General features: G+C 40.1%; 2 protein-coding genes across 6 annotated transcripts; one reads left to right on the forward strand and one right to left on the reverse strand.

The window, feature by feature from the left end:
• Positions 1–9395: 9395 nt before the first annotated feature.
• On the reverse strand, positions 9396–25943 carry wdr3 (WD repeat domain 3). Of its 4 annotated transcripts, none has more exons than XM_025903778.1 (27): positions 25824–25943; positions 21377–21578; positions 21060–21269; positions 20709–20827; positions 20532–20610; positions 19324–19419; positions 18952–19053; positions 18579–18680; positions 17914–18014; positions 17435–17539; positions 16229–16459; positions 16010–16103; positions 15674–15775; positions 15466–15548; positions 14495–14633; positions 14334–14390; positions 14125–14225; positions 13597–13708; positions 12302–12436; positions 12166–12216; positions 12020–12085; positions 11567–11659; positions 10964–11014; positions 10812–10855; positions 10565–10693; positions 9849–9942; positions 9396–9744 (listed from the first exon to the last, which is right to left on the reverse strand). In XM_025903778.1, the coding sequence occupies exons 2-27, from the start codon at positions 21548–21550 to the stop codon at positions 9589–9591; spliced, it is 2826 nt and encodes a 941-aa protein (XP_025759563.1). In that variant the 5' UTR covers positions 21551–21578; positions 25824–25943; the 3' UTR covers positions 9396–9588. The 4 variants fall into 4 exon arrangements, with proteins under 4 accessions (XP_025759563.1, XP_025759564.1, XP_003456624.1 ...); XM_025903779.1 differs by lacking the exon at positions 25824–25943 and adding an exon at positions 25679–25787; XM_003456576.5 differs by lacking the exon at positions 25824–25943 and adding an exon at positions 22934–23381.
• gdap2 (ganglioside induced differentiation associated protein 2) lies at positions 25837–50742 on the forward strand. Of its 2 annotated transcripts, none has more exons than XM_025903780.1 (13): positions 25837–26054; positions 29867–30006; positions 30916–31069; positions 32435–32523; positions 33271–33347; positions 33489–33648; positions 35209–35359; positions 35801–35877; positions 36770–36846; positions 37197–37336; positions 41463–41517; positions 42464–42607; positions 48556–50742. In XM_025903780.1, exons 1-13 carry the CDS (start codon positions 25876–25878, stop codon positions 48595–48597), a joined length of 1485 nt encoding a protein of 494 aa, XP_025759565.1. In that variant the 5' UTR covers positions 25837–25875; the 3' UTR covers positions 48598–50742. The 2 variants fall into 2 exon arrangements, with proteins under 2 accessions (XP_025759565.1, XP_025759566.1); XM_025903781.1 differs by lacking the exon at positions 48556–50742 and adding an exon at positions 43519–44620.
• The last annotated feature ends 21347 nt before the right edge of the window (positions 50743–72089 follow it).

The raw sequence follows: 72089 nt of genomic DNA on the forward strand, positions 1-72089 counted from the left end.
GTAATCCCATATCATTCTGTCAGTCACTACATGAAAGGAGCCGTGTTTCCATCGACTTCTCTTAAATCTCCCTAGATTAGCCAGATGCCAGGAGGCTGTATGGTGGTCTGGACTGAGGCTGCAGGTTATGTTTGGACTGATGTTAAAAGACTCGGTTGGTTTATTGGTTGGTCAGTGGTTGGTGTGTATGTTGCTGGCAGGAGGTCCATTCACTGACAGAGGGATTACGGCAAGCTCGGAGTTCAAGCCTCTGCGCTGACAGACATCTTGCCCCCGAGAGTCAACACACACTCTGGAGACACACTCCACCTGCACCCGCGCCTGACCCCGATGTGTGTGTGCATGTGTGCGGGTTCATCGGGGATTAGTGAGTGTTTCACCACGGTCTCTATCGAGTTGATAAGTTTTCCTTTATTTTAAGGAAACCCGTCTGCTTTGATGAAACAACATTTATGAATTATTCGCATGTCTTTGAGTTTAATATTGACATTTGCCTGCAGCACAGTCCAAAGGCCGCAGTGTGGGCAAGGAAATGGAATCAGATGAAACAGATTCTGACAAAATCAGCAACAACCAGAAGTGTGCAGTCACAGACATGTCAGCAGAATACATCAGCAACCATTAAATCAATTAAAGAGAAATATGGAGCGATATCTCGCCAAGAAACTTTATACTGCAGTGTTTACCCCCCTAAATGAAATGACTGACAGCTCACTATTCTTTCTGGGTGGTCTTTGGAGGTCGCTCGCAGTGATGGTAGCGGAGGGGTTTTTGACCCTCTCAGCTATTTTTCATTCCTACTTTTTCCCCACATAAATCTTTAATGGAAGTAACCACATAACCCTCGTCACGTGTCTGTTTCGTAGTCCCAAAGGCAATTCTGACATCTTAGTCACAGATCCGTAGCACCTCCCTTTAAGAGACACTCTGTCCTCTTTAAGGATTTCAAGACTCTTTCCCCCGCTTGGGATATTAAGACAGCTTTTAAAACAGTTCGCTCTCGAGTCACAGAAAACCTTATGTCACTTCTCAGATGAGATGAGAGGCCAGAATCATTTCAAACAAACAAAGACTGCTTGGGTCGCTAAAATCACTCAGGGCTCTAATGTAGTTTAATATTATTTTCATCTGGCTTGGAAGCCGGTTTTGCAGGTTATGTGGGATAGTATAAGAACGTGGCTTTAAAAACGTTTGATTCTGTCATCCAACAGAAAAAAAAACAGTCCTCCAACAATCAATTACATTTTAAATATGTGTTTGTGACTCCAAAACTGAGACAAGCACGCAGAATAGAATAAAACACACAAAACATAAACCCACAAAATCCAAGTGCCAGTGGACTCAGCTGCAGATATCTGATACAGTCCTCCTGCTGCCAAACCCATGTTCCTAATGAATGATTAGCTCAAATTAGCTATAGATTCATTTAATAGCACACACATTGTTGCCACATAATTTTCAAATAACTTCATTTTGTTCTTTGTCCATCCCATTACCCTCAATTCTTTAATTGTTTACAGAGCCTCCTATTTAGACCCTTTCACCTCTTCCAACCTTTTTCTCTGGTTTTTCTAATTCCTCAGCTTTTCCACCTCCCAGCCAGCCCCCATCCACAACTTCCACATATTTGATCTGCCACATCCTCCAGAGCTGTTTCTGCCTCATGTTTATAGGCATTTGTCTTCATTTGTCTTTTGCTCTCTTTACTGAGCTACAACACCCATTTGAACCGATCAACTACTGGACTTTTTTTGCGTACGTGCAGTGCTGTGAAAAAGTATTTGAACCCTTTCTGACTTCTTAGTTTTCTGCATATTTGTCATACTTGCTGTTTCAGATCATCAAACTAATTTTAATATTAGACAAAGATAACGTTACTAAGGGGTAAAAGTTATCCAAACCTCCTTGACTCTGTGTAAAGAAGGTAAATGCCCCTAAACCTAATAAGTGGTTGTGCAGTCAAGTGTCTGCAATAACTGGAAATGTTTCTTTCACATCACTGTGGAGGAGATTTGCTCCACTTTCTTTGCAGAATGTATTAAATTCAGACACTTTGGATGATTTTTAAAGCATGAACGTCCTCTTCAAGATCATGCTAAAGCATCTCAATCAGATTTAAGTCTAGATTTTGAGGAGCCACTCCAAAACCTTAATTTACTTATTTATTTATTTAGAGGTGGACTTGCTGGTGTGTTTTGAATGATTTGTTTTTACCCTGGTTCCCTGACTACCTCCTCCCAAAGTCTTAGAAAATTAATTCACACAAAAACAGGAAGAACTTTTTTCCCCTTGATTTCAGTGTTTTCAATTCAGTTTTTTGTTTATATTGCGCCAAATCACAACAGATGCCTCAAGGTGCTTGACATTGTCATATTGAATTGAAATCCTCATTAAAATAACCTTTTTTTTTTAACTTTTCTCATTTACACTAAAGTGTTTATATTCACAGGAAGTTCCTGCAGACCATCAGCCATGTAAAAAGCATCTTCACTTTTTTGCATTGTCACTGAAACTTTACACTTGTGCACATTCACCTCATCTGCATCAGTTCAAAGAGGAGGATTTGATGATTTCTCTTCATATTTTATGACTCCATTGTTGATTTTTAACAAGCTTGCTTCCTGGTCTGGGCCAATTATCATATCCTCACTACAGGCTCAAAGCAGCCATTTGCCCTTTGCCCTTTGAGTGTCATACCTTATCCAGATGTAAGGGCTTTACCACCGACCACACTTCACAGGCATTCTTCAGATTGCTTCTCATTTTGGCCGATTATTCCTCGTTTCCCCCGAGTCTGCCAAAGTTTTGACACCTTGATCCAATGCTAGACCAAACACAGAGCTTAAGACACGGCAGCAAGGATGGACCACTGATCGCGTCTGTCTTAATACCCCAGTGGATGTTTGGGTCAGTCATGTGAACGGACATTATAATTGGCTGTGTGTTTGGGTTTCTGCTGAACTACCAAGGAATACAACATGTGGTCCGCTCAGTGAAACTAAGAGTGATTTTTGTGGACAGGTGGGATTTTTAAAACAGGTGTATCGAGTGCTGAAAGAATGCTTGCACACAACGGCAACAGCGCCGACAGGCCGTTTATCCTCCCTGCCGTTAAATCGTTTCTCATTTTGTATTTTTAGCCTCCGGTTGTTTGAAATGGATGCACTTCAGTGAGTTGTTCAAACGGCAGATAACTCTTGCTTGTGTTATACAGGAAGCTAAAAAAAAGATTTATTGCTAGTTTTCCCTCGGGAAGAATAAGAAAGAAAATGTTGCCCGTGTTTGTTTGCACTCAAAACACCATTGTGGTTTTCTGAGATGCTAATGGCTCAGACCAGCCGCTCGCATCTTGGCTCATGCGATTTAAACCGTGCTGCTTCAAAACTCATAAAGTATTTTGTAAAATTATTTTCTGGAAGAGCTCTGGAAGAGTATTTATGATGTGTGCCACCAGATTTGTGGAATTACATAAATTGAGTGAAGTTTGCGGGCTAATTGTGCTGTTGGTGTTTATGGATTTTTCTCAGGAAATACAGTAAAAGAATATAGTCAGAGTTTTCGTAGGAAAATATGAGCTGAAGCTCTTAAGTGCCCAGCGACAGTCCCACACTGTCTCGTCTAGCATTCCCTGCTAGCGGTTTGACTGTTTTTCATGTACAAATAGTTTCTGTCCGTGGCTTTTTTTTTTTACCTTATGGATTAAGTTAGTGTTTTCTCACACAGGAAATTGCATGTCTGTCGGGAGGATTGTGGGTCAGCGTCCTCTTCATAAATCATCTCTCTAACAGTGACCACATACTAACTTCATGTTACACAAAATCACTCTGCTGCCCTCAATTTGTACCTAAACTCTCATTTTCAGCAAATGGTGCCATATTTGATTTAAAAACTCTCTGAACTTATTTCCAACAACACTCTCGGTTAGTCCGAGCTGCTTAGCTTAGCTTACCTGCTGTTCACAGCTCTCCTGTGAATAGGACATGTTAGATTTTCACTGGATTTGGGCTTTCCGTGTACCCCAGAAAAAGAAGTTGAACAACAAAATTCCTCTTGGCCTTTCCAATTCAGCAGACAATCTGTGTTTTGCTTCGCTTCATCCACATTCATGCCACCGTATACTAAGATAATAACGCAGATTAAGCCTTCTGCAAACTCTCGGCTCCGTGTCATTCCATCGATCAGCCAGCACCACCCCGTAAATCCCCCAGCAGAGTGAAAGTATTGTTAAACTATTTTTGGAGCGGAATCGGGGTAGAACGAGTTGGCTGGACTTTTTTTTTTTTTTCTTATTATTTATTTTCTGTGTTTAATTGGACAAATGAATAGCATTCCAGCCTAAGAGCATAGTAGCATTATTGTTCCCTGAGAATAAACACAGAGGGGTCCTGTGTGGACTATAAAACTCCAGAATAAACAGCACTCTCAAAGCCCAGTATTGAATGTCTGTTTATGACTTGTAATATGAAGTGCAGAGCTCTAAAATCACTAATTACATCAGCTATGTGGATTTCTGGGGAGAGTTCTTAAAGAGCGGCTATGCACATGTGTGTGTGTGTGTGTGTGTGTGTGTGTGTGTGTGTGTAGGCTTTTAAAATTAAGTCCAATGAGTTTTGTGGGCCGATGGCTGCCTCGTGCCTTTAATGAAAACTCTGGCCTTTTCTAAAAGACATAGATCCGTTTGTTGAGTTTCGGCTCTGTGCCTGTGTGTGCGCTCCAGTATTACGAGCTTGTTACGTGTGTTCTACAGAAGGTTGTGCGTTTGTGTGTGGTTTGGTAAGGGCATTCGGAGGGCTGACCTCGATGCAGGGCGGGAGGAAAAAACCGGTTTCCTTTCCCCTGATCTCTGCAGACTCTGGTTATTAAAACATGTTTCCCCCTTCCGCTGAGATGAAGGAAGGTGAGCTGCCGACCCCATCAACATGTGCAGCACCATTAAAACCTGGAGGCAGAAAGGAGCGCACACTTAAACAGAAATGGATAAAGCCATTTTTATTGATAACTTGATGGATTTATTATTGATCCCACTTTGTGGATTTGAAATTTAAATCCTACAGCCGCATTTTTTTTATTTTTAACTTTCTTGTTATTAATAATAATTATTAACAATATATCAATTACTTAATGCATTTTTTGCTAAATATTACAGTTGTGCTGCACATATTAAAAGATCTGCTGCAAGAGAAGAGACACCCAGACATGCAAGCATCAAGGAAAGAAGTGTAGAGAGTCTGAGGACAGCTGAGGCATGGGGGGGGGAGCCGAGAGGATGCAAAGAAAGGAAACATTCATGGCTGTATGTGCACAGCTATGCAGTTAGTGGCCGGTCGGCCCCGTTGGCCGCCTCTGCATGCACCATCACCTCATCACTCACCAGCCTGCCTGGACGCTCAGCGGCCGCCGCCCAGTCCTCCCCTCCTGCTGCTGCTGCTGCTGAAGCAGCCACATTACAACTGCGTCTCAGCAGAATGAGCCGTCACCTCATATCTCAGTGCAGGTATGGACTCATTCATGAGTGCTGGACACAGATTTAACACGAGGCCAGTTGCTGGGATGACTGGTGGCCTGGCAGGCTGATGGATGGCCTGCCTGTAAGGTTGAAGTTGTGCTGCTGTCTGACTGGACGCCACGATGACTGTGCTGAGGTCATTGCAGATGGATGAACCAAAACAGGCTGCGGGTGAATCGTTTTAGACATCAGATATTATAATAATGAGCTATCTGGCTTTTTTAATTAGAAACAAAACAAAATGAAATCACATTTGGAGCTGCAACATTTGTGTAAACGTTACGTGGTCTGCAGGTCAGTAACTGCTCTATACCTCAGTGGTTCCACAAAATGCCGGGAGTGTTTCATGTATTCACTCACACACACACCTAACACAGCAGAGGGCAATGCTATGTGAATAACCTTTAAAGAAGCAGACCAAAGTGGCTTCAGACTGCAAATATTTTTAATAAAACAATAAACTGCTACTCAAAAACTTTTTGCAACCTGTGTTATTTTTTTTTAAATGTTACCTACTCTTGTCAGGTCTCATATCTCCAGAAGTACATTCGTTAGAGACTCTAAAAATCTGCTTTAAACATGCTCAATAATAATCATCTAAAGGATAAACAGCCCAGTGAAACAACTGAAACAATGCAGTTTTATTTAAATAGCACCATATCACAACAACAGTCCCCTCAAGGTCCTCAAACTCCTACAATTAGACGATCCTCTATGAGCAAGCACTTGGAGACAGTGGGAAGGAAAAACTTCCTTTTAACAGGAAGAAACCTCGAGTAGAACCAGGCTTGGAGGTGGATATCTGCTATATCTATATCTGCTATATCTGTGGAAATCGTTTATGCGAAAAAATAACAAAAATTACTTTAAAAAATATTTGCAAACAGATTACAAATGTAAAAAAAAAATTAACTGAAAGCTCAGGAATTTCCTATTGAGCCGGCCACTGCAGTTTTTGAAATGTAGCTTTTGGTTTGGATTACTTTCAGCAGTGAATCATTATGTACTTGGTACTTTATGAGTACTTAGAATGAAAATTACACTTCTCATTTAATATCTATAGAAGCCTTTGTAATACATGCAAAATATATTTTAGCAACATCTTGCTGAAAAAGGTCTTTCCTGAAAAACGTCATCTGAATGTCCTTCATACGTCCTGCCATCCACACCACATTCACCAGCGTATCATTGTCAGGATTTCTAATAAGAATGTTAGATTGTGACTCTGTGTTCTGGGTGTTGTGTTACTAATTTACCTGATTAGCTGTCAGTGACGTTGGTTTTATTTTCAGTGCATTTGTGGCATAAGATTTGTAATAATCATACTATTTTTTTAAATGTAGGTGCACTGTATTTTTATCTATAGTTTAACAAATTAATTTAATTAAATTTAGGGAGAAAATCCTTTGTAAATTATTTGTTCTGCTTTTTTGTTCATTTAAATTTTACACTTTACTGTAGCACAGCATGTAATTACACCAGACAAAAATGTAATTTCCTTTCCTGGGTATGTTTCACTTTAAAAGCATTAAATGATCAAATTAAATACATTAATAAAGAATGGACACAAAGAAAACATTCAAGTGGCAACATTTCAAGCTTGTTATGCTCTTCTTCAGTCACACTGTTCAAGAGTTGCTGTGTGAACTGTTCAATAGAGGAGCAGCGCTGCTGTAACAGGAGGCCTGTCACTGCCGACAGCACCTATCTCAACTATGGGTCATACACATTTATAGCTCATATCACATTCACTGGCTATAGACAGCAGCAGATCAAGTCAGCATTTGTGAGTAGATCGTATCCTGCTGTACATAATGTCATGCAGAGTATACAATGACAGACTATAGCAATGTAGACCGCATAAAGTAACACAATCTCCTGTCCATCAATTTCTAATGTAAATACAGACTGTTAAAGAACACATAGTGTTAGAGAGCTAATACTCACTGCCTGGAAGAAAGGAAAAATAATAAGTTACAGAGGAAGAAACGCTGTTTAGACATCACTTTAGATTACAGAAGAACTAAGTAGAGAAGTGGATCGCCTGCGAAAACTAAAGCTCAGCATCTAATCCAACACTAATCCAGAGTTTCTTGTGCTTCTTTCACTAACAGATGGGTGTCGCAAATGTGTACGAGCACTAATGAAGCTGCTTAGCCTGAATATCTCAGATCTGGGGCCACTGCTTTAGTTTTATTCAGCTATCTACCATTTTGGCCTGAGCTGCAACAGGAGTTGTGTGATCTCCTAACATGGACTAATGCATTAGATTAGACACCAAAAGGGGCAAGCTAAAGCGGCTTTAAGCAAAGCCAAGACTGCCATCTAGTGAATGAAACATATCATTCAGTTCCCTGGGCTTTCATCCATTAAAAAGGAGTCACTGCTGCCTTTTTTAGGGATATTCAAGGTTGTAAGGCAAATAGAATCCAAAAGTGACATCATAGTGGCAAAAAAGATTGATGTATCTTCTTGTTCCACGCCAATGACAATAAACTTACAGATTATTGTGAGGGCAGGAGCCAAATAAATCTTTGGATTAATTTTTTGGATCGTCCTGCAAACACTGTATTTTGACTTTGAGATCACAAGGCTGAACATGAGCTTTGGAATAATCGGCTTGCAGGCACACGGGGATGCAAAGCCCTGTAATAAAGGCTCTAATAAACAATAAAGCCAGGATTGCTTGCAGGAACAGTGAGGATGAGTGAAGAAAGAGGGAGAACGTCAGCAGAACATTCTGTTACTGAGGAAGAAAAAAAGGAAAAGAGCCTGAAAAATGGCGCTTTGGGGTTTCATATTCTGCACAGACCATTAAAACTCTATTTTATACTGTTACCTCACTGTAGGTTCAGTGAAATGTCACACACTTTGGCACAGTTTGAGGCGAAAGATGCTTGTAGATTTAAGGCCTTTGAATTTTTCCCATTTTAATCAGTTTGCGATGATTAATCTAAACCACAGTTGGGTGCTAATGCACTGCTGGTGTCGTTTGAGTGTGTGTGAGAGTGCGGCCTGGGATTTTCCTGAAGAATTTTTAATTTTGGTAGGTGAGATATTTACAGCTTTGAGACCAAATCCAGACCCATAAAAACACACTTTTTTTTTTTTTTTACATGCTTCTAAATACAGAGTTAATTTGTTTTTTTTGTCCGCTGTGACATTAGTACATGAACAGTGAGTGTGAGGTGTTTTAAAGGGTTCATTTCATTATTCCAAAAAGCGCCCTACGGTCAGGAAATAAACACACTTGTGGAAAATGAAGTGTCTGATGTGGGTGTGAAACTTTTCTAAAGGCCAGAAGATTAGAAAGCACTCACCAAACCTACGCTTCACATTTGTGCAGCTCACAGAGCTGGAAACCAAGATTTTTCTCCCATGCTATGAATTATACTTACCCTATCTACCAGGCCTTGGGGTAATAAATCCAGGGTAGGTTACTGGGGCTATAAAGTCAAGCCACATCTCCCTAATTTCAGTAGTGGCTGGCTGCACTGAGGCCAACTGGAATCAGGGGACTTGCTCTGTGGGGCAGGGTGGTAACACCCAGGTGGTCTAGAGCTCAGGTAGTCTGACATCTTTCAAAACGACTGCCACGTCCAGACAATCTTTGGCCTTGGTTTGGCTCCGGGCCTGAATTGCTCCCTTTGGGCTTGTAGGTCAGAAACCAGCTTAAATCATACATGTCCTTTTGTGTTTGTGGCGAGCATGAAAGGAGTACTAGTGCTACTTTAAACCTCTATCTATTTAAAGTTTAACTATATTTGAATGAATTTTATAGAAACCTGAGGAAACACAGGGAAATGCTGAGAATCCACGCTACGTTTCTCTTTGCCACCAAGGATTTATTTGTTTTGAAAGCCCCCCCGCCCATAAAACTTCCAAGTACTGTGAGAAAACCTCAGACATAGTTTATTTGGGAAATGAAGCTTGCCACTGAATAACACTTTGTTACATTAGTTCAGGATTTAATAACATATAAAAAGCAACAGTGTGAGGCATCTGGTCCACTCCTGGAATAAAGCAGAATGGGGTGGAGAGTGGACGTTTATACGAAAACAATCCAAAATGTTCATTATAATTCAAGCAATGGTCAAGACGGCCCTCTCCCTCTTCCTCCTCTTTTTCTTCTTCTCCTCCAGGCGACCTGTAGCATCGGCAAAGAACATGACGTCCTCTTTGCTCTCGATCTCCCGCTGGAGGAACTGCAGGGCCGCACTGTTAAAACCCATCACATCCTGAAAGAAGGAAAGTAAAAGTGGAGAGAGAATAGAAGCAACAACTGGTTAAACACCAAATAGCTTTGCTCGGTCCCGCTCCCTTCCCCTCAGATGTCACTTACTCTGATTTCCCGCACTTTTGTGAGTGTATTGGTCCGTAGTTCATCGATGACAGACAGCAGCATCTGGTTACTGGAGATCTGACCAAAATGGATCCTAGAAATAAACAAAAACTTTTATTAGGTGCATCTTGCTCGTGTTATTCATGGCGTGTTATCCTGCTGGAAGCAGCCATCAGAAGATCATCACTTGCAGTCATAAACTGATGTTCATGGTGAGCAACAATACTCAGGTAGGCTGTGGTTTTAAGTGTGCCATAAAAATATCCTCCATCCACTACCAGCAGCAACCTGAACTGTTGAAAAAAAGGACGGATGGATCCACGTTTTCATGTCAGTTTCACCAACCCTGGCATCCATGTGTCACAGAAGAAATCAACCCTCATCTCATCGGGCGATGTTTTTCTAATCTTTAATTGTTCATTTTTGATGAGCCCATGCAATTTGTAGCCTCAGCTTCCTGTTCTTAGCACCTTTGAATAATCTGTATTTTCTCAACATTTTAGTTTTGTTAAAACATTTGATCATTGAAATGAGCTTCATAACACCTAAAAAGCCCACCATTCTTATGTTAATTAGTTTTTTAAATTTATGTTTTAAATGCTTTTGTTGTCTCAATTTTTCACACAGATCCCAGACTCTTTGAACACTACTGAACTGCCCAAAGATTAAATCTGACTATAAAACAGACAACCCTTCCATATTAAAGCACGTCTTACTTGAGAAGGAAAAATAGGCAGCGGCAGACCAGCTCCACCTCCAGGCCCTGCTGGATGTAACTGTTGAAGAGTTTCAGGAGCTCGGGGACATAAGGAAAAGGAAGCACCAGCAGAGAAACCTCCAGCTCACTGATGATCACAAAAAAGACAAAAATCTGAGTGTATTTAAATGCACAGGGCAATGTAGGCAGATGGTAATCAGCTTCACAGGCAAATATTTGGTGGGTGCACTTTGCTTAAATCTTACCTCGATCTGACCTTCTTTATCACATCTAACACGTAGCGGGAGGGCTTAAAGAGGGACAAAGACAGATTACGTTTATAGCTTGAGCTGAAAACAAGGTTTATTTGTGATCTCAGTATGAAGACATTTATTGTTCATAACTCTGTTTCTCTTACCGAAACATTTCCAAAGGCCACGAGGATAGGGTTGGGTTGTGGTGGAGGAAGCTGCAAAAGAGGATGAACTGTTTAATGATCTACCTGTGATGCTTTTTAAAAAACAAAAAACCTGATTTAAACTTGTCTGATGTGCCCTTTAATCTTCTTCTGCACATCTGGACCCAAGTCTGTGCTTCTGCCAGTCTTTACATCACTCCCTGAAAGTCCTTGTGGATCTGCCACAGGTGCCCGGTCACAACTATGTGACTCATCAATTTATAATACACTCTGGTAAGTGCGCGGAGCTAAATCTAGCAAGTAGGGTAGTTTCTGTGGTGATTTTTAAAATATTGTAAGTGGACAGAGCAGGACTTCCACAGGAGCCTTCCAAAAACCACATCACCACTCAAGGTGGTCCAGAGGTGCACAGGAAGATGACCTTGAAGGGAAGAACTTAAAAACTAAGGTAATGTTGTTTGACCTTTTCCTCACATCGGTGCAGTTGCAGCTGCTGGAAAAATTATTTCTGCTCAGAATCAGCTTAGCATTGATGAAACAAAAAATGTCTTTTTACTGCACTACCCCACAGCAGAAGTAGAATAACTTAAATCATGACTCAACCTCTTTGCCTGCACTCTCACAGGCATATTTGTGCTCTTCCATCTTCCTTGTTTCCCCTTTATAGAGTTCCAGAGCCTCCATGATTCGCTCTGCCTGCAAAAAAAAAATTGCACACACAGGAAACTGATCAACAAAGAAGGCTTCTGATTTTTGGCCCTCATAACTATGAAGAATAATTCTTAGTAAATGGCAACTGAAACATAGAAAATCATCAAGGATTTATTCAATTAATTAATTATTAAAGAAAATATGCTTGATAAAAACTGAATGTGTACCAATCAAGTAAATTTCATTTGATCAAAGTCCATTAAATTGAACGCTTTACAATCCTACTTATGGAATACAACTGCACAGAAAATTTACATGCAATTAGATTACTTAAAGTTTTCATTTTGTCCATAAATACTTTTTGAGTGCAGATAATAACTCAGCTAATTACTGAAGAGAACTCACAGCTTTGACTGTCTCCACGGTCTTCTTGCCAGCAGGTGCTGCCTCTCCTTGCGTCTCTCCAGGTACCTGAGAAGTAGAACGTATAAATGCATCACTCATCCAACATAACAGCAACTAGGTGTAGAAGCTGAAAACTAAGCACTCACCACAGGTGCATCTCCTTTAGCCAAGCTCTCCTCAAACTCTGCTTCTCGCTCCTGTCGACACAAAAAGGAGGTGGTGTTTAGGTGTTTATGTCAACCACTGTAACACCATCTATGTGGGCCCTGTCCTCCACCTCACCATCTCCCTTTCTTCCTCCAGGATGATGGGCTCCCTCGTCCTCTCCCAGAGACGCAGGGACTTGTCGTGAGATGATGATACGAGGTGGTCACCGTTTGGGCTGATGGCCAGACACCAAACCTCCCGATGGTGGCCCTGTGATTCAGAGAGAACTCTCACAGTGTTACAATGTAGCGAAGTGGCAACGTTCAAAATGTAAAATGAAGAAGCTGGGCGGTAAGAAATGTGGTGCAGCTACAAAAGAAAAAAAAAAATCAAATAGGAAAGACCAAGTATCAACAACTACTAGGTGGAGTGCTATAAAATTTAGATTATGAACTAATTCCTGATTTAAGATAAAACCCCTTTGAACCCTACGGTGTAAACTTCCAAGCCAATCAGTCGTCTGCGTTGCTGCGTTGACCTGACGTGAAATTACACTTCTTGTCAGGTTACACGGAAGGCTATGGCGTAGGGTTATAACCCATTTCCAGTTACATCGTAGGTTACAAATTAGATTTCCAGCTGAAGTCTAAATCGAGTATAAGAAGTGTGAACTTAACAAAGAAGAAAACTGATCACCCAGAACTGATCTGTGTGTTTCTGTGAGGAATAAATCCAATGACACTCTCTGCGTAGCTCATGAATGAGGTGTAGTTTGGATTAGTTACCCTAGTTACACAAGCACTCCCTACCATCCCAGCGCATCCTCTGTTTCCTCATGCACACCTTCTTCCAACTCCTACATCAGTTTACAGAATCATCTTCCCAATCAATCCCTCTTCCCCAAATTCTATTTCTATCATTCATACAAAGGTTACACTCAGCAGCACGACTGAGATATTGTTTTGCTGTCTCCTATTTCACCACTAGAGGTCACTGAAACGAAGCTTTGAATAAATTAACCTATTTTTAAAACAGCTGATGAAATGGTTAAACACTGCTTCATTTGCGCATCACTAACGTATTGATGTGGCATCCTGGAGGATCTGATAGGGTCCAGGTATCACCTCATGCTACCGGCAGTGACACTGACAACCAGCCAAATGCAAAACCAGTGAAAAAACAGTCAGAAAAGATGAAAAGGGAATCATGTGAGTTGCCTCCACCTGCAAAACCATTCCTGTTTTGGGGACAGTCTCATTGTTACCCCTCTAGCGCATCTGTTGTTAATTTCATTAACACCAAATGAGCTGAAACTAATTAACAATTAACTTAACTGACAGGATTAATATCACAGAAGTTTAACTGACTTCACTCTGAATAAAATATGTTCTTTTCATTTTCTGAGCAGTGGGCATGGGGAAAGCTGTTACCTCAAGTGTCTGGATGTGCTCAAACTTGTCTGCGTCCCACTGTTTGATCTTCTTGTCCTTCCCTGCTGTGAAGAACAGATGAGTCTTGGGAACAAACTGGAGGAACATGATGCTGCAAAGAGAAAACAGAGGAAAGAAAGAATGAGACAAAGCAGACTGAGATCAATTTCAAACAAGGAGACACGGGAAAGAATATTACACAACAACACATTTAAAAGGAAATTAGAAAAAAGTGAAAGAAAAATCACATTTAATCAAAAATTAATTAACAAAAGAAATGAAATCATCAAGTACAGAAACTGAAATGGTCCATGAGAAACCAGATGAGCGTGCAGATGAAAGAGCAGCTGGTGTGAAGTCACGGGTCAGTGTGAGTTAACAGGACACAGATCAGAGTCTCTAACCACAGAGATGAAGTCAGGGTTGGAAGCTAAACTGCCCAGTAGATGACTTCATCACTGAGTAAAAAACTCTTTTATTTCCAGTTAAACCTCTGACTGTTTGGTTTGGGTCTGTGCTGGGCAGTACCTGTCGTCATGAGCAAACATGGAGCGGTGACAGTCGCCAAAGTCCAAACCCCAGATCTTCACGTTTCTGTCGGCGGAGCCAGTGGCAATAATTGTGCTATCCTGGTTAAGAGACACACAAGGTCAGAGTCAGGAAGACTGTGGGCTGAGGTGATTGTTCTTGAGTCTGAGTCTTGCAGCTAATAATTTTAATATCTCAAAAATACTCACGTGTGAGATGTCCAGACAAAGTACAGGCAGCTTATGTCCATACAGAGACAAGAAGAACTGGAGCAGCAAAAGGGAGAATGTGTAGATATGATGTAAACAGTGTCGTAAAGCCAGTACGCGGTAAATATAAATTTAAGTCTAATCTTGTATGTCGAGGGTACCTTAAGTGTGTCTGTGTAGAAGATCTTGACTGTGCAGTCTAACAAAGAGACAGCCAGCAGTCTGTGGTCAGGAGAAAACTTCACACAGAGAACGTCTTCCTCCAACTGCAGAGTGCGTTTGTGCTTCACTGTCAGCCGTCTGTATCACAAACACACACACACACACACACACACACACACACACAACTCTGCAGGTAAGTCGTGATGCAATATCAACACAATTTTCAACATTACTGCCTTCACCGTATTTAGCAGTGTTTCATATTGCACCTACTGCAGGTAACAGGAATAGTAAATTAGGTAGTTAGGGCCAGACATTATTGGACACTGACACATTCTTATTGTTTTACATGCACACCATCTAAAAGAGGATCTCCAGGTTACAGCAGGAGTCTTGAGTTGAAGAAAACTATTGCATTAACTGTTAAAACTGTGTGTCAGTTATGTTGACACACAGTTTAATGCAATTAGATAATTTACTCAAGAATACTTTGGGCTCTTCCCTTACTTCCCAAGGGCTCAACGCAGCAGATGGATCTGCGTACTTGAATTGGGACTGATTTAGACGGGATGCCTTTTCTGATACAACGGTAAGGGTTGTATCAGTCTCCGAGACCTCCTGAGTCTGCAAAACTATACATTCACTCATCCATCCCCTCTTCAGCATCCAAATGTCGAACTTTTTCCCCCCTTTTAAAGGCTGAAAATATGAATTTAATGTAGATGAACACAAATCCGAACTGATAAGAGTGGACATGACGAGAAATCATGTTCAGAGACATGAAAAAAAGGTAAAATTTGTGTCCAGTAACATTAAGCAGTAGCTTAACGGCTGTGGCTATGATACAAACTGCTGTGACATTATGTTGATCTACCATAAAGAGAAGGCTTCATGAAAAAACCCCCACAATCATCAATCATCACTGAAAATCTACCGCATCGATCCTGAACATTGAACAAAATAAACTTACTTCTGGCTGGTCTCCTTGTCCTTTACCAGCTCAAACTCCCAGAACTTCACAGTCTTATCTGCACTTCCTGAGATAATCCCTCTCTACAGGAAACACACACAAATAAAAAAATTTAAAAAAATCAGTCTTTGGAATTTGATTATTTAGAAATCCGTAAGGCGGGTGTGAAAAACACTCAGACACACAAGCAGAGTACAGTCAGGTTTACCTGATCTGGGGCCAGGCAAATTGACCACACAGCTCCATCGTGGGCATCTACAGTTTCTAGAAGGCTTCCTGAGCCCAGCTCAAAGATCTGCAGCTTTCCACTCTAATAAGGACAAAACACATTCTTGACTACAAGAAAGTCTACAACTTTGTAAGGAGCGTTATTCTCTCTTCCAAAAGGTTGCTATTAGATTACAGGATTCAGAAAAAAAGGTCAAAGCCACGCTCAAATCCACTAAATCACTGATGACATCAATAACTTATAGAGAACAGTGGTTCTTTATATACTATAAGCCTTATACAAAGTGTCTGAATGACTTAGTGTGTGTCCACATACCTTCGTTCCCAGGATTATCTGTCGGTCTCCAGGCACAAAGAGGGAGCAGAGGGCGTATTCGCAGGCCATGGTGCGAATCACCTGCAGAGTGGATCTGTCACAGTGGGCAGGACAGTTAGAATACCAACGACTAAATGCAAGAGCTTTTTCACTGAATGCTACAAAATGAATCTAATTATGAGACCCTTGCAGGACCTGCTGCATCTAAATTGGTGTTACCTGTTCCAAACTTTGACGGTGTCTCCGGAGGCGGAGAGGACAGCCAGGTTGTCTGAGCTGAACGCCAGTGTGCGCGCATCTGTGCGGTGTCCACCGAGTGTGAGGCGAGCCGTTTTATCGGCTACTGGGGTCTTTTGTGAGGTCTTCAGGCTGTAGGTCTCAACGGTGTTATTCTGGAGCAGCAGAACCACCTTCAGCTCACCACCTGCACATGACAGGCAGTCCACCCACCTGAGAGAGGACAGTGGACATGGATGGGGAGTCAGAGAAAAGTGTGTGCATGTGAACAGACCCCTGATTCTGAAAAGTGTGGCTAGCGAAGATCCCTGACTTGTGACACGAGTACCTGGGAGGGATGCATGAGGGCAAATATGTGGTTCCACCTACTATGGCGCCTTCCTTGTGTAAATAAGAGAGGAGCCAGACACAACCTCTCTAATTCTGGAAAGTGCCATCCTACATAATAGGCACGATTTCAGGTACTTCAGATATATTTAGATCAACAACTTGTACACAATTTGAGCTATTTACATATAAGGACAAAATTATCTTGATGTTTGAAAAAGCTATGTTAAATACTACTTGCCCTGTTTAACTTAAAAACTTGCTGTTTTCATAGGGGAGTTAATAATTGTGTCCTGATCTGTACTTACTTGAATAAGTCTAAATGTTATTTTTTTTCCACTTTGCAAAATTTATATTTTATATTTATTTATATTTATAAATCTTGTAAATCTTGTGCAGCACCACTATTCTCAGGTGGTAAGAGCTTGTACTTTTAAATGACATGAATCTTCACTTTTTTTATTTTTCTACATGAATTAGCCTTGTTTCATCCTATGAAATTATTCAAGGAACTAAAGACTGTTAGTTGTCTGGAATTGTACTGCAATATAAGACAGATTAGAGCAGTTTATAATACTTCATCCCAGTATGCTCCACTTTTACTTCAATGTCCAGTAGGTGGTGGCAATGCACACAACAACCATGACCAGAGGAAATTCAAGATCTACTACATTTAATTGTGCTTTAATGTTTAGAAACAGGGTCACTGGATCAACACTGAGACAAGCAGTGGCAGCAAAGTGAATTCAAAATGTCTGAAAAGTTAGATTTGAAACAAGAAAATTCATTTTAACATCTATTCGGATGTTATCTGGACCTAAGTTTCTAAATTTTAGGGAGAACATAATTCGCTGCACTGACCTGATCTTGGAAGATGCTTTGATGTTTGTTAGTCTGATGATCTCGTCCTTCAGCATCCTCTTCACCACGGGCTGCTCTGTCTCCTCACCTGAAGCTTCCTGAGCTCTGCAGAGAGCAGGGGTAATAATCATCAGGTCAAAGGGAGTGCAACAGTAAACAAAAAGCTGAAACTAATCATTTAGGCAGCAGGACTAGCACTTGTCCTTCCAACTGCACTGACATCAATGTGTTAAAAGTAATCAAGATAGGTGGTGTCAGTACTAGAGTTATATTAGCGACATTCATATGAAGCTTTCTCAGAAGAGAGCAGAAATACACGTGTTTAATTGTCACTGATAAATTTGTCCACCTCAGTATCTGAATGTCTATACATGTCTATGTCTATACATCTGGCTAATAAAACTAGCGCTGGTTGTGTGGTGGTAACAGTAACAGTCAATGTGCAAATATTCCAAAGAACAGAATACATGTGCGCTTACTTGGTGGCCTTCTTTTTGGCTTTCTTCAGCTTCTTTGTCATTTTTTTCTGCACTTCTTCCTCTGACAGCACAGTGAAGAGCTCCAGGACTGAGTCATTGCCCTGAAAGACGTAGAAGGCATAATGTGTATCATCAACTGCTTTTAGCTAGAAAATTAGTTTACAAATACAAAGGAAATGGAAGGCATTTAAAACTGGCATGTGCAATGTTTAAATTACAGCTGATTGTCAGGTGAATGCTGACAGGCACTGTGACTGTGAGAGGAAATAACTCGGCAATCAGTCTGTGTTCCTGTTGAAGGAAAGACCAACAAAACAAAACTATTTAAACTATTCTTAAGCGCATTTAACCATCAGGTCATGTGGTCAGAAGACAAATGAATATAAAGACATTTACAGCGGAGTGTTAACTGATTTACATTAGTGATGTCAGACTGATCTCTTTCACATTACATTAGCGACACTAACTGAGAGCCACAAGACTACCTTACTACTGATGAGTGCCTCTAAGCTACCAGTGAAAGAAGAAACAGATACTACAGTATGACTACAGCAGGTCTCAGTGGGCTCAAACTGCACCGAGCAAGCATCACAGATATTTCCTGCACTGTGTATTCCAGACATCATGCCGAGTCACAAGGAGCTGTAAGATGCTTCAGTACTAACGTGGCAGGCGATGACTCTGGCGTGGCGGTCTGTTGTCAGTGAGACGACGCGATCTCTAGCTTCTCTCAGGATGGAGCCGGCCTTTTCACAAGTTAGGATGCGCTGCCAAAAAAAAGGAAAGAATAAAGGTTAAAGAGAGAATTTAGTTTAATTTACAAAAATATTCTAGTTGAAGATGCTGTTGAATAATTGGAACTATTAACAACTGTGAAACATTAAAATAAAGAATCAACAGCCCCAAAAATGTGGCAGTGCACTGACTTTATCCTTCTGAGACATCCACTGCTTAATAAAGAATGACGTTCCACTACAAAGATGATACATGCAGAGCATTTGAATCATTTTACCCTCACTGTAATGAATGCTACTTTACCTCTTCAAGGCTTTCATCCACTTCTTCTTTATTGTCTTCTTCATCATCATCATCCAACAGAGTTTTTCCCTTCTTCACCTTAGGCTCACCCTCAGCTTTTGCCTGAGCAGGACGCAAGCAGACAGAGTTTTTACGACCTTACAACAACATTAATATCGTTTTTAGAGCCAAAAACTACAGTTAATAAGGATTTCATTAACTTCCAATAACAAATTTAGAACAGAAACAGAAGACAAAACATGACATATTCATAGAAAGTAAAGCATCACACATTAGGAGAGAAACTGTTTGCTTTCTCTCTGATTGTCTTTTCTCAGTAAAGGGCAGTTGGGGGAGGAAGAGAAAAAAGTGCTCAGCTGTGTCCTTTCTCACCTCCTCCAGGTAGTTGATGTCCCAGGCTCGAAGCTCACTGTCTGCAGAGCCCGTCAACAGCCTACTCTCCTGGCTCAGCAACACCATACCCCAAACCTAACATACACACACACACACACACATAAAAAAGAGCATCAAGTCATCTTAATAATCCAGGAAAACATAAAAATTCCAGTGGAAAGTCTCTTATAATCCCCATTTCCTTCCAGTGAAAGCAGCTAGTCACAACAGCTCCACTATGTGGACCATATAGTGTACTGCACAGTACACCTACAGGAACTGCTTGGCCATGGAAAATCCTGCCATGAAGCTCCCAGTGCACAGTTTGTGTCCTGAGGTTAGTGCCAGAGCAGGTTTGGAACTACACTGTGCGCTTCAGCTTCAGTGTGGGCGATATGACCTCAACATTCTATCACAAGATGTCAAGGAAATGTGCAATAATGATACTTAGAATAGAATAGAATAGAATAGAATAGAATAGAATGCCTTTATTGTCACTATACAGTTGTACAATGAGATACAGAGCATCTCCTACTCAGTGCAAACATGCTGGGGGGGGGTACAGTTCTGCAGCGCTATATATATTCCATCCACTGTTTGTGCTTCTTGTTATTTCGAGTGTAAGTAACGAGTCCTCCAGTGTTGCTCAGGTGAGTCATTTGTTTAATGTTGGGTTGTACATCATCGGCTGTTAGCATCTCCTCCTTCGTAGCCTGGTTGTACTTGATGGTGTGGTTTTGCCTCAAGGGGTGAAACAAGTTTGTTGTTTCCATCGTCACCAGGAAGCGTTTTCTTGTGTATTTTGTAAAGCATCACGCTTTGTTGGAGGTTGCTGAAGTAGCTCCCTTTTACTAAATTTTAATTGTGGCAGAAGGCTATCCCTCGCTGAATATGATTCTGCTGCAACCTTCTTCCTATTAAAAGGGAGTTTTTCCTTTCCACTCTCGCCAAGTTCATAGGAGGTTGTCTGATTGTTTGGTTCTCTATCTAATATTGTAGGGTTTTTACCCTCTCACTGTCAGACATGTCTGGGCTTGTTTTGTTGTTGTGTGCGCTAAAGAAGCGAATACATGATATGGTACTTTTATATCGCTGAAAAATTTCTATTGGTATTATTGTGAACAATATCTGGCCCAACCCTAGCCATACATGTGTGGAATATCTAGAAGGGAAGAAATTCCACAAATGCAGAGAAAGAAGCATCTCACCTCACTGCGATGGCCCACCATAGTCTTAAAGCAGTGCTGTGTGTCCAAGTCCCACCACTTGACAAAACTGTCTTTGGAGCTATACAGTGGACAGAGCACACAATTAGCTTTTCACACCTACATTTCAAATATACAATCCAGTAGACAAGACACAATGTAAACATCACGGTGTCCTACCATGTGACGAGGAGGTTCTTGTCTCTCAGGAACAGGGCCTGCGTGATGACATCTTTATGGCCTCTCAGCCTGTACAGCCCACACTCATTGATGATGTCCCACACGATCACATCTGTGTCCTAAGAGAGGAGTAAACAGTTCATTGAGGTGATTCCCTGCAACTCGCAGTCCATGTTGTCAAAAAAAATAAAGCATTTTTAAAGGCAAAGTAAACCACTCAACAAACAAACCTCCAATTTATCTTCCATTTATATTAACACCTTTATTTTCGTGTAACTGTTGTCACTTCGATGTCGAGTTTAAAATCATGTCAACACTTAACAAAACCAAGGAACAACCTTCCACACTCACCTTTGAGCCAGTAACAAGTCTCGCCCCGAGTGCATCATAGTGTATGACGCTGACTGCAGACTTGTGGCCGTTGAAGGAGACGTTGCTCTCACCGTTCAGCAGGCTGAAGATTCTTACTGCACCATCTTCGTAACCCACGGCAATATGAACTCCATCAGGTGAAGGGCACAGAAAGGTCACCTCATGTTTCTGACCCTGCAGGATCAAGACCTACACACACAGAGATGACAAGAATAAAGATAAGAACAGGTAGAATCTAAAGGGAAGTGTACCTGGATATGAGTTCTCGCATTGTTATAACCAAGCTTGAACCTCACCTTCTCGCCTTTTCGAACATCCCAGATGAAAACATGTTCACAAGCAGCCACAGCTACATAGCGTCCCTTCTCCCCTCCTCGAAGGGTCACATACGTGATGTTGGCTTTTTGGCTGCCGATGACCCCAAAAACAGCGCTGGCAACGTAGCACAGGTACTGCTTGGTCAAACCCATGACCAGCAGCCTAAGGTGATGCTGAAACCTGTTTCACACCAGAGCACAGGAGAAAAATTTACTGTGGACACCTTTTACGGAAGAAAAACAAAGACTCAGTCCTTGATTGGCTCCACCTGATTCTACATAATGTCTGAAGAAATTTAAGACAAGTTCAGAGTTCAGTATGTTCTGCTAGATATTGAAGTCTACATTTTCATGAAGACCATACAGAAAACTGTTTTTATTCTTTTTATAACACTGTGTGAAAAGTTGAACATTACACCCACATGTTATTAGTTATCGTGTCATTCTAAAGTGGCTTTGATGCTTCCTGTGCTAAATGTTCCAATATAGTGTGGGGAAGATCGTGAATAGTTTTTATATGAAAAATCGGTTTCCCTGATACAACAGAAGGAAAAAAAACACACAAACACTGCTGAAAACATTAACCATTTTAAACTTTGGTACTAAACCACATTTGCACAATCAGGGCATCCCTCTCTTTTTTAAGGACCTGGCTTTCTGGTTGTGCAACTGTTGGCAAATGTTGCCACAAAAATGGAAACATCATTGACAATGCATGTTTTCCATCATGACAACAAAGACGAAATACAAATCAAATGCACCCAAGTGTCCACATATTAATAGATATTTACAGGAATAAAAAGACGAATCTTTATCTATATAGCATAGTTTAATTTGTGCTGTAATTTGTCCCTGCTATCTAGACTATACCTACCACCTACCATATCTACCACGTATATTATGATGCGTATTAAATATATCACAAGTAAGATTGTAATCTGCCTGCACCTTTCTGTGTGACAAGTAAGCTTTTCTGCTTTATACCAGCACACGACACTACATACTTAATACATGTCTGATCTTAGTGTGCTATTCCGTATTAATGAGGTGTAAAGTATTTTCGAATTGTTTATAATGTGTCGAACTACGGCCTTTATTTCTGCAGTGTCGATTCAATGTTGTTGGCCTATTCCTTCGTTTTATGTCCTTTCCTCATAATTTGCAAATCCTGCTTTAAAATAATACACCAAAAACACGTACTACTTAGCAAACGTGTAGCAAGGTATAGCACATCAGTCCTCGCAGATACGGGTACGTTCGTTTTAGTGCACAAAACTGCAGGCAGAGTTGGCGGTTTACGCTTCTGGCATTTGAGTCAACACAACAACGTTAACCTCCGCCCGCTCGGAGACAAATTTGACCCAAATCGAGTGTGCCTAAGCACGACAACCCAGCTACTAGACCCACGTGGTAAAACAATTCTTGGATAATTGTACTTAATAAAAGTAACCATCACATAAATTTATATTTCTAAACGTTATATACAACATTAGCGTTTGTTTCGTCAATGTAAAGCGTCTATGTTGGTCCTCTTACCTCTGAAGTGTGGCAACTAGCAACTACCTTGAAGTGCCTGACTTCGGCTGCTGTTTCAGACCCAACCAATCTATCACAAATCGTTACTAAAACAATTACCATGCAGTGCTACTTTGCCTATAAAACTATGCACACAGATACATTCAATTGGAAATATATTTTTAAAAAATATTTAGATAGGATTTTAGCAGTGAACTGCGAGTCAAAGAGACTTTTCTGTTTCTTTGTTTTCTCGATTGCGCTCCTTCTATTGCTTTTGACTGCAATACCAAAAAGACATATTTTGTACATTTTTTGAATGTACAGTCCAAAATAAAATAATATGTTAGGTATTTACAGATACTTGTTTTTGTTTGTTTTATTTTTGGCTAGAGACGTCTGGCTTAGAGCCAACGACTTTTGCGGTTTACAACAATAACGTGACTCCACAGCGATCCCTAAGCAACCATACCGGAAGTGTTTTTTTAAGTCAGCTGACTAGTACCGGAAAAATAAAATGATCTCGTGAATAGCACCGGAAAACTGTTTGTCTAACCTATACAAAATAAAAGCGTGTGCTATTTTGAGACTATGGACATGACAGAAAAATATAAAGAACAGAGCAAAAGTACATTAAACATACTCTAAAAAATAGTTAAAAGGCCAGAATAATCATACTCACATGACATTGTATTTCGTTTGTAATCCAACATGTAACACGTACATGGGAACGCCAGTGTAGAGAGAAGAAGAACAGACTTTCACTAACTACTTGATAATGATAAAATTGATAAAACACATTATTGATGAGTCCTAGCTGGCTCCATTAATGGGAAAATGCAGTTGTCATACTTATATGAAATGTAGTTTTTGAAACGTAGTTAAATGAAAAATTTTCTAGAAGTTTATTTTGAAATACCTAACGGGATGTTGATTTTTTTAATACTCCAGACTTTACGCCGCAACAATCAGCTCTTAGCATGGTTGCTAAATGTGCAAATCCTTGTAATTGGCACTTTGAATCTTACTTTTTGACTGTATTTGCAGTATTTGTGCTTGTTAGTATGAGGACCCTGAGGATGAACATCACGTCTTGATTTTATATGGTGTCGTGTCAAGATTTATTAATTGTTCCTTTTATAATTTTGGCGTGACATCACCTCTGTAAAGGAAATACATTGCTAGGTGGGTAACTGTCTGTTTGGTTTCTGAGACACTCTGACCAAAGTGCACTATTTATCGATTTATAATGAGACTATTGCTTTTCTGGCCTAACATAGAAATGCTTCGGAAGAGTAAGAAGTTCACCTAGTAAGAGATGGATGATTAATTTCTTGTGACGGATGCTTATCACACATGTGTTTGATTATTTTAATGAAATGCAGCTGTTAAAGAGCTAATGGAGCAGTAACATGCCAAATGCCCAAATGTCTTCAAACTGCTTATTTAATTTAGAAAACTCTAAAAAGTAAGTAAAAGTAGCCAATTTGCCACAACAGCAGGAAAAGCAGACAATTACAAACAAAAACAGCTCAACCAGCTTACTAAAAATAACTTTCTGCGTTACACTGAACCTATTTGAGTTTTGTCGTGCTCATGACATGGTTTTATCTCGAGCTGGGGTTGATATGGTGTTACATGTCTGAACAAAGGGACTACTGTCATACGTGTATTCAATGAAGCGCTCAGCTTTTATCTGGTGATAATGTTATTACATGCGGGTTTCTTGTCGAGTTTGCTGCTGTAAATCAGAGACAGTTTGATATGTGTGGCTGGAATCAGACTGGTGGCAGCCGTTCATGCAGTTTGAAAGGTCCGTCTTTACTCTAGGTCGTTATTAGGAATGGGAATCGACAGCTGGTTTTCTACTCTCTAATTCGTAGACCTGCTTCATGACAAACATCTTGACTTTTCATTGCAGGGAAAGCTTATTTGTAATAATGATTCCTGAGTTCCTTTAAGTGTTTCAGTAAGCCAGGTTGAAATGTGTGCTGTTAAAAAGGCTGGCCGAGCTGATCAGTGCTGTCTGTCTGACAGTTGTGTGTTGCAAACGGTGAGGTTGAACTCAGAGTCACGTGCATATTTTGTACTTCTTCCAAACTGTCAGAAGACTTGGAGATAAGTAAAACACATGTCGCTCACTGACATAGTAAAAATATGGCTCCATTACAGACTCCTACAGATCAGGTTATTAGATCGATTAACAGGATGCATGTTACATATGTATTTGCATAGAAAAAATAACATCTCAGTCCTATAGGTCTGAATTTTTAAACACTTCTTTATTCTAAACAGTTTATTTCAGACCTGGATTTATTTTTCATATGCTAAGTAACTGCTCTGTTAAGCGATCTTATTAGGTCTTCTTGATGCTGTAATGTCCTCTTCATAGCCACCAAACAGGTCTCTGGAGGCTAGAGACTGGAACACCCTTGAACTGGGTTTTGCACCAAGATCCAAGCCTTGAAACATGTTTAACAAAATCATAGGTTTTGTTTTTACCTTTTAAGTTTTCAAAGATAATATCTTTTTTGCCAGTTAGTTCTCCCTGCCTGCACCTTTCTGTGTGACATTTGGATGTTCTCCTTGTGTTTGTGTGGGTGCTCCAGCTTCCTCCCTGAGTCATGAATGGGGTTAGGCAAATCAGTGATTCTAACGTGGCCATAGGTGTGAATGTGAACATAAATGGGTTGTCAGGTTTTCTGTGTTAGCCTTACAACATACTGGTGACCTGTGGCCCGATCACAGCTAGGATAGACTGATTACCTGTGAAAATAAACCAAGATGCAGATCTTCTCAAAAGCACAGCAAATGAGCACTGTTCATTTCCACAATCATTTAGATTTTTTCTTTCTTTTTTGTTAAAGCCACAGGGACACACTGGAAATAGGCAAATGACTTTATCTTGTACTTGCAGCCCAGCTAGTTGGTGATCCTCTCGAGGCTTGTAGTGCCAGAGGGGGATGGATCCTCTGGGTGCTCGCTCCCAGTTTGTGGATATCCAGACTCTTCCCACATGGCAGCAGCAGCTGGATGAGGATGGCGAGGAGAAACGGCTGGTCCGGAGCGACAGCATGCTCAGCCAGAGTTTCCCCTCACCCTTCCCCTTCAGGCCGGATATCAACCGCAAGATCATCCTCTTGTGAGTCACGTTGTTTCTTCACATTGTTGCTGCTCTGTAGAAATCTGTCTTCTTCAAACTGTTAACTTTATAAGAGGCCACAACGTCAGCCACGGTTTCTCCCTACACATTTAGTGAGTGCTTAACAAAGATAGACACAGAATCATATACTCATTCAAGTAAAAATGTCACAATGAAATAACTGAAGCTTGAAAGTATATTTACCTTTTAGCTTTAACAGATTTAATTGGGTTTGGTGGTCCATATGGTGTATTTTTTGTAACTATGTCATGCTAAATTTCTTCTTTTTTTAACACACTGATGAAAATCTGCTCTTTGCAGTAAGATAAAGCTGATGTGTGCATCATTGCTTTTGAGAATGTGACCAATCATACCGAAACTATCAGTAAATCAGATCAAAGTCCACAAAAGTTTCACTTTGAGAGGGAATTACCTGCCGGAGTGTGTATTCCCACCCACCCTAACCAAAGAGAACCCCACTCACAGTTGGCTGCTTAATCCACACACACTTTTGGATGAGCAGAAGAAAGAAAGAAATGGCAGTGTTTATTTTTACTCTGCATATTTGTGTATTCTGGTAATCGCTGTCAATCATCTGTCATTTAAGCAGGGTGTGTGATCCTAGATAAATCCTAAAAAAGGGCAGTAATATTAATGTATTGATATTAGCAGTATCATATAGTAGTAGTAGTAAATGCTGCTTGTGTGTCCATGTGCTCATACAAACCTGTTCAGAGTCCATAACCTCGTAAATCTTCTTTGTGGAGAAACACATGACTGTGGAGCCCGACTTGGCAGCAGTGTTTCTTTAGGAGCCTTGTTGTGGTACCAGCCTTCCCCTGAGCAGTCATCAAGAGCACGCACATTCCTGCCGCAATAGCATGACCAGGATTTGAGAGCAATTGACCCTCGAGCAGTGGTGCTTTTAAACCTTCCAGCAGCTAGAATTACAAAGAGGTCTATTTTTGAGCTAATATCCAAGGTTCCATATGACTATAGCTTAGTTTTTCATTCTTTCACCACTTTCTCAGACTTACTTTTAAACCCATGGTGGTTAAAAAGTAAAGTCCAAGCAAGGTTTCTGAAGGTATTGAAAGTCTTAATGGTGTCTCATTAAATAGACAAAGAGCTGTTGGGTCATTTCTTTTGACAGAAAGTCATTTATAGAATAATTAAATACAAATAATTCTATTTTATTTACTTTATGGTTGTTTTAAATGTCAGAGTCAATGTCATTGGGCCTCAAAGCATCATCACACTGAAGTTCTTCACAGAATCTTGTAGCAATGTTACTCTTCCTGTAAGTAATGTTTTTTGATTTATGTCGTAGTCATGATATAACTCTGTCAATGTGTTGCTATTTTTATTGTGTTAAAATGAACTTGTGCTTTTCATGGATACTCTGATAGCGCACACCTGGTACTATATGTTGTTAAATGATTTTGTTCGTAAATGGGGAGAGGATGTTTCATGTGTTTAGGATATATCTGCTCTACGACTTTATACAGAAGCTAGCATTTGATAAAACAGGAACAGGGAATTCGCACGAGATCTGTTTCACTGGTGTTTGCAGGCATCCTGCTTGACTTTATTTGGTGACTCATCTGTAATTGAGCTCGGAGGAATGAGCTGAACAAAAAAAACACACAACTCTTGCTTCGTGGTCCTGGTTGCTGAATATGTCTTGTGATCAAACACAGTCAACACATGCATTTCCTGCTTGTTCTTTCCTAACACGACCTGAAGGGCTTCTGAACAAAGAGTTGACTTCAGGTATTAAAATAAGCATTAAAGTTTCGCCAAATATCTTCAAGGTCTAAATGTTTGCAGTATGTTTGGTCCCTCGATCACTGTTACTGTTAGAGGTAAAGGAAAAGTCTTTGGTTACCACTGGGCTTTTACTGGAGACTGGGGCCTGGTGATGACTGTGAATAAAAGTCACATAAAGCAACTTGTGGGAAATGTTGGAAATGTGTGGAAACGTTTGGACAGTGGCACAGTTTTCCTAATTTTAGCTCTCTGTGCCAACACAATAGTTTTTAAAATGTAACAATAAAGTGCAGATCTTTAGTTTCTATTGCCAAGTGACTGTGCAAAAACATCATTCTCACAGTACTCAAATGGATGAGTAACCCAAATAATAATTTTTAAAAAACCTCAGTGAATTAGTTTTTTCTTTGTATTCTTTGTAAAAAGTTTCAAACCCACAGACGTTACCAAACAGCAGATTTCCTCTTTCTGATCCTTTGATGTTGGCACCTCTGGAGCCTGTAGTGTGAAACACTTTCAACACACCCAGGTAACTTTGTTTCACTTACACTAACTTCAGACCAAAAACAATGATAGACTAGCCTTCTGTTTAACCATGTAGCTACAACTGTGTTCCCAAAAGGGGTGATGTTGGAAACGTATGATGACTCAAACATGATTGTCCATAAAAAATATTGTTAGAGAGAGATGAGATTAAAAATATAATGCATGCTATATTCCAATATATCTGCTCCAGTTAAAATATTTACGTGTATGTGTAGGACATACATACTGTACGGTGCTTTTACCCGATATTCATAAAAGAAAGCCTCCGGTGAATGTGGGCACATTAAGCACTTTGACTGAAAATGCGTTATGTTATAAAAGTCTATCAAAAGCCTGGAAGGAAAAATGCAGACTGTGTAAGTAAAAAGGCTTAATCGCTGTAATTAAGACATGGTAAATCTGACTTTAAATAGTTATTTAGATGGTTTCTTATTGAATATGAGGTCATTTTATCCCCATTCTTTCAGCCGCACACCTTCTGTTGTTATACTGAGAGCAAGTAAAGAGAAATTAAAAAAAAAAAACAACTATTTCAAACAGACAGTGGGCTTTTTTTGTAACTTTTATCTAAGTTTAACAAGTAATCGTCCTATGTGACCTCTTGTAGAATCGCTCTATTAGAAATTATAAGACAGTAAAATAGCTTGAAGACAGAATGGGAAATCTATAGACCATCTAATAGCATGCACATTAGAGCTTTTATGAATGATGGTGGTGATGCAATTTTCCAGTCAGCTGACTGGTCAGTACACTGTGGTTTTTGTACATGTTGATCTGCTGTCACAGAGCAGGTTTTGCCTGCAGCATGAGTTATTGTTGCACTGTAATCCAGTAGGAAGTGAACTGAAGCCCTAAGAAGCCATGGTTAAATCTGACCTCACCTCGCTTGGCTCTAAATGGCCTTTGATGTTCCCGTGAACTTTCTAATGGATTTATTTTGTTTTCGCCCTCTTGTTCCACTTGTTTTGAGAGCGCCTTAGAATACTGCTTATGGATTCACAGCTACAACTTACAACACTTGGTATAAACTCAAGACAGTTTACCCACTTAACTTTCAATAAATAAAGAAGAAATAGCCCAGCTTTTGTTTAGGAGCTGGGAGGCAGTGACATGTAGTAATAATAACAACAATAATAATAATAATAATAATGATAATAATAGGAGACACTGTTATTCCTCAATGGTTAGTCCAGTGTTTTTCTTCAGCCTCATGAATTGAAGCTCAAAGTTTGCATTTAGATTGCATCTTTATTGTTTCTTTGTAAGTCTGTTGTAGCTGCATACAGTGTCAAACTATTCAAAAATTTTGTCCCTGTCCAAAACATTTCCACACCTAGTAAAATACAGAATAACAAACTTATACAAAACATTGTTTTATGGCAAAAAAAGTGTACAACATCTTTGGCAAAATGACATCACAACATATTTTTATCCGCCGTGTCATTCATATTTACTCTGTATAGTTTTAATAGTTTTTTTTTTTTCTTTCCCCACAGTGTTGGTGACATTGCCCTGCTGAATTGCACCGCCGTCGTGAACACCAGCAACGAGTCGCTAAACGACAAGAACCCCACGTCTGACAGCATCCATCAGCTGGCAGGACCCGAGCTCCGAGACGAGCTGCTTAAACTCAAAGGTAGACATGGAAGGTTAAACTGCTGAAATGAGCTCTCTCCCAAAGCTTGATTTCACTTTGATCTTCTCAGCGATATCACTGGGAGTGTTAAATATAACCAGTCACCTGATATCACGCTGGCACTACCACTGGCACTCTAATACAAAGTGAACTTTCATCAAGTCTCTACAGCTGCTCAAAGTACTGATAAACACACAAATAAGTGTGTTCTGGCTTCTTGATCGTGCAAATGAGATTGTTAGATCTGAGATGAGATCTCTGATTCTGACTTTTCACCACCATTGTGCATTTTTTTTAAACTAAAACTTGCCAAAGTCATCTAAAACATTCTTTCCAGAAACAGAGCCATTGTTGTTAATGACGGCCCAGTTTTCACTGGAACTACTTTCTGCAGAATTGCTTCCAGTAATATGCTTTGAACTTTGAGCTCCAATTTCAAGGAACAAATCCAAATTTGAACCCTGCAAAGATGTCTGGGTTTGTTATTCAGTTATCCGCATCACTGTGGATGTACAACATGTGCCAATGTTTTTGAGATTGGCTTTTCACACCTCCCAAGTACAAATAAAAGTCTAATTACTGGTGTTCACCCCGACACACTGGAAGTGTCTTTTCATCAAAAAACACCACCTAAAAATATATACATTATTATATATATATTGATGCTTTAAGATGCAGTATTTCAAGAAGCTGGTGCTCAAAATAAAAATCTCTGTGTGGTTAGCATACCAGAAAATTTAATCAGCAAATTTAATTGTCAAAAGAAAACAGTTTTCCCTTTCATAAACTCAGTTGTCGGCTTGCTGATACACGTGTGTATTTGCTGCATCAATAGCCTTTGCAGTCATAAGAGTTTATTTTTAACATGTAATAATGAATATAATAATCTTTTTGTGTGTTTGTGTCCAGGATGTCGCACCGGGGAGGCAAAGCTGACCAAGGGCTTCAACCTAGCAGCGCGGTTCATCATCCACACCGTGGGGCCAAAGTACAAAGCCAAATACAGGACAGCAGCAGAGAGTTCGCTATACAGCTGCTACAGAAACATCATGCAGCTGGCTGCGTAAGAATCAGCAACTTATAATTCAGCCCACGTCCTAAACTTGGCAGTTTGACTTTCTCAAATTTCATCCGTTTCGTTCTCTGTCAGAAGGTACCAGTAAACAGTCACTGAATGAAAGTGACGTTGAGCTTTCCAGCGCTTTCTCAAAGATTTGTAAGACAAGATGAACTCTTCAGATTACAGAAACACTGATTTCAGAAAAGTTGGATCCGTTTTAAAGGTTGATGGAAAATCCATCTGTAAAATATGAAGTCAATGGATAAATTAAAAACAAACCCAACAAGAAACAGTGTTTCAGATTAAAATCCACAATTTCCTAATCAATATTTCACAGACCAGATTGTGCCGTTTCTGTCCTGATCTACTTGGTGATATAGATGTTTGCAGTATATGATGAAGTGGAGAGAGCAGTGATGATGATTTAAGGGAGAAGGCTGAACCCACTGAGACAAAAAAGAAAGGAAAAAGTCAGACTGGCAAAATTTAAATAGTAGTATTGGAGATATTTAGTATTTTGTTTTTAGCCCTCAGCTGTAAAAAGGCTGGTCAGAGATTGTTGTCACGCCTCCCTCAGGTGGGCAGGCAGCATGGACACCTGAGTTTGTGAATGTGATAAATCAAGAACACGTTTTAAATGAATACCATACATGTATCTACTAAAAATCTTGGAGGGATTCGAATCTCAAACTCAAGGTCAGAGGACAAGTTTTCTGAAAATCTTGCAAATGCGATAACTCGTGTAGGTCACCTAGGACTTTCAAATTGATACCATAGGTTTGTCTACTAGAAAACCGAGGGGTAGCACTGGCGGTTGCCAGCATTTTCTTTACATGGAATTACATTTTTACCTCCACCAGGGATGTTATGTTTTTGGTAGTGTACGCGTACGTGTCATTCTGTTTATAAACACAATAGCTCAATAAGTTCTGAATGAACTCTGAAAACTTATTAGGGGTGTAGAGTGGGGTCCATAATAATCCCTTCAAATTTGTCTTAAATTTGTCTCCACCAAGATTTTCAAGGTCCACTCAATGACTTATTGGTCAAAAACTGATTAAAAGCCTGAGAACGTAAAAGCTTGATTGTTACAAGTTGATGTGTATTGTCAGCATATAGAAAGTACCATATGAAGGTTTAAAATATCATGTCACATTTGACCTCTGACCTTTCTCCAAGGTCAATAGAGGGATCTGAAGGTGCTATATTGAACTGTTTATTACAACTTTTCTTATTGCCATTGTTTGTATTGACAACATGTAGACATATTGGGAATGATATATGTCACATTTGACATTGTATAATCAGTGTGTACTGTAAATGTGATGTGCAGTATGTGAGACTGTATTTCTTCATTTTTCACCACAGAGAGCAGTCAATGGCATCAGTTGGCTTCTGTGTGGTGACCACAACCAAAAGAGGTTATCCTCTGGAGGATGCAACACACATTGCTTTGAGTAAGACACACACACACACACACACACACACACACACACACACACACACACACACAGGTTTTTATTGGTGTGACACTTATTTTAGTCACATATTCCATACAAGGTCAAATAATTGTACAAGCACGTACTATACCAGCAGTGGGTGATTTTCCCATGGGGTCACATATTATGGAGAGCCCCACCAGTGAACTCAGTTCTGCTCAATATTAATTTTATCTCTCTTTGTAAGTTTATCGGTGCAGCCCTCCACAAAAATCCCAATTTCTCATGTGACCCCTTTGGAAAATTGAACTCCCCAAGCTTGTAATAGGCCCAAATTCAAAACAGTGGAATTGAATCTAAGAGGTGAGCTTGCCACCCTGAAATCACTCAGATCCACTCAAACAGAAGTCTTACACACGTCTGGAGTTAAAGCTACTACTGGCTGTAAAATAACCACAAAAACTGAACTGAATGTAAGACTGGATATACAGGGGTCATAGTGGAGTGTATTAGTTCAGTGAATTCCTACACCCAAAGAGAACCATATGTGGTAATTATTCTGCTAGTTTGCAAAATGTTTGTTCAGGTTTGTTCACTTAAATACACGACTACAGGTCCACACCACAGAAAAGGACCCATCTCAATTAGTTTCATCCTCTTCTTAGTCATAGAAAAATTGCTGTTGCTCTGTAAACTACAGATTTGCTGTTACTTGTCTGTTTGTCTGTGTTATCTTGTAATAAACCAAAACAAATGTGTTTGTAGGGACAGTGCGGCGGTTCCTGGAGAATCATGGAAACAGCATAGAAACGGTGGTGTTTGCAGTTTCAGACATAGAGGAGGTTTGTGTGACTTTTTGTCTTTAGTTTAGACCAACAGGAAAAACTTAACCTGCATGTTCCTCTTATTTAAAACCAGGTGTATTAAGTTAACCATGTGCATATTAATCACTAATATAAATATTAATGTTTGTGCTCTTTCAGTCTGCGTTCAAGAAGTTACTTCCTCTGTACTACCCACGCTCTGAGGGAGAAGAAAAGACTTGCCTACCTCTCATCCCAGCTGACATCGGCAATTCTGAGGGTGAACCAGTGGTTCCGGAAAGACAGATCCGCATCACAGAGAAACCAGGAAGCATTGAAGGTACACAGACTTCTTTTTTTCTTTTTTTTCTTTCAATACTGTGATGAACAATTTCCTGAAATCGGAAAGGGACACACTACATGCTTCACTTTCATTTCAGTCGAAAAGAAACAAAACATTTCTTCCCTGTAGTTTGATTTTGTAGAATAAAAGCTTTTCTTTTCATTTGAAGGACTTCACTGTCAAGTTGAAATAGTCTGTTTCTCTGTGGGAGGAGGTGAGATTAAATGACTGAGCAGTCAGCTGTTTGGCTTTTTAGGCTGTCAGTCATTCATGTTGTTTCTCACTGACTAACCGAACCATAAAACATCTGAGCTGAATCGTTAAATATAGTGTAAAGATGACACTCTGGATAATGATTAACTTAGAGCTCAGGTTGTTTTTGTGAGTCAATCAGACTGCATCTGCCTTCAGGCTCCTGAGGTGTCAGGACATGATTGTTTTATTTGTAGTAAAGCATTGACGGGACATGAGGATGGAGACGCTGTATAACCTGACGTAGAAGTATCGCAGACAGATTTTAACCAGCATGATGCCTCGTCACGATGATTGTCTCAAAGCCCTTGAACAAAAGTGTTCTCCTAAAAGGAAGAGTTGGATGTGATCAGCACACTACTGTCAAACAAAGGAAGATGTGTCTGGCAGAGAAACTTTCTGAATTCTAAATAAGGAAACTGTTTTGAAGCACATCAAAGCTTTTCTAGGCTCCCAACATTTTTATCTGTCCTCTAGCTAAATGCAGACCAAGTAGTTTTTATTGGAAGTAATCAAGGCCCAACAGTTCTGTAGAAATAGAAAAATAATAAAAACAAAAAGGACAAACAGAAATTTTGACAGCTTCGGTCCAAACTCGTACTGAGTTTTTAAACCCTCCACATAAACTGAATTTTGTATGACCTCTTTAGTTTACCTCAACTAAGCCTTTGCTTGCACCCTAAATGTTAGGTTTTGGTGAAGAGGCCTGTGAAAGTAACACCAGCCCATGTGTTAGTGAGTGTTTGTGGTTTCCATTTTGAGCCTCTTGCCTCCATTGACCTCAAGTGTGGTGCCTGCTGGCCTGATGCTTCAAAGCATCGACATGTGGCTTTGGGGTGTTGATCCAAAGCAAGCAGGCTGCCTGCGAGTGAAACCCAATAACAACAGGCTGATGTATACACACTGACAGATGCACATGTCCATTTGGATGTTGATAAAATGCACAGACATGCATGCAGTAGTGCATGTGGTCTGGGAGAAACAAGGAATGAAACAGACTTGAACCCGAGCCTGGAATCTGTCAGCTGAGTTTATGACTTCATAGCAGCGCTTTCACACACACGTGTAACGGCATCTTTGCAGATAAATTTGGAATCTGTGTAATAAAATAAATACGGACAAGCAAGCAAACCCAGGAGAATGTTACTGCATTTATAATTTGCTTAAACTTGTACACAGATGGTGTTTCGAGGGGAAACGATCATTTAAAAAAGCCTGAGTTAACTGGATTAATTATTTTTTGTAAGTAGTATCGGATACAAGTTCAGCATTTCATTACAACGTCTTATCTGTTGGCTTGTCTAGATGAGTGTGACGAGGACAGCCTGGAGTTGGATCTGGGTCAGGTTGGGACTCACGCCTTCGCCCGGATGGAAGGCGATGTAGACAAACAGCGGAAACTGATTTTACAGGGACAGATGTCTGAGGCAGCCCTGCAGAAACAACACCAGAGAAAGTAAGAGTCCAACCAAACTGTGAAATAAATAAATGTAATAAAATAATGCTTCAAGTGTCTTCCACTTGTATTAAAATTAACGTTTCCTGTATTAAAGTTTTCACTTAAAAAATCAAGTGCGGTATTTTATTCAGTTATTTCACTGTACATAAATATGATTTGAATTACTCAATTTACTAAGTATTTCTATCTAATGTTGTTTCAGTTTGCACTGTAAGTGTTCGTCACTCAAAATTTAACTGAAACATTCCTGAACGGCTACGTTTTGGCTGCTTTCCTGATCACACTTAAAAAACACTAAAAAGAACTTTTTATATTTTTTTATAGCATTTTACTAGATGTTTTGGCAGTAATTTATAGAGGCAGTAGTTATAGCATGTGTGTAACCGCTAATTGTTGCATATATTTAAGATATTTTCTCTTTCTGTTTTAATCCTGCAGCTACGGTCGCTGGCTGTGTCGAGCGAGAGCAGAGGACCTGTCAGACATTGCTGCGCTGAAAGCCTTGTACCAAACTGGTAGGTGTTTGAGCATGGGACGTGCATATTAGATCTTTGAAGGAGTCTTTCAACGTCTGAATGTAGACGTGAAAGAAAACCAGGAAACAAAAGGAAGTTTTCAGACACGTGTATTGTAAGGGTGCTGGGTGACCTTTAACCTGCTGAGAGTTTGTTTCACCTCAGCATGAAGAGCAAAGGCAATTCATCCTCTCTAAGGCACAATTGACTGTCATCACCAGTAGGAGGCAGTGTTGTTGCACACAGTCCAGGACAAGGTTGAGCACCAATTAGCTCAGCTGATGTCAAGTAAGGAAAAGGTTGACCCTATTTGAACTTTTAGGCCGTGTGTTGAGGTGGGTAGATTTAAGCTTTAAGAATATTTAATTTAAAACAATATATTTAATATATTTTATCTGTATCACAAGAAAATTCTTTCCAGAAAAAATGTTCTTTATGTTGTTAACTGTCTTAGGGAAATATGCAAAAGAAGCATTTTAGATTTTATATTCACGCTACACAAGTAGGTCTGTATGCATTTAAGTAAGAAACAAAGGCTGTCATACAGCCACTAATGCACATTACAGTTGGAGAACATGCACTTAAAAATGTGTGTTTTATCCAAAAGTCAGCCTTCCAAAGAATTTCGCTGTAGATTACAAGCAAAAAGTCCAGATCATAATCACAGACACGGAGGCTGAACTGCTGTAAAACTAACTATTACTCAGTGTTGGTTAGAATACCTCTGTAGGCAGAGGGCCGGAGTTTGATTTGCAAACAAAACACAGACTGTCTCTCAACAATTCTCACTTACTGCATCTGGAGCTCTGTTTCCATACTGTGATACTGTATTTAAATTAATAAAAAATTGCAGGGTCTGAGTGTCTTTACACTTTACTGTGTGTTTGTCCAGGCGTGGATGTATGTGGCAGGACAGTGATGGTCGTGGTTGGACGAAACATCCCTGTGACCCTCATTGACCTTGAAAAGGTAACATGTGCCAATATGTCAAAGTAAAGCACTTTTAGTGATCTTAGTCATGTCGGACTTCACCGCAACAGATGGTGCAGATTTATTTTGTTTTTGTGTACTCGTAATAATGCAATATGTGTGAGCAAGTACAGGTCACATTGATGTGTTTTTAACCTTGTTCACTACATGTTTAATTTTATTCCTCAGTACCTGTAGCAAAATGCAGTGTATCTGTTTTTAAATAGGAAAAGCTGCAACTATAAAAGAAAACGTATCCGATCTGGGTGATCTGGTTTTTAACAGAATTGTAAGTAAATAAATACTTGCAGTAATCCTGTATGTTTGTTTCCTCTGCCTGTGTGCTGTAGGCCCTGTTGTACTTCATCCATGTAATGGACCACATCACAGTGAAGGAGTATGTTATGGTTTACTTTCACACGCTGACCGGAGAGCATAACCATCTGGACACCGACTTCCTGAAAAAACTCTACGACATCGTTGACGTCAAGTCAGTCTGACATTTTACTCACCTGATTACGCTGAGCCTGTGGCTAATCTAAACCTTGAGCTAAAGGCATGACTGCAGTTTTTCTAAGCTTTTGCCTTCCATCTTTTAAATTAAAACATGTCAAGTATATTGGAAAACCAACATTAAATCGCATATGAAGTGGAAGAGAACATTGAATAGATAAGGCATTCGCTTTTGTCTTATTCCTCTGGCATTGAGTCACTGAGTAAGAACAGTCTGAGGCTGTTATTGCTTCAGCTTTCCATTTATCCAGAACTGTTGTCATCTGGGTTTACAATATATATTTAAAGTAGAATTAGATTTGGCTAAGATTGTTGGCCAACTACTTCTCCAGCCTTAACTAACCAAAACTTAAAAAAGAATCAGACAGAGAGAGGTTGTGTAAAAAAGACAGTCTTTGGGAATTCCCCTCTCATTCACTCCTTTTCTCTCTCAAAGGCCATGATGATACTATGATTAAGTCATTATAGTAGCCACTTTCATATTTTTTTCCATACAGCATAGTGCTTACTGGATTTTAAATCAATCTAACAATCATGTTGTATCAATAACATGACAAAGGGTCCACTTTTCTAACTAAATCAAGGTGTTTAACATTTTGTATATTAGGCCATACAAACATTTAGAGTTTCATTTGACCTATTTGGTCTTCGTTTGGCTCTTGGTCTCAGCCTCTGCAGCTGCATTAAAGTTAAGATACATTGTTCGTGCCACAGTATGATACCACCAAGGTTACAGTGTTTAGATTATTGGAAAAGCCAAACAAGCTGTGAAACACATTTTTGTTTCATTGTTGGCGCGACATCTCGCAGTGACTTGAGGCCAAGCGACTTGGCTGTGACTTGGCCTCAATCAAAGAGTTCAACGTTTGCAAAGCAGATCTTTATTCTAAACTGAGCCTTTCAGAGACAGCACTCTGAAAAGTTGTTGTCAGACATGACTTTGTGATAACTGAGGTTGCAGAATGGATTTGGACCTGAATCAGTCATTCTGTTGAGCAATGTGTCAAATGTGTAGCATCACATTTAGAACTCAATACAGATGCTGTCAGATGCTGTTTGATCTCTTTGGGATCTCCTGAAAAGTTCACCATTGATGAATATTTTCATCGGGCTTAATCGTAGCCACATCTTCCAAATGGAAACCAGAAAAATCTACACTTTTATTCAGAGATCAGAGTAGATCTACAGCTTCACTGATCTGAAGTGATTCCTCTATCCAGGCACACTCCCCTGATTGTCAGTTTGTTGCTTTCATGCTGTATTCAGTCAAACGAGTTAGATCCATTTACTTCCATGTTTAACTATAACGCGGTAAAATGAATAAAGACAGACATGAGTGGTCATACAGTGGATATTGTAGGAGTTAGGTTTTAAGTGTATGTCTTAATAATCCTATTTATACTACTGATTTAAAACTAGCACTTGAAACTAGATTAAATAAATTTATAGTGTCCGTAAACATCAACACAAGGGCTTGAAACCCACACAATATCTAAATGTAACTGTGGAAAAAAAGGGGGTTGAAATATTGTTAACTGGAAGCTACCAAAGGAAAAACCTAGAGAAACTCGGGCACTCGGTGGGTAGGAGAAGCGTTTATAGTTGTCATCTCTTTTTAGTTTTGGTTACTAGAAACCAAACTTGCTTCCTGTGTCAGTGGGAAACTCCATGCAGTCAAGACGTACCTTTCCACACTTGTTTCTCATGTTTCATTGCTTTCTCACTGTCCATTCTGTTGGTTTCACAACACCTTTCTTAACCTTTATAAAGAAAACTGAAACTGTAGCACATTCCTGATGTTTATCCTTTATGTTGTGTGATACATTTACCCTAAGGGTGTCAGATGCAGGTTACGTAATATAGTTCAGTGAGGCAGGAAAAGGGAATTTAAATGAAGCAATCCTTGCTTTCACAGAGTCTTTATATGCGAATGAAGACACCTTCGTTCAGCTTCCCCTTTCATCAGAACAGGAAACCCCCATTCAGTCATAAGCGACGAGACGAACGTTTGTGTTCTGCTGATTCATCAGTGCGTGCTGCAGCCCTAAAATGTTAGGGATGTTTAAGGCTCCACCACCTCTGCAAACAGACAACAGTCTGGCCTCTACTAAAGGCTCATTTAATGTAAAACAAAAAACGCTGAGGTTATCTGTTTGCTTGTACACTTTCTGACTTGGATATTGTACTTTGGCTGCAGTAGAAAAGGATGACTGCTAAAAAGTTTGTCATTTAGCAGGGACATGGGTCTGGCAGTGCTCTGTGTTTAAAGCACAAGAACTGCGCTGCCTGTCAGTCACAGAGACAATCAAAGCCTTTTTTCAGGGAACTTTGTGTCCTCATTCTTCTGCAGGGCGAGGAACACAGTGTTTCACATCACGTTCAGGGATTACTTTACTTCTAAACAGTTACAGTTTCTGTTCATGTTCTAGCTATTTTGTCAGGATGTGTAGCTAATTTAGGAGTATTTTTCTTTCTCTGGTACATTTCTCAAGCAGTTGCTTTGTTTTGAGTTTTTTTGGTTTGGCATGTTGATATTGAACCCTGGTCTGGCTATTTAGCTATTGATTGACTGCAGATGCATTTTAGCTTCAAATTACCTAACCAACAGACTCTCGCCAGATTTGAACATAAACGCTTCCAAAACTGTGGATATGTTGTCTGCATTTAGCAGGAGACCGATGGACTCGAGAGTGATTATTTTTAAATATCCCCGGGTCCGGCTCTGGACCAGTGCAGAAGGCCACAAGTCACGGTTTTGTACGTCTGAATTGTTTGGATAACTAAAAGTTCCTGTGTGTTCCTCTGATGGACAAATGTTTTGGTTTTTCTTAACACAAGCAAATTTAGTATGGATTGAAGTTCAGGTCAGCACTATTTCCAGAGTTTTCCAGAATGCAGAACGTTTTGGCAGCATCCAAAGGGGCCAGGGTCAAAGGTTAAAGGGAAAGAGCTTACTTACTATTATTTAATATATGTGTTTTATTTCAAGAGTAAAGTGGAAATGTTGAGTGTAAAGTTAAAGTGCGTGGACTGTGTGGACAAATGTGTTCTCTCTGGATAAACCTGACAGCTCAGGGAGAGCACAGGGTTTATCCAGAGAGAGGCTCCCTTATTCCAAACCATTTCACCCTGAAGACTCAACATCTGTGTGTGATGGTTGATTCCTACAATATCAAGAAGAACTGCCAGATGCAGCACATTAATTTAAAATATCATCTGAATTAGTGAATATCAGAAATACGAGGAATTTGGCTCTAAACACATGTAACTAGTAACTGACCCACAGTTTTAGTTGGTGCTCTCTCACTCTGGGATATACCCCTGATTTGTTTGTTAGCCTCACAGTCTGTTTGTTTGCTTCTGTCTTGAAAACAGAGAAGCGGAAGTTGACTCCAGCAACTTAGGAATGGCAGACATAACAGGCTTATACCGGTTTGGTAACCTCAAGTTTACATGTCCTGTTTTTGCCAGTGATGTGGCTCTGTTGCTTCATTGGAGCATGGTCTGTAGTTAAATAATGGTGATTGAAATAGAGTTCCTCCCAAATGTAGATGCCTCTTGGGCCCCTCTTCCATCAGGGAGAGTTGGTTGCGTGAGACTGACAGACTGGTGAGCCATCTGTGGTTTTGGCTGCTTTGACTGAGCTTCAGATACGAGTAGATGGAGACAAGTGTCTAAAATTAGCTTCCTTCTGTAGACAGTTTGGCACAGTTTTATGGCTAAAGTTGTCTGATCAAAGCGGCGTAAAGCAGCATTGTACTATGACAGCTGCTGTAGCTGACACTGTCGATTAATTGTCTAATTACCTGTCTGTTCAATCAAATAAATAACCAAGCATTGGAAAAACATTTGGCTCTTCTTTATGGTAAATGTGTCCATGCTAATGTACAGGATGGAGCTGATTATAAAGTGGTGTTTTTGTGGAACAGCAAATCTGTGGCTTTGGAAACGGCTACAGAAACATTGTGTCTCCTCTTTCAGAAGATCAATCATTTTCTTTTCATAATACAGGTTCTTTAATTTTATGTTTAATTTCCAGAATAATGAGTCATAGGGTTGCTGAGAAATATTACTCCACTAATGTTCTGCTTTATTTCTTGCAGGTATAAAAAAAATTTGATGGCGTTCTACTTTGTACATCCAACATTTCGCTCGAAGGTAAGGGATGGTTTTAATTTAATATACAGGCCTGTGTAAAACATTTTTACTAAGTACCAGATATTTATATTTCAGTTGATAATGTATAAAAACAAACCTTGTCTGTGTAGTTTATTGTATTTCAGATGATTTTGATCAAGTTTTTATCCTTTTTTTGTAAGAAAAAGAGTGGGCACAAGACATTACAAAGCCATATTTATACATTTAAGATTAAAACGCTGTGCCATACACCCTTCAGTGGAAACTTATTTCCACTGCTTGTCTCATTCTTTTGTTCACCACCCGGGGCTCGTGACCACAGGTGATAGTAAGAATGCAGACTGACCTGTAGATTGATAGCGTTGCTTTCATGCTCAGCGCTTTCTTCACTACAGCACACCGACACCTCATACACACCAGTCTGCTCCCCTCACCCCTCATTCACAAACAACACCATGAGATACTTAAACTCCTCCACTTGGATCGGCATCTCATCCTGACACAAAGTTGGCACTCCACCGTGTTACCGTCAAAAAAAAACATGGCCTCAGATTTGGAGATTTGTGCTAGTTTTCATCCCAGCTGCTTCACACTCAGCTGCAAACCGCTAAAGTGCAAGCTCGAGGTCACTGCCTGATGAAGTCAACAGAACCACACATCTGTAAAAGGCAGACAACCAGGAGCTTGTTGCTTTTGTTATTAATCTAAGTCCTTACGTTCCTATTACACTGATCCAGAAAATATTTTCCTCATTAAGTAACTTCTGGTTTATCTGGTTTCTTGATAACTTTTTCTTTATTCATTAAAGTCTTGCTCAGTTTTCTTTTTTTACACAGTTGTGTTCAGTTATTCTTTGATTATTGCATGACTGGTGTCCTGGTAATGCAAAATCAAGCTTGAATGTCTTTAAAAACTGATGAACGGTTCTTTACACACATCCTTTCTTTCTTCATTTGTCTCAATCAAGGTTTCAACATGGTTCTTCACCACTTTCAGTGTATCTGGCATGAAGGAAAAGGTCCGCTACCTTGACAATCTGCAACAGCTCTTCACCTGCATCAAGCCTGAGCAGATCGATATCCCTCCCTTTGTCTTGGAGTACGATGCACGAGTAAGAACACAATAACAGAGAGATCAATAACTCAGTCCTATGTTGTTTGCACATGATCCACGGATATCTTTCAAAGTGATTTGAATCATTTTGCAAAGGTAACTGCTGAAATACATAAAGGATTTGATAAAGCTCTCAAAACCGGCCCAAAGGTTTGTTCCAAAAACCTCACACAGGGGTCAACAGAGGGTTGACCATTAAAAAGACAGGAACTGAAAGTAGTGCGTCAGATAATGTTTTAGGCTGATTCACTCAGTGGTGTGAGCTCCACGATTTGCAGGGGTTCAAAAGTGACATTCGGTTATTATTTTCCCTCATTATTCTCATTTTTACTACCTGCCTACCTAATATGATATTAGAACAGAGTGTTTTAATACTGGAAAGTGGTTCAGCTTTTGCCACTTTAAAAACTTTTGAACATTTTATAGTTAAAGCCATATGTGGTCATAGTCTGACCATTACTAAAGTACTTTGTAAACCATCTAATTTGGGCCAGTTGTTCTGTTTTTTTAGCTTTCTGACTTTACTGTGACAGGCAAAGTATGTCAGTTGGGTGCAGCTGTGGTAACCCCTCTGCCTTCCTCTATAAGAGTCAGGGTTCATTTGAAGTAGTGGCTAGAAATTCTAATGTAGACACCAGAAAGTCGGTCCCACTTTCTCTAGATGACTAAAATATAGCTCAGGTGGTGAAGCATGTGGTTTAAAGTTACAAGTGCCCTGCCAAAATAATTATTTGATGTGTCAGCAACATCTGGAAGTTGCAGCAGATTATCCCAGTTAATATATTTTAACTTGGAAAATATGTCACTACATTTGGAGCGCTGATGTTTGGAGCCAGTAACTGACTTCCTTTGATAAATTAGAGTTTGTGTGTCTCCACCTCCCTGTAAGCATCGGTTTTGCATTTTCAGATGGCGAAGGACGGACCGTAACCCTGTTTAGCCTCACGTCAGCTCTCTGGCCGATGGTGTTTTAGCAGAAATATTGGTAGGCTAGGTTCCTGTTGATGTCTCGGATAAACCTGAAATCACACAAACCCTTTTCCATCGGTTGTATTTGAGGGAACAACAGACGAGATAAATCTCTAGACTTTCCCTTTCCTATTCTCCTCTTCCTGATGTAAACCAGAGACGGTGGAAATGATTTCTCTGTTCTTTGACTTTTATTTTCATCTGTTTTCTTCCCAAGTTTAATTTCACCTGTTAAACCGTTGACTATAGCCTCAATTAAAATGCCCTGGATGCTTTGTGATTACTAAATGAATTAAATAATTATCAATAACTTTAATTTAAAAGTACTTGAGGAAGCATAGTCAGAATCAAAAACAATGTCTAGTTTGTTAGTTTGATGCAGTTTGAACTTAAAACATGTTCTTGCATCATCCGTTTCTTCCCTTTTGTGCTTTTTGGAATAGCTGATATGTTTGTAAACCACTGTGGATATCCACTTATTGATGTTGGATTGCAGCAGTAACAAGCTTGTTTTCATATTTTGTTACTCGGGGTAGTTATGAATAAAAAGCCACGAGGTCACAGAGCTGTACTTAAGACGCTGGAAAGCACAGACTGTAATAATTACTGGTAGAACAGAAAATGCACTTGTACATTAGGTTATCTGTACAATAAAGTATCATTGTTTCAGATTCAGTGTTTTGCAGGGAATGTAACTCCAACAGTGTGTCCTGATGCATCAAGACACAGAATCAATTTTTTGGAACAACAATGTATTTTCCACTTTGAGCACAGCAGACAGCCAACAACCTGGGCAACATTGTTTATATTGACACCTACCCAGAAATACTTGTCCTGCTGAGCTTAATTACGGTGCTGATGGAGTCCAGGAAGTAATTGCTCTCTTTGTTTGCTGAAATTGAACCTAACCAGGAGGTACCTTCTTAAAATGAATCTCTTTGGAAACCTCGGCCAGTTTGTCCTTTTGAACAGTTGTTAACTCTCACAGCACACACGTCAAACACAAGACTATAACAGTTTGTTGTTGTAAAACCAACGGGCTAAATAACAGCTGTCAGGACTCTTAATGCAAACTAAGGCTACGTTCACACTGCAGGTCTTAATGCTCAATTCCGATTTTTTGATCAAATCCGATTTTCTTGTCTGCTTGTTCACACTACAAATAAAATGCGACAGCAAACACGCTCTAGTGTGAACGCTCAAAGCGGCCCGCATGCGCAAAAGAAGACGTCACACACAACGCGCTCTGTTTAGACCCAGACCAAACAGTATTGTTTGACTGATGGCCCTTAATATAAAGACTTCGGACTTTACGTTTCCCAATTTTTGCTTTAAGTTATAAAGTTATTTTGTTATTTACACATGGCCTAATAATTATCCTTATTGCTGTTAGAGAGGAGCGGTGCTTCAAAGGATAGTTACAGATTTCTGTCAGAATCTGCAGATTATACAGTACAAATGAAATGTTCACGTTGTCTTCCCAACAGTTTCACTGACATCTACACTGGATGGCCAGGAAGCGTTCGCGATGTCCTCTCGGGTGCTTCTCCGGCGCTGATAATTGGCGTCTGTCTTGTGTCAGTGACATAAAAGACGGATTTAATGCAACATGACCGTTCAAACAGCAGTCGCTTTCTAAAACATCGGATATGTATCGGATTCAGTACCACATACGAAAGTGACCCAGATCGGATTTGAAAATATCGGATTTGTGCCGTTCACATGATTGGATACGGGTCGCATAGGGTCAGAAAAGTCGGATTTGATGCGCTTTCGCCTGCAGTGTGAACGTAGCCTTAGAGTGTAAAGACTTCCCCAACACATCCACTCTGACACTGCTGTTGATCATCTATGTGCAATATCTCAGTCTCTCCATGTTCTGTGCAATATTTTTGGCTCATGTGCAATATCCTTGGTATGTGCAATATTTTTCGGTCCTGTGCAATATTTTGGTCCCAGTAGAACTACCATCTCCACCCTAAATGACCATAGCCCCTCCACCCTTATTTATTTATTATATTATATAACTTCCCTTGTATACAGACCCACAATGTTTCTGTTTCAGTGTTTCTTACACATACACCATGTATATAGTTTCACTCACATATATGTATACATATACATTGCTTTTTATTTTATTTTATTTATTAATTCATTTTTCTTTCCCCCCTCGTTGTATATTGGTTTCTCTTCTTCTTACTTTTGCACCTTTGTGGTCCAGCTACCCGATTTCGCTGTGCAAGAAACTGCACAATGACAATAAAAAGCTCCAAGTCTCTAAGTCTATACATACAGTGTGAGAGATGACTTCAGAATTGTCATTCGTTTAAAGTAACTTGACAGCTTTTTTCGTAGCAGTCAAACAAACCCTGTATTGCAGGTTTGAAGCGTCTTAGGGGCGAAATGGGGGGTAAAGTGCACCGTGTTCCAGAGCATACACCATAATGGTAAGGATGATGTGACATGTGAAAGGGAGTTGGCTAGAGTTACCACTGAGCTTAGATAATTGTAGATTTTCTCAAAAGGGGAATGTAGATGGTATCGCTCATGTAACCACTCACCAGCCGTCCATTTTCCTTTATTAGAAAACAAAAAAGTGAAACTTGCCTCATTCTTTGTTGGTAGAGTAATTTTCCTTTCACAACATCATTCAGCCTCCTGGCATTTCACCATTGCCTCTCAAAATGGCCTCGGATGGACTCTTTGTCTTTAGTACTGTTGGCTGTTCTCACAATTGGCCACATTTATTTTAGCTTTGCTTGGTAGATGTTCTGCAGACTTTTCTTGTCAGAGTTTGACTACAGTTGATTCTATTATTTCTTTTTAATACTCTAATAAGCCTTTTCAAGGCACACTGCCCACAATGGACGAGCTATTGTGTAAATGTAATTATGTAAGTATTCTTCTTGCACAGAACCTGGTTGATTGCCAGTTAAAATGGTGTATTTTCACATCCAAAAGGAGGTTGTTTTTTTTTTTTGTTGGGTTTTTTTTTTTTTTTCCATTACTTTTTTTGACAATCTGTGTGGAAATCTGTGGGGTCGGGGGCTTTTCCCCTACTGGTCTACAGCTATAATCCTTCTGAGTAAATATAATCTAACTTTATTCATTTTTGGCCTTTTATTGATTCAGTTATGCTTAAAATTGTTCTCTGGCTCTTGTTGATATGCTGTTAGTTCTTAGACAAACAGTTCTCCATTGAAACATTTTTACCCCTGAACTTTGGCAAAAATGGCTCAAATGTGGACATGTGCTCATTTTATATGCTGGGATCATTGTCCTGTTGTATGATCCATTTTCAGCCACGCTGTAGCTGTCAGACAGATGGCCTCTATCATATTTTGATATACAGAGGAGTCCATAATCCACTCAGTGACTGCAAGGTGCTCAGGTCATGAGGGCCAAATCAATACCTCTCCACAACCATCCTTGACAGTTGGTATGAGAGGTTTTGGCTGATATTCTGTGTTTTCGTCAAATGTTTCGCTGTCCATTAGGCCAAACATCTCCACTTTAGTCTCATCTGTTCTAGAGGTGTTGTGCTCTGTTTACATGCAGCTTTGCAAATCTAAGCTGTGCTGCCGTGGTCTTTTTAGAGAGAAGAGGCAACCTATAGACAACCTATAGTAGTTTAGTCTTTTTCTAACTGTACCGTCATCAACTTTTACATTATAGAGTCTGAGATGCAGCTCTCTTTGTTATTTCTCTGAGCATTGCACAGTTTGACTTTAGACTGAATGCTGGGATGTTCATTCCTGAGATGCACAACTGAATGCTCCAGAACAGCAAACTGCCAGAATGTCTTGATTTACAAGGTGCTCACAGTTACTGCTAATCAACTCATCACAAGCATTTGATTAGCACCATCTGGCTGCTGCTTACCCTCTTCATTCCTATGGAAGCAGTAAAGGTTTTTAGTCCTGTGAAAACTTTCTTTTACACACGAACATCTATTGACCTCTACTCTGAGCTTGGATACCTAGAAGCAGAAACTAAATCTAAAGCTGCATGTTTTGTTTGTTTTTTTTTTTGTTTTTTTTTAAAGTGGATCAAAATGTGCTTCATAACCACTTTTAATTTTCTTTCTCAATATTCTGTCGACATGTAGCCGAGGGATGAACCAACATGTCTACATGGCGCAATATTCTGGTCAATTGATGAAACAGATGTTTCTCCTTATTACAACACCCCACATAGACACAACAACTTGACCTGGTCTGACAGGTTGGACTCTAAATAAATGTATTTTTTTTTTTAATCATCATTAACGTTCAATAACCGTGCTGTCCTTTTTATATGATGTTTCTTATTAAATCTTCTCTTTGAAAAGTTTACAAGCTCAGCATTTAACAATAACGCATAAATGTAAAACCTTTTTGTGCTTGTATATTCAGTAAGAAGATCTTTTGCTTAACTAAAACTTGAATCTTTCTTAATGTTAGTGTGTTGACATAATCTGTAGGTTTTCAGTGTAATTATTCTACCAGCAGAACAAAGCAGTCATGCCACACCCAACACTGCTGCTCTCTCTTCGGACAGTTGTGAAAGACTCTGACAGGTGTAGTCAGATTACTGCCCACAAATTTTTCTCTGCATTATTAAAACACGTCCAGCAGCTAATAGGACAACCTGCCACTCCTGGTACTAGGAATACAGCTTCCTGACACTCTGCTATATCCAGAAAACAGCACATTAGACCTGAATGAAAGAGAGGGGGGGTGATTCATGATTTACTTACTGTTAGCATGTCCCTTCTGCAGCTGCTCCATCACATTATTGTCTCCCCAAAAACACTTCTGTTGTGTTTTGTAAGGGTTTATTTATATATTTATTTGTTGCAGTACATTTGACGTCTCAGGGCCACCGTAGTAGAAGTCGAAATCTCTTTGTGTTGGCAATAATTACATTAGTATTACCAGCTTTGGCTCAAGTGATCTGTGCTAACCCAGGTGTTTGTTTTATTCTCATCTATAACAGGTGAACGGACCCTACCATCATTCAGAGGCTTCCGGTCTGTGACACGAGTCCAGTCGAATCTTTCTGTCCAAGTGGCGAAGTGGTGGATGTCTTTTCTGGACATGAAGTTTTCTGTGTGGTCTGACCTCCAACCTCCTCTTTAAGGCTTTGAACCTCAGTTGAGGAAACTCTTCTTTTGTTCTGTTCCTGCCAAAAAAGACCAAATTAAGAGTCGCAGTGCACATATAGCACGGCGCGGTCTGGTGAGCAATCATTGTTAGTCACCACAGACTATTTGTGGATCTGCTATGGCTCCTGGATTATGCCTTATACTGAGAGACTTACTCAGCAGTTTTCTCATACTGCCCAAAATATGAAGTATCACATCATAGCTGGCACATAACTCAGAGGCTTTCCTGTGATGCGGTCGTATCAGACATCCTCGCCCATGTCTCAGAAGATGGCCAGGCTTTTCAAATGCTGGAGTGATACGGGGAGTGCCTGTTTGGATTTCTACGCCACACGGAGCGGCAGAAAGTCTGCAGTAAAGACAAACATTGGGTTTTGCTTAGTCGGAAGTTTTTCCCCACCTGTTTCAGCGTAATCTGAGACCGTGAGCGCCAGCAGTCCAAACCGGAAAATTCCAGACAAACATTAACGCCGGGGAGATTTTCTTTGATTAAAAACACGTCAGCTAGCTAACATTCGATTTACATCACAAGGTCATCTTCATATTGTGTGAACATGTGAAGTTAGCTTAGCTTGGCACAGAGAGTGAAAGAGGAAGCAGAAAGGCTCAGCTTAAGGTGTCGGAGTCGCTTCAGCTGTAGCGTCATACATCAAGTTAAATTCAAAAATATTAGAGGGAGATGCCTCTTATCGTCTAACTCCTGGCCGGAGGATAAATAAACCATTTCCCAGATGTGTAGATCTGTTACTAGAAGCAGTGCTGAAGTACTTCTGCTTAGCATTAACAATGTAAAAAGTCCTGTTTGTTTTCCAGTTAGCTTTATGGTGGGCCTGAAAGGCAGCAGGGCATGTGTGCCTCTACCAAAATGTTAGCACTGTGTCGCTGAAACAGATATTTAACCTCACACATTTAACAACATATGCCTAACATTAACTGCTTCCAATCTTTGTTTCAGTGTTCTAACTTAAATACTATAAAACACGTTAATTTCCCCGTTTCTGGAGATGGAACATTTGTAACCGTTTCTTGAAGCAGTAACTGGAATCATTAAAAGAAATTAGCCACTAAACAGTCATACAGTTCTAATAAGGCAGTGCCTCTGTAACCCACAACAGTGGAAACACAATGTGCAAGTGAACCAAGTCTAAATTACACAAGTCAAAAGTCATGAGAAGGAGTCCTCGCTCTCACAAACCGCCGTGAAGGACAGTTATTAACTTTTTTGTGTGCTTTTGTGTCAAATCGCTGTTACTCAGTCACTAATTCCTTTGTTTGCACAGCTAGCTCCACTTTACGTTGTCGTCTGTAGTTTGATTTATCTTGGACTGCCACATGTGTGGGTTTCCAGATCAAACGGAGTGAAGTAAACTCTGAAAGCATTTCTCTGATTGTCTGAACCTTCGATCAGTCATGATGTAGCAGGACCCCCACATGTCTGGTAGCCCAACACTGACACTATCACCATAAATCTTGGGGGGATTTCACCTGTGTGTAGTTCTGCATTCATCCAGGCCAAACATCAGGAACTCTGCATGCTTGCATTTAAACTGTGTTGGCTGCATGGAAACTCTTTAACCTTCAAATGAAAACGGGGATGTTATTTAACACTAGCACACAGAGTTCAGCTTCTAACTTTTGAGGTTTCAGAAAATGTGATGTGCACACTGGTGGGGGGCATATATCCTGTGTCGCTCACTCCAGGAGCTTCTGTTTACTGTGTTCATCGGGCTCCTTTTAAAATCAACAATAAATGACCTCATAAGGAAAGCGTGCACAGTCAGATTGAACTATTTAATGTCTTTTGTTGTTTTCCTCAGTGCTTTGAGCTCCATTCAGTGAAATGAAGTTAGTGTCCCCTCCTTTGACAAAATGCACTGAATGATTTCAAAAAGATTTCAAATTAAAAGACTGAATGTGACAGTGAGTTTCTAGAAGTGTTACAGCTGAGGAAATGTGCTGTCACTGTTTTTCCTTCAGTTGTGTCAATAAAAAAAATCCCAGAGATACTGAATCGCTCAGCACAGACTTGCTGTTAGAACTGTGATTATATCAGAATGTGCATAAATGAGCCAAATTATCTGTGTGTAGATGTATCCTGTTTTTGGGGAGTTTTTATCATTTTAAAGTGATATGTGGAGGGCGTGGTGGTTGACATCCTCTGAGCTTTACAGGAAAAGACTTCATTCATGTTTCCTGTTCTTTTCTTTTCTTTTTTTTAAACACGCTGATCATAAGAACTTTTTTTTTTCTTGATAAAAACAGGCTTAGACTATCCTTTTAGAAAAGAGCTGGTTGTATTGTGGAAAGTATTTAATACCTGATGAAGAATAAAGATTGATTTTGGTGCTGTAGAAAGATTTATTGTGACTTTTCTGCTTAAAGTCTCAATTTTCTTAATGAGCGCCTCAAAGTTTTGCTCCAATTTGGGGAAAAAAAAACTCCCTTAAAGTGTAATTTCTAACACAACTCTAAATTCTTACAACCATTATTATTATTCAGACAAATGCATCATAATATTCCATTTACCTCACAGCTAATGGATGAGGAGAGATTTGGTGCTAAGCTTGTGTGTCCTCTGCAGCAACTTAGTTCTGCGAAATGAAAATTCCTCAAATGGTTTACATGAAGGGTATTTATGCATTTCGGAGAACTCCATGTTGCTTTGAGTTCAAGCAGTTTAAACCCACATTCCAACACATATGGTTTGGCTCGACTTAACGGTGAGATACGGCTGAACGAAGGACGGCTTTTTAACATCTTACCTTTCAGACTCAAAATCCAAAAGTCCATACAGTAAGTATTAATGTTACAACACTGTGATACATTTATTTTTATACATTTTATAAAATTGGAAACTCTTATTGCTTATGTTTAACATAAAGCAGAACGTGACACTAAATAAAAGTAAGGTCATTCATTCTTTTTGTGGTTCTGCCGGAGTTTTTCCTTCCACTGTTGTTTAAACGCAGTCATGTGATTGTTGGAGTTTTCTCGGGTTTCTCTGTATTATTGTAGGGTCTTAACTTTACAATATAAAGCACTTTGATGCAGCTGTTTTGATTTGGTGTTATCTAAATTAAGTTGAATTGAACTGCAAGAAAATTGCAAGTCTGTTGACATCTCCACAAATGGAAATTCACATCCACTATACTTACATTCAGAGTCCAGCCAGAGCTGCATTGCTTAAAAATAGAAATTCTTTCACAAAATGACGTAAGCGCTCAGCAGCCCTGCTTTCATATAGGAATATAACCACAATATAACCAGTTGAGTCGTGTCCCCTATTACAGAGACGCACCGCAGGTGATTTGTACTCAACGTCACAGACTGTTAGGAGTCTCTCTGTGTATAAATTAGATGGCAATTGTTTGCTAACCTTAGCCAATCTGTGGGCGTTTGCATGGATGTGCAACACCTTCAACCTCTTGCTGGCAAGCTGGTTGCTGTAAACACTTACAGTCAGTCTCCTACAGCAGAAAAAAACCTACAATCAGTAGTAGTAGGTTTACAACCAGTAAACCACCAATTTTTCCTGGTTGCAAGGAGTTTGATTTTCACTCTTCTATTCCTCATATTCTTTGTAATAAAGAGACAAAATAGCACTGATGTCTGTCTTGTGTTTATTTATTTCAAATTGTCCAGTAAACAACTCATGAATTTAATATGGCTTTAAGTTTTAGGTAATCGTCTGAAACAGCTGTTTGCACAAACGGACGAAAGAAGTCTCATTTTCAGAGGCTGTTTCCAGATATGCAGATTTGGGACTCCAGTGGAGTGGAGAGCTGGAGATCTTTTTTTCTCCCTCTTCCTTTTTTTTCTATCACCGATGTCAAGTAATAACCAGGATACTGTCTTGCACACAGTTCTGTTTTTTTGAGCAATAGAAAAGGAGACTGGACCAACATGTCAGCTATGTGTTAGGTTTGTATAGTCCAATCCAAGTTTCGTAGCTCAAGTGTACATACTGCTGTGAGTGACCTACCTGCAGGATACGTCAAAGCCTTCTGGTGTGTTTCTCTTTAAGAAAACAGGAAAGATGGAGACCCATAAGTGGCTGAATAAGATGGATAAACAGCAGGTGTGGTTTTTTCCACCGTCTCATCTTCCCTTTGCAGAAAACAGCATCATTTTCCAGGAAGCGAAGAAGAAGTGGCTCTGTCCTGATTAACCCCCCCACACACACATACACACACCCCACCCCACCTCCAACCTGCACGTTGCCCTCAGCACCTCCCATCCCCTCACCTGCCAACATCCTGCTGACCACGCTGACCCTCTTTCATCACGTCTCTTTTTCAGTTTTTTTTAATCTCTCTACTCGTTCTAGCTGGATTAAAGTGCTGACCGGGGGAGGGGATGGAAGGATGTTGCTGTCTGTTCTGTAAATGAAGAGCTGCGGAGAGCACAGGACCAAATCTATCTTTTGTAGGCCTCTCTCCGTGACAGGCTGGGGATTAGCCGGCCAAAACACAGACAAAGAGAAGAGCAGGAAAACACAGGAAAGCATCAGTTGCTTCTGACAGTACACCGAGGACTATAAGGTGTTACTTAAATTTAAAGTCACAAAACTCAACTTGTGAAATCAAAAGCAGCCTAATGTCTCACAGCAGTTGAGGTGAAATAGCACCTTTAAATAGTGCTTTATTCACTATGTGTGTCAATGACGGGCTAAATTACCAGACATCCTGTCACTGTTAAAGTCTAGTGTTTATAAAGTGTGTGAAAAATGTGAAGCTCAACAGGTTTGAGCGGTAAGATTACTCACTATAAAAAAATAGTAATTTTCATTTGAATTCTATTTAAAACGATAAAGTACAATATTTGCTTACTGCTTTCTCATCTAAGTTTTTACTGCGACGAGAAAGCAGAAAGCAGTTTGTCACATAGACAGCAGCAAGTAATCAGTGTACCAGCACCTCTGTGGTTTTAACTTGCCTGCGAGTTTCATTCCAGGAAAGACAAAGAGACTTCCTGAGGGGTGTCCAATGAAAAGAGATTGATTGGTGGGTGATATATGTTTAGTTTTGATTGTCACGAAGGTGGTTCTCTTGCACAGGCTAGATAATTATGTGTAATTTCTGCTCCAACGTAAGAGCAGGTTATATACACAGTTTGGATTTAAAAGTGACTTTAAGTGCCATATTTTTCATTAATTCTAACAACAGAATAACAATAAAATAACAATAACGTGCTCTACAGAAAATATTTTTATTCTCGCAACCTGTTGAGCCTTGTTAACCCCACAAATTAAGCTCTTTTACAAAGTCACAGCCAAGCTGTGTGTGTGTGGGTGTCACATTGTCGGTGGACTTTTGCATTCAGTGAGCAATGCAGAAAATCTATAAATGAACATATTTTTATGCTTGGTCATGATTTTGCTGCCAAGTCTGTTTGAAATTGCAAAGAATGAAAAATAATCGCTGAGAATTTCCCATCTGTCACTTTGATGTGGACAAAGCCCAGCACAGAGTCAGCCACTGATTATTCTATAATGTTTGAGTGCGTTACATTTAAAGTTTGGAGATCTAAATCTGTGAAGTTACAACTGAATGTTAAAATAAAGATTTTTCTCACTGCACTGTTGTCCTGTCTCATACAGAGCTGTGGAAAAAGTATTCGTCCCCTTCCTCATTTATTTTTTGCATATTTGTCACATTTCATATCATCAAACAAATTAAATATTGCACAAGTATAACCAGCGTAAATACAAAATGTTTTAAATGACTTCGTTTATTAGGGGGAAAAGTTATCCAAAAATACCTGGAGCTGATGTTTCACCTCTCGACCTCATGATAGGGTGGGGCTAGGCTTCACAATGAGCTCACCCGAAACCCTGGCTGATTGTGACCCACACCCGTTTTCACACCTTGACTCATGTGATTAGGTAGAGGATCAACAGGGGGTCCATGACCCTCTTGGGGACACTCCTATAGGGCTTAAAATCTGGGACTCCTCCAATTGCTCTTAGGGTTAGGAGGTAAAACGTCCTCGAGGTAACTTAAAGTCCAGATGCTTTTCTCTCCGTAGCTCCATAGACTACGATGACCTGGATGACTGAGAACCTTCACACACAATTGCAGTTCTTGCTATGTTTAGGGGACAATTACTTTTTCACACAGGTCCAGGTAGTTTGGATAAGTTTTTACATTTAATAAATGAAATCATAATTTCAAAAAACTGTAACAAAAATTTGTGATGGAATTTGTTTTTTGCTGCATGGTGGCCTCCTCCCACAGTCCAAAGACATGCAGTTAGTGGGGTTGGGTTAATTGGAGAATCTAATTGCCTATAGGTGCGAGTGGGTCTCTGTCTTTCTTTGTCAGCCCTGCGTCAGGCTGGTGACCTGTCCAGGGTGTGCCCTACCTCTCGCCCTATGGTAGCTGGGATAGGCTCCAGCACCCCGCGAACCTGACAAGGATAAGCAGAAGAGGATGACTGGATATCTTATATTTTTATGATACAGCCTCTGGATGAAATAAGTGGCACTCAGTCTATTGTATGGGTGCCCGTAGAGCTTGAAGCAGAACGCCTGGGTCAACAAAGCAAGATGACAAGTTAAGTTGTGACAGCCATTATTTCTGATTGGGGCTATGCTGAACTTTTCTACCCGTTTAATTAAAATCTCACCAAGCACGCTTAATGCAGCTGCCTCCCCACAACCTGATGACTCATCTCAGCTTAGAGGCCAACTGTAGCACAGATTGGTGTGCATCTGTTTTGCATGACAACAAGAGAAACTCATTACTAAAATCCACTGTTACTTCTCACACCAGGGGAATATGACAGAAAATGAAAAGCTGTGAATCAGAAGGACTTGTCTTCAGGTTTGGAAGATTCATGCACACAGTATGCACATACCCAAAAAAGACAAACTATTGACAGATGAGCTAAACCCGCAGAGTTAAATGACGTTTAGACTTCGATGAGGTGCAATGACGCTACAAAGTAACTAATTCAGCATCCATGTGTGGCTGGAATTAGCCACTATATGCTCACAGCGTGTAAGCCTCAGCATTTCCTTTGAAGCAGTGCTGTGTGAATCCTAAAACAAAGGACCGAGTTCCAGTCTTGTCCATACTAGTAATAGTTAACATTGCACAGAACAAATGGAGGCTTTAAGTGCATGTGGAAGCTGTGCGACCTGTTTATTGAATGTGCCAGACTAATAGAAAGTGTGAAGGCAGTGCAATGCTAAATTAAGAAAGTTGAATATTTTCACTCGTTTCCAGTGTCAGTACCTCCGGTCATGCTGATAGATTTATCCGCTTTATAATAAGAATTGATCAAGGAGCATTTTCTTAGATTGTGGATTTTATTTTCTATCCCCACGCCAGTGTGGTTTGTCCCTTTTAACCACTTGCAACCACACTCCAAACATTTCTGATCCCAAGTTGAGTCTGCACTGCTGGAACATGTCTGGTCTTCAGTATAATAAAAGGGACGAAGAATGCAAAGTTAGCAGAAAAAACAGAAAAAACACAACATGTTCACAGAGGCATGAAAACCAAAGGAAAATCTGATGCACGGAACGCTGACATGATACCAGAGTGCAAGAAAAAAACCCAAGACGTCAAGTCTGCAGCCATGTTAGTGGCTCTGTGAGGCAGCGCTAAACAGAACACATGCTGAATGAGTCAAATGTGACAATGGGTTCTTGGATTAGTTACCACACATGTCGTTCAGCTGAAATTAAACATTTCAAAATTTTGACTCATCCCATTTGAGGGCCTCGAAGATCTCTGAAAACATCCATAGCATGGTAAGAAAAAACACAAAAACAAAAAAAAACAGTAAGGTAAAGTTTTGCAGGCCTAATTGCAAAATGCTAAAGATAGTGTGCTTAAAAAAAGGAGTACTATCTATATAGTGCCAACAACAGTCACCTCAAAGGACTTTATATTGTAAGATAAAGACCCTACAACGATACAGAGAAAACCTCAACAATCAGACGACCCCCTATGAGCAAGCACTGGGAAACAGTGCAGAACCAGCCTAGGGAGGGGTGGCCATCTGCCCCAACCGATTGGGGCATGATGCATGTTCAATTCAATTCAATTCAATTCAATTCAATTCAATTTTATTTATATAGCGCCAAATCACAACAAAAGTCGCCTCAAGGCGCTTTATATTGTACAGTATACTCTATAATAACAGATACAGAGAAAAACCCAACAATCATATGACCCCCTATGAGCAAGCACTTTGGCGACAGTGGGAAGGAAAAACTCCCTTTTAACAGGAAGAAACCTCCGGCAGAACCAGGCTCAGGGAGGGGCGGGGCCATCTGCTGCGACCGGTTGGGGTGAGAGAAGGAAGACAGGGCAGACATGCTGTGGAAGAGAGACAGAGATTAATAAAAGGTATGATTCGATGCAGAGAGGTCTATTAACACATAGAGAGTGAGAAAGGTGACTGGAAAGGAAAAACTCAATGCATCATGGGAATCCCCGGCAGCCTACGTCTATTGCAGCATAACTAAGGGAGGATTCAGGGTCACCTGGTCCAGCCCTAACCATATGCTTTAGCAAAAAGGAAAGTTTGAAGCCTAATCTTAAAAGTAGAGATAGTGTCTGTCTCCCGAATCCAAACTGGAAGCTGGTTCCACAGAAGAGGGGCCTGAAAACTGAAGGCTCTCCCTCCCATTCTACTTTTAAATACTCTAGGAACAACAAGTAAGCCTGCAGAGCGAGAGCGAAGTGCTCTAATAGGGTGATATGGTACTACAAGGTCATTAAGATAAGATGGGGCCTGATTATTTAAGACCTTGTGTGATTAATCAGGACAGGAGATCAAACTCGGTTGCGGTACGTGAATCCATCTTTTTCATTGGACAGTAAACGAGGATTAGATAGGGCTTTTTCCTTTATTGTCTACCTTTCTCTACAGGTCTCACAGACTGTATGTAGCCACCGTGATTTCACCAGCTAGCTAATGAGTTTCTTTGTGATCCACTGAGCTGATAGAGAAAGCAGTGACCCTGCCTTATCATCCCTTTTTTGATTCGAATGAGGAGTAAAATCTAGAAAATTAGCATCATGTTGTTTCAATAAGGTTTGACACTTTTTTTCACGCAAGCCTTTGTTAATTAGTGCTAAACACAACGTGGCAGATAAGGATCTTGTTAGATTTTTATATGTTTGATCCCAAAAATAAGAACTGGATGAAAAACCTGTTATTGATGCTGCGAGAGAAAATTGACCTTTGAAGAGTTTTCAACAGAAACAAACACGTCCCCATCATGCACATCGATGAGTAGAAAAGTCCGGGGATAACCAGAAACAGAAGGATTCTTTCTAGCACATGAATATCTGCATCGAATTTCATGTGGACGCATCAAAAAGCTGGTGAGATACAGTACTTTATCCTAAACCACAAAAGCACAGACAGACCATAAATGTGTTTGCCAGCTTTTGCGATAATTCATCCACAACTTGTTGAGCCATTTCAGTCCAGACTAAAACAGAGGACCCGATAAGCTGGCTGCACTTCCATAGTAGGAAAACAGTGACATAGCAGGAGCAGCACGTCCAACGTGCTCTTACATCTCAGTTCAGCCTCCAAAGGCACAATATACTGCACAACTCATATCATCTCGTATATCAATCATGGCAAAATAAAGTAAACCAGATGGCTGATCAGCTGCATTTATCAAAGAAAATAACTTCATTTAGGCATCCCTTTGTGTCAGCGCGCTTCAGTCGACAGAGTTGTCCGGTCTGTCTTATGTCACGACCCAGACGTGTGGCGATGTTTCAAAATGAGCATGTGCTCACTTGATTAAAACTGTACGCGGGTCCTTGGGTCTGCCTTTCTGAAATCTCTGGGACGAGGGGGCAAGAGGAGGACAGAGTGCAGTGAAGAGATTAGACCACTAGGGGGGACAAGTCAGGGTAAGGTACTGTGAGAAGGACTGGTTAGAGCCTCAGATCAGGGAAAGGGATGTTTACTAACCCCTGCTTCATTTTGTCTCGTCTAACTTTGTATATTCCACTAAGTTAGTGACATTTCTAAGCATTATGCCTACCACTTTAAAATGTCATTATTAGCCTTGCTTTGCTTTGCTTTTATGTAGCATTTGTTGCCTGAATCCAGAGGCCTTTCTCTGTGTCAGGATACCCAGGCATGCTCTATCTGGATGCAGCACACACACAGTAACAGTATCAGTGGTGCAGATAAGCTCTTGTGTTGGTTATAAGAAACTCGGTCCAACATCTGGGGTGTATTGATACTAGCTGAGTTATGTAAACACATTATCCCAGTTAATGCACACTGGTGTTAAGAAAGTAACTCCTCGCAGTTATATTTGGAACATTTAAATGATGCATTTGTTTAGAGCTTGCATGTTTCTCAGGGAGGAATAACAGCTTGTTCCATCTAACAAGCACAACCTAGACAAACAGAGGTTCAGCCTGTAAACAGTCTGTCTGTGGCCCAAAGACACCGGTCTTCTTGATATTGTCATATTGCAGTCAGTGCATTACGGAAGACAAAGAATGTCAAAATTAATAAAACAAAAGACATTTAAAACCAATTTCAAATACATCAATTACAAATACAACAATATGCACATTTTTTTTATTTCTGAATGTATTATTTTTTACATTTATTTTATTTTATTATTTTTCATTATTTTTTATTCTGTCTCTCGTTTGCATTTTTATCCAAACTGATTTTGGTAATTTCCATTTGATGTTTCTGCAAACCTCAGCTTTACAACATTCAAATGGGAAGTATAGTAAGTTTTACTACATAACAATCACACCTTTTTTCACTTTACGATTTAGTCTGTTTGTGTGAAATGCTCTGTACTTTTCACCAGAAGTACAGCCTGTGTGGAGTTTGCATGTTCTTCCCGTGTTTGCGTGGGTTATCCCTGGGTACTCCAGCTTCCTCCCACAAATACACAGTTGTAGGGTTACGTTAATTGGTTATTCTTATTTGCCCATAGGTGGGAATGTGAGTGTGAATTGCTGTCTGCCTCTCTGTGTTAGCCTTAGACTGGCAACCTGTCCACGGTGTACTCCGCCTCTTGCCCTGTGGTAGCTGAGATAGGCTCCATAGTGCTCCCCACCCTGAGCTGGATAAAGGGAAAAGGATAGATAGATAGATAGATGGATGGACCTCTCTTCCCCTGCTTAAATACCTGCTTAAAAAATGTACATGTCCATGTCTGCCCAGGCACACCAAGCTTGGGTCCACTGCTTTTGGGGTTCTTTGCTGTTCCTAGGACTGCGCTCTTCTGCACAGAGATCTTGTCTGTTGTCCTTGTATCTGCTGGAGCCACTTGCCCACTTTGAGTGCTTTGGTTACCAGGGGCACCACTGCCGCTTTCAGCCTCCACATCTTTTCGAACGCCTCTCTCAGTGATTGGTATTTCTCAAGCTACTTGTGTTGCTTCTTCCTGATGTTGCCGTCACTTGGTATCGCCACACTGATCACTACGGCCTTCCTCTGCTTGTCCACCACAACTACGTCCAGTTGGTTAGCCATCACCAGTTTATCTGTCAGTATCTGGAAGATCCATCAGGATCTCAGCTTGGTTGTTCTCAACCACTCTTGGGGTCGTATCCCATTTTGACCTTGGGACTTCGGGGCCATAACATGCCAGCCATTTGGTTATGGCACTCCATGTAGGCCCTGCCTGCTGGCATCTTGCATCCTGCTGTTTTGTGCTGGATATTACCATTCCCAGTGAACTTTAAAACATAGAGTGATGTGTCTTATATGTATTTGAGTGTATATAGTACAGTTATACACAGATTCACGTTTTCATTTTGACCCCTGTGCTCATGTAACAGGTACATTTGTGGGACCAATGTGAGATTAAATGAAGTTATCTTAACTTTAACACAGTCTGTAGACCTTGGGTTTGCGTGTTAAATGTTTGCAGTTGTTTTTGTGATTTATAAAATCTGTTGTGTAGAATTAAACAGCTTGGGTTAAAAATGTGTCTATATTCAACGCTATGATCGGGTCTAGCCTTTAGTGGGTCCGTTCCTTGTTCCATTCCTGAAACAGATGGTTCTTTAGCTTTAACGCACCGCCGCTCTCAAAATCGAAAATCTTTTCAGAGATTGTCGAGACACATTTAAAACAGCCAACACCACTCGAAACGAATGCCAATAAAAAGAGGTGAGCCTCCAGCAGCAACTTTAAAGTTTCTCGGGTTACAGATGTTCTCATATAAAAGGCAATGAATCGCTACATTTGTGTGTGGATGTCAGATCAGAACATCCAGCATTTGTTGATTGTAACATGAGAATCTTGAAAAAGATCTGAACCACAGACGTGCTCTAAATAGCCTCAATAGTTGTTTAAGTCATGGCCAAAAAAAAAAAAACTAAACATAAACATGATTTGAAGGACACATTCCTCTAAAATTATAATCTGCATATCTGAAAGATGACAACTGTAATTATAGGAGCACAGGCGCACAGACGCTGTTCCCCTGACAAGCGGAGGCTGAGCAGGAGAAACAGGGGCGGCTGGGAAAAGGCATTTTGGTGCCACTCCTCATCACTTGCTCAAGTTGTTTGAGCATTGACCTTGGCAGACGACAGCGCCATAGAAGTGTCCTTCTAAAGTTCGGTTTTCATTTGAATCCATCCTCCTTTAGAAGACCAAAAAACAGGAACTCAAATGTAGGATTAAAACAGTGTGGCTTTAGCAAGAGCAGGAATTTCAGAACTCCAGTGCCATCACAAAACAATTCAGAGCCTCTAAAGTTGTCATTGGTGCCACATTTCATTATTCGTGTCATATTTCTTTATTGCAGTAACATCAGGAAAGAGTATCTCATGGTTGAAATGGAAAACATTACATTTTTATGTTTGCAAAAACATTAATTGGAGCAAGCTCTGTTCCCAGCTGTTGTTTATAGGTTTAAACAGTTGAGACTGGGAGCAGGGACAATGGTGATGCGCTGCTTCTTCCCATAAATGACTGATCTAGCAGATATTAACAGCACCAGCTGTTGGACAGTGAGTCCTGCTGCGTGCTGAACGACCGAACAGTTCAAGAAGACCGCAGTAAATTTATGGTGTGATAATTTCTCTGATAAATGAATGCAGCCTGTTCTTACAGTAAAAAAAATGGCATGTCACACAGTTACAGACTGTGCTCTTCGTGCATCTTACTTTCAGACTTAAAACTGAGAAAAATTGCATTCGAATAATCCATATATTTGCACATACTGAGCTCAGTTTGCTCATTTCAGCCTTTGAAAACAAAAAGCTGCAGTTATTTGGTGTAATTTAGGTTGAAAATGTGTTGAAATCTATTTTTTACAATCTCCAGAGGTGGGGAGTTTAAGGGAATCGTGTGTTTTTGTCAGGCAGTTTGATGGAAAACAGCGGCTATCCTGGGGAATGTGGGGAACTTTGTGTTTCGGGAGCTGGACTGCTCTGTTTTTGCTTCTATTTTGGTCACACATTTCTCACAGCCCTCCTCCCAAATGCTTTAACTGTGCTTAAGTTTTGGTCCATGTGGTTTTTGCTCACTTAATTCCAGGCTGCTTTAAACTTTAAAAATACAATTAAAAGTCCAAAGTTTTTGCCCTCCAGGTTGTCCAGTGAGCTGGACTGGAGTCTTTGTCGGGTCGATTCTGGTCCCCGGGCCTTATGTTTGACACCCCTGGCTAAAGTATCATTGCTTCATATCCTATACTTGCATGAATGGTCACTGTGACTTAACTGAGAGGTCACAGGTCACAGGGAGAAAAATCGTTTCAGCTTCCTCCTGCTAACATATGACAGGAATTAAAAACCATGTTGTGCTGTGGAGGGTGGAATACAGTGTGTTTACAGTCCACAAAAAACACAGTGGCTATATTTCAACCCTAGCTTTTCTTTTTAAAAAACAGAAGAAGAAAGACAGAAAGAAAAAACAAACATCTGAGCTTTGTTAAGACAGTCGTTTTACTTTAGTGGTTTTTCACATGTAACTGTGGACAACCGCAAACGAGCAGAGGAAAGATGAAAAGAAACTCCCAAACAGAGAAACATGCCTGCCATTGCAGTTCAGTTTTAAGTTTAGTAACAAGCAACTAATCAGTGACGGACAGAAACTGCGAACAGCAGCTGGCGCAAAAGGTTTCCTGTGTGCCTGGTACTGAACCCGCGCTCAGCAGATGCAGCCGTGAAATGAAGACGACACAAAGCATCTGGATCTTTAACCAAATAAGAGTTAGGAAAATGTTTTGCTCAGTCGCCCAGATGCTTATCATCACCAGAGTAGAAAGGATACAGTCACTTGAGTACTGTGCTTAAGTGCAGTGTGGAGTGCACATAGTTATTAGCTTTTATTTTTATAACATATACTTATATTACAAAAATATTTTTTTTCCTTTACAGCAGACAACATTTGCAAACAGTTACTTAATAGTTATACATTTGACATTTTTTGTTCTCTCCTCATTGTTTCACATTAACTGTTGCAAAATCTCTTCTGAACTTCTCTGTTATCAGCAGCTGTTTGAAAGTTTACTCAGTAGTTAAAACTAATCATGACCAGCTACAACAGTTACACTCAGTTGGTGCATCAGTGCATTAATCATCTAATAAAGTCAAGAGCAACATTCCAGTCACAGAGGACATTTCACTGTTACAAGGCGCCCCTTTACTTTTGAATCTTTCTTTCTCTCTTTTTAAATAATGTAATACTCATTAGCATAAATCAGAACTCAAAATATTATTTCAGTCAGAATAATTACAATGAAAAGTATAATTACATTTATACTCCTTGGCCTTTGCTTCAACATTAGACACTGATCGTATTTGTTGTTCTTACTTTTTGGTCATTTTCAGTGTATTTATTCATTTGTGTGTACTGCACTTTGTATCTGCTGTGGCTGTTTCTAAGGTGTTTTACAAATAAAGTTGGCATTGTATGGTAAGTAAAAGGTTATCATCCTATGAAGGTACAGCAGTCTACTTCACTACTAACCCCTGCGTTATTTAGTAGGTTTTCAAATCCACTTCCCAGACTTGACTGACAGGAAATTTTAGACGTTCGTTTCAAACACAATCTCTGACCACTTGTTAAAAACAGTCATCGCCTTGGTTAACATCTGCTCTTATCTCTCAAGTCTGTGCGCAAAGTTAGAAATATACTGTTAAACAGACTGAAGCTGGAAGAAGAACAGACGCCTTGAAATCACAAAGCTTTAACGAGAACAGTGTGTCAGCGTGCATTAGGGTTCCTAGGAAAGCTCCGAATCACCTCACACACGTGGACGCACATTCAGTCTGAGCTTCTTCGGGATTTACAGCTGGCCTCATGCTGCACTCTCCTCGCTACGCTGAAAATATGTAGAATGCAAGTACGCATCTGGTGATTTTATTAGTTGGATTTATCTTCCAACACGGATTAACTGGCACTGCTAACTCATCTTTTTGAATTCCTTTTGGAGGCGATGTGGAGGAAGTTGGGGGTTAAGCAGTGCTCACATATGCTATGTGAAATTAATTCGTTGGTAAGATATATGCACTGTAAATCCACACATGACTGACTGAAAGAGCTGCCTTATGATGCTGCGAGATCTGCGGGGCTATATTTTACATAGAGTGACTGGCAGAAGGTGCTGGTGGGGTGTGTGTGCAGAAGGGGTTTATTGTATTTCTGGGAAAGAAACCATCAGTGCGTGGAAAGGTACATGAGAACGCTCTGTAGCCTCTGTCTCTTTTTCTGTTTCAGCCACAGGTTGCTCCCCCCCACCATCACCTGTTTCTCAGGACCTTGACATCCTCCTATATATGGCGCTCCTCAGGGGCTCTGTGTGATGGGGCAGTGGTTCATGGTGTTTGCGCAGCTTGCATGATTCCTGAAGAATGGTGGACAGTTTACACAAGCTGCCAAACTTCTCACACTTGGTTTTTTTTTTATGTTCATGTGTTTATTTCACAGGTCCAGAGTCCAGGCAGCCACCGCACATGGAGAGGAAGTTTAACAGCGCTAATAGACCTGCAGGCTGATAAATAATTTCTAGCTGGGGGAGGCTTGAAGTTTGCAAAGAAGAAATCAAAGAAGAATATTTCTAGTTGAGCACCACTGCAAGAGATTACACAGGTGAACTGGATCTTACAACACAGATCGAAAGCTGCAAACTTTGCAAAAAATATATATATATATCTACTATTCATATTACTAGTATTATTAGCATTAAATGCTCATGATGGGCTTCTTTTGAGCACCATTCCAGTCAAACGAGCAGCACTGATGGTTGATAACTTCTTCTTACAGCCTGCAGTAAGAGTAAGAGTTTAAGGTTGATCAGAGTGATGGCAGCACCGACAGAGGAGAGCCAGAGCTGGAGGGCATGTCATGTATGAATGCAAATGTGCAATTTGAGTTAACTGCTTGAGCTAGCCTGCAGGCTTTGCTCCATTAAGAGTCATTGCATTCATCTTAGCAGATTATACCCTGGATCATCATTAAATTGCCATAAATGTCGGGGTTAAATAATAAAAAATTACAATGAGTGTCTGGGTGAGAGAGAATGAGTGTAAGTGCACTCTGTACTTAATGTGTCTGCTCTACTGGGAGTGAAACAACAATCCATGAGATAATTGTTATAAGGTGAGCTTGAGCCATTTCCTCATCTTGTAGGGGTTTGTGACCTGGGGAACTCAAAGGCTGGAGTGGAGACAAAGATAGTTTTTGTTTTTCAGATTTAAAAAAGGATTAAAATTGTCTGGCACCTTAGCAATAACGTCACTTTTTCAGCAACAGCTGGGTAAACTGAAGCATGATGATATTTTCTGTGCTAAAACAGGATGTCAAGAGTTCAGGTTCACACTATAAATACTTCCACCTGATAATAAAATAAACTAAAACAAGAATAAACATCTACATTTCAAAACTGAGAACTGAAACCCTCCCAAACAACCATCTGATCATCATCATCATCATAGTGCGCACTGAGCTGCAGCCTCTGGGGCTCAAGAATGAACCAAAAACTGCATTTCCCCCACTGGACACCTGAGCACGCCAGCCTCTCTGAGCTGCAGTAAAACCTAAAAACGTGAGACACGCACGAAACGGCTCTCCTTCAAACTAAAAGTTCAGTCTTACCAGTTCAGCCAACACATGTCCACGGCAAAACTTTTACTTTGGAAGTGGATGGTCTTCATTTCCAGTTTGCATCCCACTTATCAGAGTTTCCCTACTGGCTGGTGAGCAGCTGACGAGTGTTTGGGGAGAAATCAGCATATTCCACACAAACAGCTGGTGACCATGGCAACCTGGTAGCTACCAAAACAAAGTTGTTTTCGTTGCAGCACTTTAAACCTCTTTGTTGCTCCCAACAACAAGCGATCCCCAACAACCAGTTGCCAACTGTTGGAATATATACATTTACATAGCAACCACTGGTTGCCAGGGGGTCAGTGATTTGTCTTTAGACCTGCATCAGTAATTTCACAGTGACTGTCAGCAACCACTTGCAACCAGTTATGGAATTTACATTTTTCCCTTTCAACCAGCGGCTGCCAAATGGCCACTGTCTGGTCTCTAGATCAGTGTAACTGAGGCCATCTAGGCCTTGATGTGGTACTTCCCAAACAAACAGATGGTGTCTCTGTCATTTACATAGTCTGGAGCATATGGTTCATTTTCCTACATGAACAAATGGATCATCTTGGACTGGAGTGGCCAGTCCACACGCCAAAGGGGTTTGAACTACTAACTGTCTGATCAGCAGAGGAGCTGATCCACCTCATATCAAGCAATACGTAAACGCCACTATAAATGTGGTCAAAATTAGTCACAATATCTCACACATCTGCCTCTACTACTACTCATTTGCTTCACATATTCTATAGGACTGCATAACCAGGCCTGTGTCTACCTGAAAGAAAAAAGATAAAAAGTGATTAAAAGAGTTCCCTCTAGAAAATGGTAGAAATGAATGTGGTTGTACAAGGTTAACACCGTACTCTCGATAAATCCACTCAATAAAAATATAACTTTATAGGGTTTGAAAGATTCTGTAGGGACTTGGTTGCTTACAAAACAAAAAAATATAAATACATAGGAGAAGATGCAGAACAAATGCGGTTACCCTGAACAGCGAATTCCTTGAATGGTTCATTGAAAATAAATATGATCCTATGACCCAATCCAATTAAAAATATGAAGTGAAAAACATCCAGTAAAGGGATATATTTTGTAAAACAGCTGTTCATACCCCCAGAAGAGCTAAGCCTTCCAGATGCTTTGTGTTGTTTCATGTATATTTAAATATCATGAAGTCATTAGTCGATGAATAGATCAAAGCTGCCAAAAGCACAAATGGATACCATGGATGTTGTGGGCAGAAACAGCTGTGCTTACCCAGCCGTGTACACGAGCCCTGCTAAGCCAAAAGCACATCTGACATTACAGCAGCTCATCCTACGCCAGGAGAAGCAGACACGAGGAGTCAGGTTTGACAACATTAAGTCTCTCCTGCACTCAAATCCATCACGAACAAGCAAAACACACACAGTAATCAGCAAAATCACCATCCCAGAAAACAGATGCTATCACTTCCACAGCTCATTACTTGCGCCTCTTTTGCATGGATGCTGATTAGGTTTCTGATGAGCGATCTACAGCACGTCAGTCTTAACCAAGCCAGGCATTAATTAATCCACGCTGACCCCAAGGACCGAGCACCGAAAACAGGAAGGCACAGAGGGGATGCGAAAACATTTTTAGGATTAATTACCACCAAACGAGCTCTGATGTGCCACAAACGTGTCACATGTGCGGGAACTGCGAGGAGTGAGCAGCTGTAAAACATTTAGACTGTTCAAGAGACTCTAAACAAAGCACCCTGCTGAACTACTCCACGCTCTTTCTGTCATCTTACAATTGTCTCACAGTGATGATTCCTGGAACACTGCTGATTCTGGTAATGACTAATCATACTAACTTTATTCTGCCCACAGTCAAACAGTGGTGGGTGTTGTAAAAGAACAAAAAAAAAACCTCTTCTGTAAATAATGCTGTTTAAGATAGAGTAGCTAAACGTCACTTTTGACCTTTGGGAGATGAAAAAAAAGTTTATCTTTTTCTTTTAATAAATCGCCGTTAAAAAATATAATAGATAAGCTTCCTCTGTACATGCACTTGATCCATCGAAGAGCTAAATTTCTCTAGTAACCAGTTAACTCAAAACAGTTTTAGTTTAAGACTTCACAGAAACAGTAATAATGCCGCTTTGTTCCACAATAAATAAATGTAACCAAGAAAACTAAAATAATAATAATAATAATAATAATGATAATTGCAAGATTACTAAACACAAACTGAAAAACCACCTAATAAAATTTACTTTCCTTAAGCAGTTAAGCAGAGTTAAAAGCCCTATTTGCTCAGGACTACTATTAACCTGAGAACCTCTAGTAATTTGTAACAATCATGAAGGTCATCGGCCATCATAATCATCCAAATCTACCATGTCTGGAGTTTGGAAAAAGATGCCACAGTACATCACCTACCACACTTTTCCGAACACAGAGTTTCTGTGATAATATTAGCCATGTGAGACTCTCTTCTTCTATCACATCTCTGTGATGTCAGTCACTTTCCTTCCTCTTTCTGTTCTGGAGGACTGCTTTGTGAATCATGAATGAAAGTTCGGACAGCGTTTAAGTTACAAATTCAGGAAGTTTAAGTAGCTACACAGTACGAAGGCACACTCGTGGAAAGATCGGGAGTAAACTGAAGGCAAAGATCTCAAACAGTGACGAATAACATGCAAAGCAGCACTGAGCAAGAAACATGTTTCTATATTTCAAGGCTTAGGGTTAAAAGACAGAAAAAACCCATTAATTAGTAGAATGCTTTCAAAAAATGAGAACGCGCCGAGAAGCTAACCATAATTTTGTAAGGTCCTGTTCTCGGTTTCAGCACTTTGGTTTCTTGAAACAGAAGTTGTCACATTAACTAAATATAGTGTGGTTTCTTTTTTGCCCTGTCTCCCTTTCCTCACCCACAGCTGGTCATAACAGATGGCCGCCCCTCCCTGAGCCTGGTTCTGCCAGAGGTTTCATCCTATCAAAGGGGAGTTTTTCCTTCCCACAGTCTACAAGTGTTTGCTCATAGGGATCGTCTGGTTGTTGTGGTTTTCTCTGTAATATTGTAGTGTCTGTACCTTACAATATAAAGTGCCTTGAGATTGTTATTTGATGCTATATAAATAAAACTACATTGAATTTAGTGACCGTAATTACACAAGTAGCTGCAGTGATAAGTGACCAGCTAACACTAGCTAGTTTATTAGCATGAAGCAAGACTATGACATATTGTCTCCATTCTCTTCCTGCTCTCTTGTGTTCTCTCTGCCTTTCTCTGTAGCCTCGTGTCTTCTCTGATTAGCTCCAAAAGTTTATTTTCTCTGTCCCTCTTTTACCTTTTCTCTTCCTCATTCTCCTCCTCTTGGTCACCCACTGCTGCACTTGGCCCTGAAGTGTCCTCAGGGATGGAGGTAATTAAGAAACAGGCCTAGTTGCAGGCCTCTGTCCTAACACCAAATCAATAAGGGCAAACAAAGGCCAAGTATCTGCAGCAGGCTTCCTACCTATTCCCTCCCCTGTCCCTGGATTCTTGCAATCCTAAAGGCCAAGGAAATAAAAAATTTCAGTTGACAGAAAGAGAAACAAAGCACATTTTCGGAAATGTAAGTTTATTAACTTGCCCTGCAGGCTTCTCCAAAGCTGTCCTAATAGAAGACAGAAAATAAGAGAAGAGGGAAACACATGTGCGCCATAATCCCTGGATGCAAACTCGGGAAAACTAAATTAGAAAGGTGGCACAGCAGGACACACAATATCCCACAGAATTCATTCACTTGGATGAACTATTTGGTTTTGGAAAGAAAAAAACTTGCTGATAGGAATACTAAAACTATGAATAAGACTATCACATCTACTTCCTGCCTTATCAATATGGGTTCTGTATAGGATGAACTTCATCCATAAATTCAAGTTTGTTAAATGTCTATATTACAAACTGCATATAGTTGTTGTATCCCCATGCCAAGCTGATCAAATTCATGGGCCCTCTCAGCAGTCTGCACCTTGTTCCCTAAAAAGATGCTTCATACAAATCTGAGAAAAGCTGTTTAATAATGATTTTCAAATGTGCAAAAAAACCCCAAAATACTGAAGCCTAACCCACATGGCCCCACCCATAAATATGCAAACTTTAAGCCTTAATATAACGTAAACATTATGTTGAGTTACATTTTTTAATAAAGGACGATTCATCCTCCTGTACACTTGGTATGAAGACGGAGATAAACTACAGAGACCGAATGTTTTTCTACTAGCCTGTAACCATGTTCATATCTAATGTAGGTTTTGTTGTGTCCTGTCTTCCTTTGCTCTCTTCTTGTCACCCCCAACCAGTCACAGCAGATGGCCGCCCCTCCCTAAGCCTGGTTCTGCTGGAGGTCTCTTCCTGTTAAAAGGGAATTTTTCCCTCCCACTGCTGCCCAAGTGTTTGCTCCAAGAGAGTCGTGTTGTCTGATTGTTGTGGTTTCCTCCCTGATATTGCCTTGGGGCGATCATTGTTAGGATTTGGAGTTGTATAAATAAAAGTTAGGAATTTTAACATCTATGGAGTCTGTTTAGACTGGCTTACTTTTGGAGCTAGCCTCAAGTGGACATTCAAGGAACTTCAGTTGTTGGCAATTCATTTTTCAGCCCTTGAGTTTACCACTAGTTACTTAAAATAACAAGGATACTCCAGTCTGTTTTTTAAATGCTTTTGTAAGCTGACATGAAGCATACAATAGGTGTGGTAAGAACTTGGACTAAAACAGACTGTAGTGAAACAAAAACTGGAAAGAAGAGCAGTTGCTATTAGAGACCAGTAGCAGCTGGGTGACCCACCATGATCTCATCCTCTCTGCCCTGCTCTGTGGTAACTCTCCATTGTGTCTCTGTCTCCCTCTCCCTGCTTACTTGTATCAGTATTTTTCCAGAAATTGTGCATTGTTTGGCCCGGCCAAACACAGTCAGAGGGGGTTTTTGTGTCAGTGTGTGTAGCGGGGGCACGTGGAGATGTAGCTGCACGTACGGGGGAGGGGTGGAGGCGAAGGCTGGCGTTGTGTGGTTTTGTTGTAGGTCTGCAACTCCCTCGCGGAGAGAAGTTGTAACTCACCGTGCATTTCCGCTTCTGAAACAGACACACTGCTGCGAGTAGAAAAAGGTGACAGCTCAGCAAAAAAAAAGAAAATTAAAAAATTAAAAAGAAGAGAGTCGTGTTTTTCCAAAGCTGATCTGCATTACTGTTTTTTGTTTATGGGAATTAGAGCAATAGTTTTGTATCCATTGTATAATAATAATAACAATGATAATCAAAATGAATATAGAATCATTACTAATAATATATCTCAGAAACCCTAAACGTTCGTTTTATGCAGGGGTGTGTCCATAAGGGGGGCATCAGGTGGCACCAGGCACCCCAAAAATATGACTGAAGAAACAAACAGTTATTCAATACAGAACAATGCTTTAACTCGTATATAGTGCCACTTTTCATGTGATACCATCTGTATTTTCCACAGTATATAAGTCAAGTATTCTTTAAACGTCCTGGAAACAGGCATGGCTCTGTAGAGTTTTATTGTAGATAACCACCAAACTAATTGGTGACTTTCTAAAGAAATAATAAAACAAGAATAAAAACACAAAACAATGTTTGTATTGTTTGGATCTAACTTCATTAGCTTGCACTTTGCACCATGCAGCCCTGCCAGCTGGACTGCTTATTATGTCAACCATGTGTTCACTCACACATGGCGCACACGTCGACCACGTTGGAGTGCATGTGTTTGTTGGCACACAAACTAAAACTAGCCCATAAATAAACAACTCCACTTCAATTACGGCAGTGTTTTTAGAAGGGACCTCTAATGTAGTCTAAAGCACTTTAGGTGGAGAGTAAGATTTGAAAGATGCTATATAAAAACAAGTACATTATGTTGATATTCAAACATGTGGGAAAGCAGCGGGTTATTGCTACATACCGGGCATTTTCAGCAGTTCAACAAGTCATGGCTGAAACATTCAGTATGTTTGTGGTGGATCATGACGTCAATACATAAGAGTACAACAGTCAAACCCTCAAATAGTCAAACAAATAGTCAAGTCACTTAACTTACAGAATTACTTTACTCTTAAGATAGAGTACTTGTGTTTCTTTATTTCCATAAAATCCAGAGTAACCAGAACAGTGCATTTCTCTTCTGAAAGGGCAGTAGAGAGAATAGTAGTAAGTCAGTACCATCAACATTACCCTTTACATTAAAAAACAAGAAGCACTCAGAGAGCACACACCTCCACAGAGGCAGCTCACTCTCTGAGCAGTATATACT

The sequence above is a fragment of the Oreochromis niloticus genome, linkage group LG16, assembly GCF_001858045.2.
Source record: "Oreochromis niloticus isolate F11D_XX linkage group LG16, O_niloticus_UMD_NMBU, whole genome shotgun sequence".
In the NCBI taxonomy this organism is placed as follows: domain Eukaryota; kingdom Metazoa; phylum Chordata; class Actinopteri; order Cichliformes; family Cichlidae; genus Oreochromis; species Oreochromis niloticus.

Bases quoted from the DNA above. Each gene is read 5' to 3' on its own strand.
- gdap2 (XM_025903780.1), top strand. From the start codon at position 25,876: ATGGATCCTCTGGGTGCTCGCTCCCAGTTTGTGGATATCCAGACTCTT. The intron at 32,524-33,270 runs GTAAGACACACA...ATGTGTTTGTAG, and splicing joins TGCAACACACATTGCTTTGA to GGACAGTGCGGCGGTTCCTG. The intron at 41,518-42,463 runs GTAAGGGATGGT...GTCTCAATCAAG, and splicing joins ATCCAACATTTCGCTCGAAG to GTTTCAACATGGTTCTTCAC.
- wdr3 (XM_025903778.1), bottom strand. From the start codon at position 21,550: ATGGGTTTGACCAAGCAGTACCTGTGCTACGTTGCCAGCGCTGTTTTT. The intron at 16,104-16,228 runs GTAACACCAATT...CCACTGTGACAG, and splicing joins ACCGTCAAAGTTTGGAACAG to ATCCACTCTGCAGGTGATTC. The intron at 12,086-12,165 runs GTGAGTGCTTAG...TCTACTTCTCAG, and splicing joins CTAAAGGAGATGCACCTGTG to GTACCTGGAGAGACGCAAGG.